Source organism: Cetorhinus maximus, chromosome 22 (assembly GCF_964194155.1).
Source record: "Cetorhinus maximus chromosome 22, sCetMax3.hap1.1, whole genome shotgun sequence".
NCBI classification, from domain to species: domain Eukaryota; kingdom Metazoa; phylum Chordata; class Chondrichthyes; order Lamniformes; family Cetorhinidae; genus Cetorhinus; species Cetorhinus maximus.
The window spans coordinates 37,109,586-37,181,674 of NC_135900.1; positions in this window are offsets into that span (position 1 = coordinate 37,109,586).

A 72,089-nucleotide genomic window follows, 5' to 3' on the forward strand; every position below is an offset into this window, starting at 1 on the left:
GCATCACACAAGTGCCAGGCAATGACCATCTCCAACAATAGAGAATCTAAGCATTGTCTCTTGTCATTCAATGGCATTACCATTGCTGAATCCCTCACTGTCAACATCTTGGGGGTTACCATCAACCAGAAACTGAACTCATGGATCTGCAACATAAATACTGTGGCTACAAGAGCAGGTCAGAGGCTAGGAATCCTGCAGTGAGTTACTCACCTCCTGACTCCCCAAAGCCTGTCCGCCAACTACAAGGCACAAGTCCAGAGTGTGATGGAATACTCTCCAATTTCCTGATGAGTGTAGCTCAAAAAACACACAAGAAGCTTGACACCATCCAGGACAAAGCAGCCTGCTTGATTGGTACCCCTTCCACAAACATTTATTCCATCCACCACCTATACACAGTGGCAGCAATGTGTACCATCTACAAGATGCACTGCAGAAACCCACCAAGCCTCCTTAGGCAGCACCTTCCAAACCCACAACCACTACCATCTAGGAGAACAAGGGCAGCAGATATATGGGAACACCACCATCTGGAAGTTCCCCTCCAAGCCACTCACTATCCAGACTCGGAAATATATCGCTGTTCCTTCACTGTCGCTGGGTCAAAATCCTGGAACTCTCTCCCTAACAGCACTGTGGGTGTACCTATAGCACATGGACTGCAGCGGTTCAAGAAGGCAGCTCACCACCACCTTCTCAAGGGCAATTAGGAATGGGCAATAAACGCTGGCCTAGCCAGTGACGGCCACATCCTGTAAATGAATTAAAAAAAAAACTAGTGGAAAGATATCTCACCATAACTATTTTTAGGATTATGTTTTTATAATGATTTTTTTTTATCGCAATCAGCTTATGCTATGTTTTTGATTTTTCCTGTGGTATAATAAATTCTAATACATTGCTTAGTTCTGGAGTATATTACATTGGATCAGAATTAATTGACGGTAATTTGAGTTCTGTACTTTAGATCAAAATAGTTCTTTACAGAAAATGTATTCACCCATGTCACATTCTATCATTCACACACCTCTTCATCAAATGGTGGATACTCAATACAGTAAAGCTGTTTTCAATGTCTTCAGCTAAGTCAATAGGTGCTATTAAAACTGTTTGAAAAGGATGAAGATGACAAAGAAATTCAAGATGCTTTTAATCATATTGACAGAACTTCTGAAGTCAATAGGAAAGCTGTTTAAACTAAGACAAACGTGATTCAATGAGCCTCTATGGCTCACTACAAGTCACCTCGTGCCCAATTCAATTATTGCCCCAACAACATGACAACCATTATATCCAGTTCAAAACAGTTAACCAGTCCATTTCTGAATTGTAAGATGGCTTTTGAACTGGTGATTTGATTTATCTTTCTTTGAAGTTACTGACACTTGTGCTAATAGAAAATCATACCACTGAACACAGTCAGGCATGGAGCAGCAGCTTTTCTACAAAATCTCATCTCACTGAGTGGAGGAGCTTATTTATCACATCAGCCCAATTTGCATGAGACTGCTAATGTATAGGATAGAAGCTGTCTATGCATTACAGATCTTAACAGATATTTGGCCTGGAGTAGGGTTAAGTTTGACCTGTAACGGTCCATGCTGTCTAAAAAAAATACTGAAATTCATAAGAAAATATATTTTTTCAACTTCATTCCTCTCTTGTAGACATCCATATGTATACATTGTTCCATAATCCATGTTATTCTCATGAAAAAGGACCCACATTTTTAAATCTTTACACGTATGTAAATATTTTAAAATTTCTGTCCTTATTCATGAGAATAGCATAGATTATGGAACAATGTAATGGAAATGTTTAAAATTATGAAGGGATGAAAGAAGATAGATAGATAATTCCAGTAGCTGTGGGGTCAAGAATTAGGGGCCATAGATACAAGATTAAAACAGAGTGAAGGGTGGATAGAGGTTCCACCCCTTTCAAGGCATCCAGGAAACTCCTGGAAACTTCTAGAAACAGCAACCTGTCTTCACTGTTTTCCTGGGTTTTCCATCAATCTCTTGCTATTAGAACCCTCTAGAAATGTCTGGGCCTTTGTATCTTAATAGTAAAAAGAAAAGTCTCAAGTGATTGCACATAATTATTCTTACAGATCCCACCTCCCCATAACAAAAGAGATCTATCAATAACAAAGGCCTGAACTGTATTCATCTGTTCTTTAGTTTTAACATTGTAATTGAAATAACAAGTTTAAATGGTGTCTGATTGATCTGACCCTGCTGTATAAAATGTTTTGAGGTTATGGCTGTGTGTATATCATATTTATATATGATATATGTTACAATACACAGGCAAAATATAATTAAAGGCACAATGTAAAGGGCTAATCAGTTGAGACCGAGACACTTTGAAACTGATGAGTTCATTGCAATGCTGCTAATTTAAAACTGAAAGGCTCATCAGATTTGACAGACAACATTTACTTGAATTATTACTTTTATACTGTAAGCTATTTGTAATTTGTCACATTTTATATTTTTCTGTGAAGTACTTATGAATATCCAAGAGCTCTTAAAATTGATTGCTATTTGATCTAGTCAGTTCAAGGACTTTGCTTGACTTTTGGAAATCCAGAATGGCCCAAACTTTCTGTCTTAAAGAGAAACAGAAGTTTTTGTCCATTCCCAACAGCTCGCTAATGAAGTCACACGTCTCAAAATCTGTGTGTTCCTGTGATTTCATTAGCAGATGCTTCTTCAATTTTTATCTAGCCCTTAGACAGCTTGGTAAAAGATCAGGCTGCCAAAATAGCTCAATTATCTTAACACAAATGTCATGGTAACATTGATCTCCATTTCAAAAAAAAGCCATCAAAGTCTGCTGAGCGGGGCCTTTGTAAGATTCCGCTTCTGCTTCCCATCCTCTCCCAAGCCAACATGCCCAGCACTGAGGAGCCATTCACTCAAAACCATCACTAATCACTCAAAACTGGGTGGGACATGACATTTGCATGCTTGACACCCGAATCCTGAAGCAATTGCTCTACTCAGAGCTTGGCCGCTGCAGGAGACTACCAGGTGGACAGTGGAAATGCTTTGGGGATGTCCTCAAAGTAACCCTGAAGAGATCAAACATTCCCACTGACTCATGGGAGACTGGCTTGTAACCGACCACAATGGAGAAGATTCATTCGGGAAGGCTGCAAACACATCAATATGCTTCAATGAGAGCATGCAGAAGTGAAGTCAAAGCGTCAGAGCGAGTTCACAAGCCTCCAAATATGTCATCTGCCCAACCCTTCAAGCACCACATGCTCTGCATGTGGCAGATTCCGCAGATCGCTCATTGGACTTATCGAGCATCTCAGAACTCATCGAACTGGAGTGGAAGCAAGTCATCCTCGATCCTGAGCCTAAGAAGAAGATGTTACATCCCATAAAAGGAGAAAGCAAGGTACAAATGCTTGTACAAAAGTTAAAGAGAAACGCTTACAGTTTGGGGATAGGGGGAAAGTGATACACTTTTCTAAAGCACTTTGATCTAAAATAGGAAGTGTATCTTAGTTTGTCCCAACAGAACTCGACCTTGACCCAGACTTGGATGAAAATTAGGAAATGTAAAGAGACATTCTCCTCTTGTGGAGCATTGATAAACACTCAGCTGGAATTTACAAATGTATATTGGACCATAAGTAGACTGTTTTGACTTGTTATCCTGGAATTAATAACCACCTCATAGAGATCATTCTTTCAAGATTTAACTGCACTATAAATAATTAAAGCGCATGACATAGAACAAAACGTATGCTGACATCCTGGTGAAACAACAATAGGAAATGGAAAGTTTAACTTTCATACGTACATATTTGCTGTTTTAATTGATGGGGTCTGGGATGTATATACGAAATAAACATATTTCCTTCTATCTGTTAGTGTTAGTGAAAAGTTCAAATGAGTATAAGGCAGATTTTCACCATCTGATGCCCATGCTGACTTTTAGCTAGGACAGAATTTTTCGCAGGGCGTGCGGGCGTGCACCTGACACGCTCGAGCATAAAATAGCGTGCAATGACGTCGGGTGAGGGTCCCGTAGTCAATGTGTGCTTGTGCAATATTTTGCTCAGCGGGCAAGCGCGGGTGCCGGAGCTGCCCCTGCCATTAATTAAGAGGCCAGTTAAGGCCAATAAAAAGTCAATTGACGCTGATTTTTCATTGACTGTGCGATTTCGCATTCATTACACAGGCAAAACGGGCAGGCGGCCAGCCGACAATTTCAAAAACCTCATCCATGGGCGGGATAAAAAGGCCCAGCAGCATTGCCAGTGTGAATAGTGAGGATTTTGGTAGATAGTTTGCTGCTGGTGACTTATTGGTATGTGGCAGCTTCATCTCTGTTCGGGGCTTCATTGTGAGTGTTTCCAGGCTTCATTTCAGGATTCCTTGGTGTTTCCAAAGCCCCTGGAGGATTCAGACTGTGTGGATCCTTCCAGGTATCAGATAGCCTTCTGTTACCCTGGTAATGGGGATTGTGGTCTCCGCTGGTGGCATCTCCTCTCAGGAGGAAGAGAGGGGCAGAAGGCCAGGTGTCTCTACGCAGCTTCTAGGGGAGCAAGCTGTGGGAAGAGAGGCGCAGGCACAGGGGGCCCAGGGCCAGCTGATAGTCTGAGGCAGAAGGGGCCACAGAAGACGACACTATCCTGCTTCCAGGGTTTACGGGCGACGATGCAGCTACCTCAATATGTCTGAGGTGCAATGCCTAGACAGTGGAGACAGTGACCTCCATCTGTCAGATGATTGGGCCTGAGATCACCTCTGGCTGTTTGGGTGGACACCCCATGCCAGTGGCTCTGAAAGTCACAGTGGCCATCAACGTCTATGCCTCTAGCTATTTCCAGGGGTCGATGGGGGATCGGTGTGGAGTCTCCCAATCAGCTGTCTATAGTTGGGTCAAGCTGGTGACAGAAGCTCTGTTCAGGTGGGTATTAACTTTCATTCATTTCTGTATAGACTAAGCCAAACAGGGTGAGCAAGCCAGACACTTTGCATCCAGGGTGCACTCAACTGCACACACGTGTCCATCAAGGAGCCAGTGGGGTGCCTTCATTAACAGGAAGGGATTCCACTCCATGAATATGCAGATGGTGTGTCACCATAGGATGCATATTCTGCAAGTCTGTGCAAGGTACCCTGGCAGCTCTGATGACGGGTACATCCTGGGGAGGATTTTTGGGTCATCAGGCGGGCGCTGTGGGCGAGCCCTGGAGTGGCTGGGAAACAGTCCGCCACCCATGATCGGCCCCTGCCCATGATTTCACGCTGGCCAATTAACGGCCAGACAGCACGAAATGCGCACTGAAAGGCCCAGCGCTGCCAGGGTGGGGGCGGGAGCAGGGCGAGCGCTGAAGTCTGTGCGGGCGTGTGGGGGAGCGCACAGTGAAAGCTCCCTGAAGGCAGAGAGCTACCTCAGGGAGCTGAAGAATTTTAAAATCAAAAATAAAGATTTGGAAATTCTGAAAAAAATGTCCCCTCATAGGACTTACTCACATGAACATATACATGATCAAAATTATGTCAGAACATCTTTTTTAAGTTAATGTTGGAAACCCCATCCCGCCCATGGATGAGGTTTCCTCAAAAACGCAAAGGCCGCCTGGCAACCTGCCAACCCCAACGTTGAACAGCAGCGAGAAATCTCTCTTAATTAATAAATTAATGGCTTTAATAGGCCTCTTATTTGTCGGTGAGCACAGTGCCAACTTTCGTGCGCGCCCGCCGACTGAAATATTGCTCGAGTGCGCGATGATGCCGGGATGCTCGCCCAGTGTCATCACGTGCAATTTTATGCCCGATTGGGTCGGGTGCGCGCCCGCCCGCGGGACTAAATTTCTGCCCCCTGAGACACTCCCAGGTGCTGAGCCTCTTCAATGCTCCAGCCCGTCTGGATGTAATGGCTATTGGGTGACAAGGGCTATCCCTTGAAAAGGTGGCTTATGATGCCTCTCTGCAACCCAAGAATAGAGGCAGAGCAGCGGTATAACAGGAGCCAAGCCTCCACAAGAGCAGTGATAGAGAGAACCATAGGCCTTCTGAAGACTCGCTTCCGATGCCTGGACTGTTTAGGTGGAGCACTACAATACTCCTCAGGGCGGGTGTCACTGACCGTGGTCACATGCTGCGCTCTCCACAATTTGGCACTGGTAAGAGGGGACCTACAGGAGGAAGAGGATCTTGTCATAGATGCACAGGCCACAGATGATGAATCCAGTAGTGAGTCAGAAGAGGAGCACGGTGAGGAGAACTCTGAGGGTGTGGAGGCAGACCTCTGTAACCTCCAGGGAGGCAGGGACACCAGGGACGCCTTGATCCAACGCTCCTTCAGCTGGGCTGCCAAATAAACGCTACCACCTCATGCCGCCTCCATCCCGGATGTCTGAAATGGCCCTTTGCTTTCACCCCAAAGTCCACTCAGTGCCTGTGCAATAAATTTTCGAGCCATCCACATCCAACATTACATACCGGCATACCCTGCACCAAATTAAATAAAAAAGGTAAAGCACACTCAGGCCATTACGACAATAGAAAATGTATCTCATGTTTACAGTCAAAATAAATTTACAGAACCTTCTCTGGTCTTCAACCCCAGACCTGCTAAAATAAACAAAACATTGCACAACAGAAGATTACCAGTTCTCTTGTGCTCATGGTGCCTTAAACTTACGTTTGCGAGTGCTACATCTAGGTGCTTCCCCCCTCGCTTGCATCGGCATTGGAGACAACCTACTGACTCTGTTGTCCTGTTGGCCTTGGTGACCTTGGCGGTCAATCTCTGGCCAATGGAACCTATGCTGGCTCTGCCTGGGAGGGAGCGGCCAGTGCCACGGCTGGCATCTCCCCAGTCATCGCAGCCTCAGATGACACGGTCACTGGCAGAGGGGCAGAGGAGCTGCTGCCGATATCCAGAGCGCCCAGAGAGGAGCCTGCAGAGACGACAGGCAGCTCGTGCGCCAACGTGAGGTCACTCTGGACATTCCTGCTCACCATTGATGGATGGGCACCAAGCTGGGATACTGGGTGCCTCATCCATCTCCTACATGGACACTGACCACCTGAAGTTATTGCCTGTGTGAGGGCTTGTAGGTCCGTGTGCAACCCCAGGAACTCCTGATTCTGTTCCTGGAGCTGCCTCTCCATGAGAGTTGCCACTCTCTCAATGGAGGAGTTAGTGTGCTTGGCGTTGAGGTTCAACGCAGTGCTGAGGCTCCGCATGGGCTTCTCCATAATGGAGACCATGGCACACAGATACTCATGGATCCCCGCCAGATCCTCCCGCACATCTCACTGGACATTCAGCATCTGCTGCCTAATAGACGACTCCAGAGGCTCATCATCTGCTTTCAACTGGGCATCGTCTGGCCTCCAGCAGTCCTCCGACTGCCGGCGCCCTGGGCACTCTTTGCCTCCGCCTGCACCTCAAGCGAGTGTGAAGTGCCATCACTGTTGTGCACCAACATCCTAGCCAAAGATCTAACGTCCTGTTTTCTGTGCTGTTTCCTGCGCTGGTGCCTGGTTGAGAGAGCGGGTGTGACGCAGGTGCATGTGGGGCCTGGTGGTCCTCTGGCATCAGGTGTGGGTCTTTGGGGTCCTGCAATTGGGTGCATGGTGGAAAACCTAAGGGAGAACAATGACATGTCATTAGTTTAAGTTATCACACTGTCACTGTGCATGCCAGACACCCTGGTGAGACCATGGAGATCTGCATCATGCTGCCATTGTCTTTCAATGATCTATGGGAAATCCAGTTTTGAGGCTCCCATCAATGATACTACACAAGAATGTTTGCACCATCTGAAACTCTCACCTCTGTGCACTGTACTTTTGCCATGTCTGACACCCCAGCCTCTCCACAGCCGGTTGACCGAGGTGCGTGACGCCTCTCCAGCTCCAAGGCATCCTGCTCATGTCTGGTTAGGATTAGGAGGTTAGAGGGCCTCTGCCGATCTGTGACCTTTCAATATTGTTATGAGCCGTCTTCTCCTGAAAGGATAAGAGGAGCATTGATTAGTCCACTCTCTACCTGCAGCACCATTGCAGCCTGACCAACCCCACCTGAGGAGCACCTTGCAGGACACATCCGAGTCGTGGCCCTCGAGCCGCAAGGCACTCAGTCCAAGCAGCCATGGCTCAGCCCCTTGGCCAGCTCTGGCGTCATTGACAATTGACACTCAGACTCTAACACCCCTGAGCTCCACGGGGGGATGGCCAGCCCTTAACACTTCAACACACTGATCCATGCCAACACGGTACTCATCCTTCTTGAGTGCAGCAGGTCATTAAACCTCTTGTGGCACTTGACCCAGGTGTGCCGCACAGCATCATGGCTGCTGACCAGCACTGCTGCCTCCTCCCAAGCTCTTTTTGTAAGGTACGGTGGCCTCCTTCTTCACCCCTGGGGACAAGGGTGCCCCTCCTGACATCCACCTCCCCCAGTAGGACTACGAGGCACTCATCAGAAAACTGGGGCGCCGAGTGCTCACCCACCCTGCCCTCCCACCTGGCGTCTGCAGCCGCATTGGACCCATAATTTTTAATCTCCTGCTGACAACACTGAAGATGGTTTCTTCGCCAGCAGCCTCCCAGGGCCTGACTGTGCCAGTTTGCCATTGGACCTGGTGGCCGACAGGCACCGTCTCTCGCCCGCCCCTTCCCAACCATTGGGGATCTCGGTGGGCAATAATTGGTCCGTCAGCGTGGAATTGCGGTCAGGGGCCGATTGCAGGCAGTGAGCCGTTTCCCGGGCACTCCTGGGCCCGCCGACCTTAAAATTCTGGCCTTAATGTTGGTGATTAGAGGAAACTCTACCCACCCAAGAAATTCAAGCCTTCTTAGTCATTGACCATCTCTTTCATTACATTATATCAATGTTGTTGGGCTAAGTAGTTCTCTGGCTTGGTTGAAATAGATGCTACAAATGCAATACAGCTATAATAATATAAAAGGAAGAAGAAATAAAGAACTTGCCTTTATATGGTATTTTCTTTCTGTCCACAGGACATTCCATAACATTTCATAGCCAATGAATTTTCTTTGAAGTGTAATCACTTGTTTTGTAGACAAGTTTAGCCCAGTTTAGATAATTAATGCTCAGCAAAGTCAACAAACAACAATCAGATTAATGATCAGTTATTCCTTTTTATGCAGCAGTTTATAAGTGATAAATGTTACCCAAGATACTGTCCTATTGATGATTACATCATTTCTTTCTGTCAAGCTGTCTATCTGGCCAAGCCATGATGAGCCAAAATGTTCTCCAGTGAAGCACAGGAGAAACAGAATTAAACTTCTGTGGTTCCTTCTCTCTCTTCTTGTGCCCTTGCCCCCCGAATTTCATCTCCGCTCAGCTACTTGGTCAGGCTGAACCAATTGATGCATAATTTTGGAATCCTTTTAACGAGGAGCTGTGCTTCATGTCTCATTTTCCATCAATCACCACCTCCATATCATTATCACTTGCACTCCTACCTCACCCATGCTAGTACTTAGACTTTTAACATGCTGTCAATTTCACTAACGTTCTAAATTTTATTGCTCCACCTTAGTGTCTTCAGCTGCCTGGTCCTTATGCTCCAGAATTTCTCCCTTAAATCTCTACCTCCCTCTCCTCCTTTAAGTTGTTCTTTAAAACCTACTACTTTGACCAAGTCTGCTCTAATACCTCGTTATGTGGCCCACTGTCAAATTTAGCTTTTTAGCACCCCTGTGAAGTGCCTTCAGATATTTTATTTCATTAAAGATGCCATATAAATGCAAGTAGTTATTGTTATTGTCTTTCTCATTTACCTCCCGAGATCAACCCAAATAAAACTACATCTCATACAAAGTTCAGCTGCCTGCATCAAGTCCTTTTCAACAGTCATACTTATTCTACAACTTTCCTTGCCTCTCGCTGATCCAATACATTGAGTTTGAAATGCTCCTCTATGCTTACAACCCTATTTTTGGACTTGCCCCACACTACCTTTACAATCTTCTTTAGCCTTACATTTCACATCACACCATTTTGGCTTGATTTTTTTTTCATTCTTTCATGATGTGGGCCTCACTGGCTGGGCCAGCATTTGTTGCCTATCCCTAGTTGCCCTTCAGAATGTGGTGGCGAGCCACCTCCATGAATTGCTGCAGTCCATCTGGTGCAGATACACCCATAGTGCTTTTAGGAAGGGAATTCCAGGATTTTGATCGAGTGAAAGTGAAGGAATGGCTAGATATTTCCAAGTCAGGATGGTGTCTGGCTCGGAGGGGATCTTGCAGGTGGCAATGTTCCCATGCATCTGCTGCCCTTGTCCTTCCAGGCAGTAGAGGTCCCGAGTTTGGAAGATGCTGTCAAACGAGCCTTGGTGAGTTGCTGCAGTGTATCTTGTATATGGTACACACTGCTACTACTATGCATTGGTGGTGGGGGGAGTGAATGTTTATGTTGGTGGATGGGGAGCTGATCAAGTGGGCTACTTTGTCCTGGGTGGTGACGCACTCCTGACTTGTGCCTTGTAGTTGGTGGACAGGCTTTCGGGAGTCAGCAGATGAGTCAATTTCCCCAGAATTTCCAGTGCCTTTTCTGCTCTTACCATAGAATTATATAAAGTTTACATTACAGAGAGCAGCCACTTGGCCCATCGTGTCTGCGCTGGCCAAAAAACGAGCCACCAGCCTAATCCCACTTTCCAGCATTTGGTCCGTAGCCCTGCAGGCTCTTGTAGCCACAGCATTTCTATGGCTGGTCCAGTTCAGTTTCTGTCAATTGTAACCCCCAGGATATTGATAGTGGGGGATTCAGTAGTGGTAATACCATTGAATGTCAAGGGGAGATGGCTAGATTCTCTCTTGTAGGAGATGGTCATTGCCCGACTTGTACGGTGCAAATCTTACTCACTATTTGCCATCCCATGTTTAAATGTTCTCCAGGTCTTGCTGCACATGGGCTTCTTCAGTATCTGAGGAGTTGCAAATTATACTGTACATTGTGCAATCATCAGTGAACATCCCCACTTCTGATGATCTTATGATGGAGGGAAGGTCATTGATGAAGCTGCTGAAAATGGTTGGTACTAGGACACTACCCTGAGGAACTCCTGCAGTGATGTCCTGGGACTGAGAAGATTGGCCTCCAACCAACGCAACCATCTTCCTTTATGCTTGGTATGTGTTATGACCACAGCTGGAATTAATTGCCGCACAAACCAAATCCCAGAGGGAAACTTGGCTTACGGGCCGAAACATTCCCCCAAAAACTCTGTACTTGGTCAAACTCACAAGTAACCACTTTCCAGGCAACATTTCCTGTACTGCTGGCTGCAGCTTATCATATTGAAATTTATAGTTCCAATTATGAGGTCAAAACATGTCCATGGGTTTAAAATCATGTTTCATAAATTTCCCAGTTGGAGGGGATTTCAATCATACAAAGGCACAAAACTACAAGTCACGACAAGTTATGCTGAGTCTGATGAGTAGCCTATCTCTCATTTCAGTCAAATAGTTTGGTGAGTAGGTAGGTGGGTAGGTGGGTGAATGGGTAGTCGGGTAGCTGGGTGAATGGGTAGTTGGGTGGTTTAGTGAGCGGGTAGGTGGGTGAGTGGGTGATTGGATAGGTGGGTGAATGGGTAGTCGGGTAGGTGGGTGAATGTGTAGTTGGGTGGTTTAGTGAGCGGGTAGGTGGGTGAGTGGGTGATTGTATAGGTGGGTGAATGGGTGTTCTGATAGGTGGGGAGCTGGAAAGGTGGGTGGGTAGGTAAGTAGCTGGAAAGGTGGGTCGGTGGGTCAGTGGGTAGTTGGGTATGTCGGTGAATGGGTAGGTGGGTGAGTGAATCACAGAATTGTTACAGCCCAGAGGAGGCCATTCAGCCCATTGTGTCTGCACTGACTCTCCGAATGACCAATTGACCTAGTGCCATTTCCCCACCTTCTCCATGTAACCCTGCACATTCTCCTTTTCAGGTAATAATCCAATTCCCTCTTTAATGCCTCGACTGTACCTGCCTCCACTGCACCATAAGGCAGTGCAATCCAGATCTTAGCCACTCACTACATGAAAAAGTTTTTCCTCATGTCCCCTTGATTCTTTTCTCCAATTACTTTAAATCTGTGTCCTCTCACTCTCAATCCTTCCACCAGTAGGAATAGTTTTTCCCTGTCTACCCTATCCAGAACCCTCATGATTTTGAATACCTCTGTCAATTCTCCTCTAAACCTTCATTTCTCTAATCCCAACTTCTCCAATCTATCTTCACAACTGAAGTCCCTGATCCCTGGAACCATTCTCATGAAGCTTTTCTGAATTCTCTCTGATGCCTTTGCATCTTTCCTAAAGTTCAGCATGCAGAACTGAACACAGTTGAGGCCAAACCAGTGTTTTATACAAGTTTAACATAACTTCTTTGCTCTTGTACCTATGCCTTTGTTAATAAAGCCAAGAACACTGTATGCTTTATTCACCACTCTCTCAATATGTCCTGCCACCTTCAATGACCATGCATGTATGTAGCTGGTTCCACTGCTCCTGCACCCCAGTTAGAATTGCACCCTTATTTTATATTGTCTCTGTGTGTTCTTCCTACCAAAATGAATCACCTCACAGTCCTCTGCATTGAACTTCATCTGCCACTTGTCCGCCCATTCCACCAGCTTGTCTTTGTCCTTTTGAAGTTATACACTATACAATACTTCCAATTTTTGATTCATCTACAAATTTTGAAATTGTGCCCTGTACACTAAGGTCTAGGTCATTAATATATATCAGGAAAAACAAGGATGTCAGAACTGAAACCTAGGGAACTCCACTACAAACCTTCCTCCAGTCTGTTTCCTGTCACTCAGCCAATTTCCTATCCAAGCTGCTATTGTCCCTTTTACCCCATGAAGTCTAAGTTTGTTCACAAATCTGTTATGTGGCACTGTCCTGCTTTGGAAGTCCATGTACACCTCATCAACACTCTTTGTTACCTCTTCAAGTTAGTAAGTTAGTTAAGCACGATTTAAGCCCTTATTGAGTTGGTAGGTGGGTTGGTGGATGAGTCAGGGAGTGTTCTTATGTTGGGTTGGGGGTGTAGTTACGAGCATACGAACAAGGAGCAGGAGTAGACCATTCAGCCCCTTGAACCTGCTCCGCCATTTAATAAGATCATGGCTGATCTGATAGTGAGCTCAAATCTGCATCCCGCCTACCTCCGATAATCTATCACCCCCTTGCTTACCAAGAATCTATCCACCTCTGCCTTAAAAATATTCAAAGACTCTGCTTCCACTACCTTTTGAGAAAGAGAGTTCCAAAGACTCATGACCCTTTGAGAGAAAAAAATTCACCTCATCTCTGTATTAAATGGGTGACCTCTTATTTTTAAACAGTGACCCCCTGTTCTAGATTCTCCCACAAGAGGAAACATCCTCTCCACATCCACCCTGTCAAAATCCCTCAGGATCTTATATGTTTCAATTAAGTCGCCTCTTACTCTTCTAAATTCCAGTGGATACAAGCCTAGCCTGTCCACATAAGACAACCCACTCATTCCAGGTATTAGTTTGGCAAATCTTCTCTGAACTGTGTCATGAAGATATTAATGTATATAATGTTATTGGGAATTATTTTAAATTGGGCTTATAGTGGGGTCTGTGCCTGTGGGTGTGAGTGTGTGTGTCTTAACTGGATTAAAGCCAGCTAGCCTAAGTGCTTTGACGTATAGTAGTTTTGAGATGTGAAACAGTAAGGTAAAGAGTACATTTGCATTTGCAATGGTTGAATAAACCATTCAAAGACTGGGGGTGAAATATTGCACCTAGCTAGGAGACACCAAGCAATATGTTTATATTATTAATAAAATTGGTACTATGAAAGGGGCATTATTGTAGAAGAGGTGGAGTTCAAAGGATCTGGTATTATAATGAGAATTTACATTCAAAGGAAAGGCTAGGTTTATACAGAAAAGAGTTTTGGGTGTATAAGTCAGAGGCATGTAATATCTAAGCATCTGTAAGGCTACAACTGTGTGAAAGAACTAAAGTGAAAGGAAACTCATTTTGAATTCGTAAGATAAAATGTGCTTTGCCTGGTGTCTGTTTAAGTCTATGGGTTATTGTTGCCTTGGGGAAGATTGCCTGGGAGTGATTAATTTGGGGATTTGTTTAAACATTATTATGGTAGTAATTTCTAGACATTTGTATGTGTTTAAATTTGTTGTTAAATTAATAAATGTTTAATTTAATTTATATAATAACCTCTGGAGGTTTGGTGGTTTCATTTCTGAATTCAGAGCTGCATCTCAAACATACCAATTGAAAATATAGGTTATGACAGTTATTAAAAGTTTCCCTCTTTGATTTTGAATAACTCAGCCTTTGCCAACTGCTGTGTCATAACAAGTGCTTCCAACACATTTACATCCTTCCTTAAATAAGGTGACCAATACTGTACACAGTACTCCAAGCGTGGTCCCACTACTGCTCTGTATAACTGAAGCATAATTTCCCTACTTTTGTATTCAACTCTCCTTGCAATAATTGATAGCATTCTAATATAAATAAAAGTAAGATATTGCGGATGCTGGAAATCTAAAATAAAAGCAGAAAATGCTGGAAAAATTCAGCAGGCCTGGCAGCATCTGTGGGGACAGAAATAGCGTTAATGTTTCAAGTCTGTATGATTCTTCTTCAGAGCTTCATTAGCTTTCCTAATTACTTGCTGTACCGGCATGCTAGCCTTTTGCAATTCATGCATGAAGACACCCATATCGCTCTGTATTTCAGAGCTCTGCAATCTCTCACCATTTAGATAATATTCTTCTCTTTTAATCTTCCTACTAAGATGGACAATTTCACATTTTCCCACATTATACTCCATTTGCCAGATCTTTGCCCACTCACTTATCTTTTTGTAGCCTCCTTTTGTTATCTTCACAACTTACTTTCCTACCTATCTCTGTGTCATCAGCAAATTTGGCAACCAACCCATCCATCCTTCATCCAAGTCATTTATATAAATTGTAAACAGTTGATCCCAGCACTGATCCCTGTGGCACACCACTTCTTACATTTTGCCAACCTGAAAAAGACCCATTTATGCCTACTCTCTGTTTCCTTTTAGCCAGCCAAACTTCTATCCAAGCCAATATGTTACCCCCCTATACCATGAGCTTTTATTTTCTGCAATAGCCTTTGATGTGGCACTTTATCAAATGACTTCTGGAAATCTAAGTACAGTACATCTACTGGTTCCCCTTTATCCACAGCACATTTTACTTCCTCATAAAACTCCAGTAAGTTGGTTAAACATGATTTCCCTTTCACAAAACCATGTTGACTCTGCCTGATTACCTTGAACTTATCCAAGTGCCCTTCTTTAACAATACCTTCAAACATTTTTCCTATGACAGATGTTAAGTCAATTGGCCATGGTTTCATGCTTTCAGCCTCCCTCCTTTTTTGAATAATGGTGTTATATTTTTTATCTTCCAATCTAATGCGACCTTCCCCAAATCTAGGGAGCTTCAGAAAATTAAAACCGATGCATCAACTATCTTACTGGCCACTCCTTTTAAGACCCTTTTAAGTCCATCACGACGCGGGCACTTGTCAGCCCACAGCTCCAACAATTTACTCAGTACCACTTCTCTGGTGATTATAATTTTTCTGAGTTCCTCCCTCTCATCCATTTCCTGATTTAGATTTGCTTCTGGGATGTTACTTGTATCTTCTATAGTGAATACTGTTCAATTCATCTGTCATCTCCTTGTTTTCCATTATCAATTCTCCAGGCTCACTTTCTGTAGGACCAATGCTCACTTTGTTAACTCGTTTCTTTTTTAAATATTTATAAAAACTCTTGCTATCTGTTCTTATATTTCTGGCTAGCTTCCTCTTGTACTCCAATTTTCTCTCCTTATTAATCTTTTAGTCATCCTTTGCTGTTCCCTATATTCTGGCCAATTTTCTGACATTCCACCTACCTTTGCACAACTATATACTTTTTCTTTAAGTTTGATACTATCTTTAACCTTTCTAGTTAACCACGGGTGGTGTGCCTGTCCCTTGGACATTTTCTTACTTGTTAGAATGTATCTATTCTGTGTATTCTGAAACATCCCTTTAAATATTTGCCACTGCATCCCTATTGACCTATCCCTTAACCTAATTTGCCAATCCACTTTAGCCAGCTCTGCTTTCATGGCCTCATAATTGCCCTTATTAAAGTTTAAAATCATTGTCTCGGACCCACTCCTCCCTCACACAAACTGAATGTAAAATTCAATCAAATTATGGTTGCCGCTACCTAGGGGCACCTTCACTATGAGATCATTAATTAATCCCATCTCACTGCATAATACCAGGTCTAGTAGAGTCTGCTCTCTGGTTGGCCCTAGAACATGCTGTTCTCAGAAACTATCCTGGAAACATTCAATAAATTCCTCAACTAAGCTACCTTTGCCTATCTGACTTTTCCAGTCTATTATGTAGATTAAAATCTTCCATGGTTATTGCCGTGTTTTTCTGACAAGCTCTTATTATTTCTTCCTTTATGCTCCGTCCTAGCATGCGAATAATATTAGGGGGCCTGTACACGACTCCCATAAGTGGCTTTGTGCCTTTACCATTTCTCATCTCTACCCAAATCATTTCCACATCCTGGTTTCCTGAACTTAGGTCATTCCTCTCTATTGTGCTCATACCATCATTAACCAACAGAGCCACTGCTCCATCTTTTCCTTGATTCCTTTCATTCCTAAATGTCCTATACCCTTTAATATTCAGGTCCTAATCCATGCCCTCCTGCAGCCACGTCTCTGTAATAGCTATCAAATCGTACGTAGTTATTTCTATGTGCACTCTCAGTTCATCTGTTTTGTTTCCAATGATTCATGCATTCGGATATAGAGCCTTCAGTTTTATCCTTTTATTCTTTTCACAGCCTCTATTCTCATCTGTTGATTTACTGTTAGATTTGTACTCTCTATCCCTTCCTGTCACGGTCTGTTTCTCATTTCCTGTAATAATAACTTTCTCTTTTGCCTTGTCTCTACTCTTTGATTTACCACATCTTTCCAAATTTGATCCTTGCTCCTGCTACTTAGTTTAAAACCCTCTCTACTTCGCTAGTTATATGGCTCGCAAGAACACTGATCCCAGCACAGTTCAGGTGTAGGCCGTCCCAACGGTGCAGCTCCCACTTTCCCCAGTGCTAGTGTCCCACGAACTGGAACCCACTTCTCGTACAACAATCTATGAGCGACGCATTCAAATCCTTAATCTGATTTGTCCTGCGCCAATTTGCATGTGGCTCAGGTAATAATCCAGAGAATATGACCTTTGAGGTTCTGCTTCTTAATTTAGTGCCAAGCTCCTCATACTGACTAGGCAGAGCCCTCTTCTTTGCACTGCCTATGTCGTTAGTACCAACATGGACCATGATGACTGAGTCCTCCCCCTCCCACTGCAAGTTCCTCTCCAGCCCTAAGCAGATGTCCCGAAACCTGTAACCAGGCAGACAACATAGCTGTCTGGACTCACGCTGTTTGCTGCAGAGAATGGTGTCAATCCCTTTGACTATACTGTCCTCTACTACAACTACATTCCTTGTAACTCCCCCCCACCCCACTTGAATGCCTTCCCATACCACAGTGTCATGGTCAGTTCACTCATCCACCCTGCAGCCCTACTCTCATCCAAACAAGCTGAAAAAACCTCAAACCTGTTGGGCAATTGCAAGGGCCAAGGCTCCTGCTCTCCTGCCCTCCAGGTCCCTTTACCTGCCTCACTTGCAGTCACTCCCTCCTGTCCCTGACCACTGATCAAATCAGAAGACCCTAGCTGAAGAGGTGTGACCGCCTCCTGGAATTAAGTGTCCAGGTAACTTTCCCCTTCTCTGATGTGCCGCAGTGTCTGCAGCTCGGCCTCCAGCTCAATAACTCGGAGCCGAAGTTCCTGCAGCAGCAAACTCTCCTTCAATCGCAATATATCACCTGCCCTGCCATCTCCAAAATGTGTTAATTAATTAATAATTGCTAATTAATTAATTAGAATCAATAAAGCCTACACCACCTGAAAGGTTTTGGTTTTGAGTAAACTTTACAATACTGATAAAACAATACAGTACTTACAATACTGATAAAATTGATAATACCAGTTACTAGTTTACCTGCTCCTTCTGCTACACCAAAGTGGAAATCAAATACTGGGGGCTGAAAGAAAGTAGAAGAAAAAAAGCACCTCCTCCCCATCCTTCACCAAACTCCCCACTCAGCACACTCTGCTTCCTGCAGTAAACCTTACCTAAAGCACATCTTTCCCCCTGTGTACCAAATTCCCACTTTGAACCAAATTCCCAAATATACTCACTAAATCTCTGTATCACTCAGGCTGAAGTTTCCCCTCACTGATCGTGCGCCTCTTACTGACCCAGTTGGGTTGGGGTGGAAAGGTCAGGTCAGGTTGGGGGGTAGTCAGGTGGTTGAGGTGGGAATGGTGTTTGATGGGTGGGCGGGGAGCAGGGAGGGGATCATTTGTGGAGTTACCCAACTGTTAGACCAAGTTTTAAACTGTCTAACATTTCCTTGGCAATTATCAAGGTAAGTAGAGTAGATCTAGCCCAGATCCCTGCCCTAAGCTTTTGCGCAGGGTCCCAGGCAGTTGGGAATTGCCCATTGGATGTTTAAACTTCCAATTAGTTTAAACTAGGCTATTCCCACATATATCCACATATCAGGGCTTCCACAGGCTCCTGAAGGGCATATTCCATCATATGGCCAGTCTTTGACGATCCAGAGACTGGAAAGATTTGGACCATTAACTTTGTTTCTCTCTCCTCAGATGCCTGGTATGCTGAGTATTTCAGGCAGGCTGTTTCTTTATCATGTAAATAGTCAAATTAGGTTAAAAGTGCCTCGGAAAAGCAGTGCAAAGGAATCCAAATGTGTCTCTGTTTGAGGTTAAGCAAAACATCACATAACATTGATAGCTTGGTTCAATTGATTTCCTGTGTCCCAGCGGCAGGAGGGGGAACAACAAATAGGCACTCCTGAATTTCTAGATTGGAGAGTCGATCACAGCACAAGCCAAAAATAAGAAGATGTGCAAACTTTTTTAAATAGCAAATTTTTGATGCCTTTGATTTAGCTTTATATTCTCGTCCTATGAAAGCAAATAGTTACTGCTGCACTGTCACTTTAACATTTTTTTACTTAAATCCATATTGAAAGTCTTACATGTACATATTTTCAGTTTATCACGCTTACTTTCTGCTATTTTACTTTTGTGCTCACACTTTTTGACAGCCTTAAAGTGGAATAAGAGCAAAGATGGGGAATTTTAAAAATTATTCATTAACAAGATAAGGGCTTCGCTGGCCAAATCACAGTCATGGAAGGGAGCTAGAGGTCACCATTGAGAAAATACTAAGTATTGATTCCAATCCTGCAGCTCCAGGCAACAGAAAGTCCCATAACAAAAAGGAGGAAAAAGAGACATGTAACTCAATTAAGTTAGCAAATAATGTTTTGGAAAAATAGCTGCCTTTGTTCTATAACGAATTTCTAATGTCTAATATAGGGTTTTATAATATTACCAAAAAATTAAATACTTCACTTAGCATAATTAACTAAACCTATTGTGCTATCCTCTGTAATTTACTGCATTACTGTTTTTACTTGCTGCCTGAGCTGCTTCCAAAGGCATGAGCTTAAACATAATGGGGTAGAAATTGGGCTTTGATATAACTACTTTATGGGTGTAAAATGGATGTGTTGATTCCCAATTCTGGGGATCAATGTCCTATGGACCAAGGTCCAAGGGAGCTCCTGGACACCAACACGATCCATGACAAACACGGCTGCAGAAAGCATAAGCAGCTAGAGGAATTCTGGATCCGGATTATTGATCTGGAAGCCGAATTGCAGACACTGCACAACATCAGTGAGGGGGAAAAATACCTGGACACTTTGTACCAGAAGATGGTCACATGCCTTAGAATAGGCCATCCGTTTTGGCCAGTGGTGAGGGACAGGAGGGTGTGACTGAGTGAGGCAGATAAAGGGACTGAGCAGACAGTAGTGGAGGAGCCTCAGACTTTGCAGTTGTCAAGTGCTCAAAACCTGTGTGGACAAAATGGAGGTCTGCAGGGTGGATGAGCAGATTAGCCATGACACCATGGGCAGGGCTTTCCCCTCAGTGCACTAAGTGCAGTGGCCGCTGTGAAAATTGGCATTTTAACTGCCGGCCGCAATGGCGGGTTTTTAACCCGGTATCGTCCGCTTCCCACCTCATTGAATATGCATGCGTGAGAAACACACCGAATCGCTGGTGGGTGGCCTCCGATTTGCCTGCCCCGCCATGACCTCATGGCTTCCTCACTCCAGGCGCCATGTTTAAAGTGCAGCCTCCCACAGCGTTCTCAATGTCTGCAGCCCAGGACTGTTCCACGGAAGACATAGCCCTGAAAGCCTAGAAGACGTCAGCTCCAAAATTCAGTGACACTTTGCTGATATGCTTTTTGGATGCTGTTGACGCGATATTATCTACCCCCGCTTTGGCCGCAGGAGGTGCAGCAACCCGGCTTGGGAGGTCGTGGCATCGGTGGTCAGTGCCAACGCTGCACAGAACAGGTCAGGAACCCAGTGCAGAAAGAGAATGAATGATCTCATCCGTGCTGCCAGGGTAAGTCAACCATCTTATCACTCTTAACCCACACACATTCACAGGCATCTCACTCACTGCCAGCTCAAGGAGCATCACCCCTCACTTTCATACACACTATCACATCTCCATCTGGGCTCATCTCCTCTGGAGATCACATCCTCATCCTGTCCATGGATCCGCTCACCACTCACACATGCCAGACATCCTTATCAGCTGCCCTGACATGCGTCTTGCTCACACACTCTCCATCTGTCTTTATGCAGGACAAGATTGCGCACAATTGCAGGGAGAGGTCCCAGACCGGGGTTGAAGTGCCAGAATGCAAAGTCCTCTCTCAGTTTGAAAATGGAGACATTGACCTGGCTGGAGAGGACATGAACCATGCCTGCAGCGACGGTGAGATCGGTGGCAAATACCCACGTGTGGATCCTGTACCAGCTTATCCCTCAGACAACCGCACTGTGAGTGCCTTGATTTATTTTAGTCGCCTGCCATGTACTAATTATACTTGAATCCAGAGGAACCTCAGCCAAGTGCCCAATGGCCTCAGCCAGCCAGGCCCTTAGCTTGAGCCCTAATGACAACTTAGATGAGGATCCTGAAGACACCACAGCAAAAGATTGTCACAGCGCTTACCCACACACTCCACCAGCATATAGACACACACCTCAGTGGGACTTAGTTCTAGAGCAGGCTCAGGGTCACAATCTGATCCACAGCAGGTGGCGGCAGGGACAACTGAGGTCGTTGGCACTTGAAGGACTGCTGGAGGCCAGGATTCTACTGAGACTGAGTCAGATGACGAGCCTCTGGACGCGGTCCTGGATCAGCTGGTGCCACTGCAGCGACAATCACGGGAACATCAAGAGGGATGTCAGCTGCATTCCTCAGATTGCAATGGGTGTCGGAGGAGTCCGTCTGCATTCAGACTGAGGTGATAGCGCTGGCATGCCAATGTACCAATGTCAACACTGGCAGGATGGCAGCCATCATGGAGACCTTGGTCCAGGACATTGGTCCTGCACTGTTACAGGAGCTGCACTGTATTGCTGTAGCCATTAGGAGCATCTGAGAGGGGTGGGGCACCTCATTATCACTCCAGCTGCCCCTTCTCCTCAAGGAGTCAGCCAGGGGCCCTCGGGCACCCAAAAGGAGGAGGACCAGCAGCTCGACACCCCGGGGCCAAACACCCAGGTAACTCCAGGAGTGTCCAGCTGAAACCAATCCCCTCTTCTTGTGACCCCATCACCTCCAGCTCCACAGACCAAGGAGGATCCACTTGCCCCACAGCAGGACTCCCAAAGCAGACGGAGGCCCTCCAGGTCTCGGCCGTCCAGAGGATGCCCGCCAAAGTCGTCACAGACAACAGGGCGTAGCAGTCAGCAGGCTGCCTCCACCTCCACTGTAGATGTCGGGGATGCACCCAGACGTAGCTGTAGAGGCAGGAAAGTTAGAAAAATTTAGGAGTACAAGGGTGTCACGGGTGTTCACAATAATGTATATACTGTTCACAGATGTAATTAAAATCGCATCCATTTCACACCTGCTTTTGTGTGCGCCTCCTTCTTATGATGAGCTGTGTTGCTGTCAGTCAGGTGTGACACCACGGTGTCTCCCCCAACTTATTGCAGATGTCGCTATCATTGGCCTCTCTTTTATGTAGTGTGCTTCTGTATCAGCACAGTGTGTGTCCCTTTTCCAGGTCATTCTTGATATCAGTGTTGCCTCAACCTTAATGTTAAGTGTGCTTGTAGAACGAACCTCATTCAAGTGCTTTGCAGGGTCATGTCTTGTTTATTCTTGCCTATGTAAGTTTTAGGCCAAGGTGTTTTCCTATCTTGTCTGCATTTTTGAAAGGTGAAGGTGTAGCATACAAGGAGACATGTGTTAATGCATGGAGAAGGGTCATATACTGTGCAACTCCATGTGCTCTCTGTCATCCAGCATGGTTTTCATGCTATGAGCCTGTTGGATCCAGCGTCCTTAGTTTGTTGGAGCTGAAGGATCCGGGTTGCACGCTTTGATCAGGGTGACCAAGTGGGTACAAAGACAGAGAACATCAGGAGGTCGTTGTTAGAATAAACACATGGGCCAGAATTTTTACCTTGTTGGGCGGGCTCAGCGGGAGCAGGTGGGAGCGGTTGGGAAGCCGACTGCTTCCCGCAACACGATTTCACGCTGGTGGGCCAATTTAGGCATGCTGAGCGTGAAATGCGCATGGCAGCACTCAGCGCTGCCTGTGTCCGGGGGGGTGGGGGGGGAGTGGAGGAGGGCAGAGGGCATATGTACAACTTTGTACATGCGCGTAAGTGCATGCTGGAAAAGCTCCCTGAGGCACAGAGCTGCCTCAGGAAGATGAACAGTTTTGAAAATGAGAAATAAAGAATTGTAAAATGTTAAAAAACATGCCCCCTCATGCGTCTCTGTCACATGAGCAAGGACATGTTATTAATGAAAAGTTTAAATTTTTATTTAATTTTTAATAGCTGTTGGAAACCTCATCCCGCCTGTGGATGAGGTTTCCTGAAAAATCCAAAGGCTGCTTGGCCTTTTCACCTGCCCGCCAACCGTAAGTGAAAAATGTCTCTCAATTATTACTTTAATGGTCTTAATAGGCCTTTTAATTGTTGGTGGGCGTAATGCCAACTCCCGCACGTGCCCCCAGACCAAAATATTGCGCAAGTCATTTTATGCTCGCTTGGGTCAGGTGCGCACCCACCCGACAAGCTAAAAATTCTGGCCAGGCTCTTTATTTATAATCTAAACTCTGCAGTGTGCTCACAACATAAAACTCTATCTTCACTCATCAGTGACTAACTCAAGACTCCCTCACATAGAGGTAGCCCGCGCTACGCTGCTATTGGACATTAAGATCATGTGACCTTACATTATAGTACTTGTCTTAAATGTACATTACATATCAAATTACGAGCTTGTGTGCGCTCCTGTCTGCCAACCACGTTTCCGACTTTCCAAGTGTACATCTGCTAAGCTGACCAACAAGTGGGAGCACCTTGCCACCTCAAGGTGCTGAAGCACTGCCTTTCTCAGCTACATTATTGCCCTGGTGCTCAAACCTACAACATTAAGCATTCTCAACCTGTAATTGTCTGTATTGTGGCCACAAGGCTTTCGTCACAATGTTGGGATGCAGCGCTGTGCATCCCATCACTTAAACACTCGCTGAAACGAGTAATGCTAATTGCAAATGGTGATTTTTGATGGTCAACAGAGCCTTTAAGCACGCTCTGGAAGCATACATCATAGCTTTAGACAATGTCGAGGGGAGCAATGGGATAGGAGCAAGGACTTACTGAAGCTGAAGTCTGCTCTTTATTAACAATGACTCATCACCTTGAGGGCTTCATGGTATCTGAGCAATTTGGAGTTCACAAGAGCCAGGACTGGCCATGAGAGCACAATGTGTGTCTTAAAGAAGAGGCATTTTAATATAAAAGCAAAAAACTGCGGATGCTGGAAATCCAAAACAAAAATAAAAATACCTGGAAAAACTCAGCAGGTCTGACAGCATCTGCGGTGAGGAACACAGTTAACGTTTCAAGTTCTGTTGAAGAGTCATACGGACTTGAAACGTTAACTGTGTTCCTCTCCGCAGATGCTGTCAGACCTGCTGAGTTTTTCCAGGTATTTTTATTTTTGTAGAGGCATTTTAATGTCTGGCACACAAGTGGTTGAATGTTGTCATCTTCGGGTGGTCCACATGCATTGTAAGGTGAGAATAAATGCTGGACAGCATCCCTAACTGAGAGTGTCGATGTTAATGTGATAGAGAAGAAGGTGACACAGAGAATTGAGTCATCTCTGATTAGATGCGCACCTACAGAACATCCTTGGCTGCTTTGGCCAAGAGTCACCTGTCAGTTTCACCATCGATGTTACACAGAATGCATTATCCCATTGCTGGAGGTGGATCTCCTTGAAAAGCTTTGTCAGATTAAAGGCTTACAGCTATGAGCCAGCTGAGGATAGTGGAATAGCTCCTGGCTCTTGTAGGGTGCCGCTGCGACTGGGATGCTGGAGAAACGCTTGAAGAGGCAGCACCTTCTGACGCCTGATGCCGGGACTCCCTCCTCCAGTTAGCATCTCACCTCAGCAAGGACACATGCTCCCAAGGCTTCATCATCCTTCAAAGGATCAGGACATTGTAAGCCTGATGTGTAACTATTCACTCTCATATTGAAGTGCATGGTTGAAATAAGAGGAATAGCAACACTGGTGTTCATGGTGGCCCATGATGGAGGGCACTTGTCCAAGAGGGTACTTACTACAACTCATCATCCTCCTCGTGGAATCTGATGACAATGAGACCCTCATGCGCACACCTGCTTTGTCTGGCCCTTATTATGGCCTCTTCCCCTGCAGCCTCGGCTTCCTCAAACTCAATGCTCTCATCCCCTTCGATGTCCTCTGTGTTGGAGGAGATGTGCAACTCCTCCATTGCAGCATCTGATAAACTTGTCCAACCCCCACACTGCAACTCTTTGCAACGCCAGGTTGTGCACAGCATCCAGCAAGCTACAATGATCCATGAGACCCTCTGGGGACTGTACTGGAGTATTGCACCAGATCTGTCCAGGCATTGTAATCACATCTTTAAGATGCCTATGGTCTGCTCCACCAATGCTCAGGTGGCGCCATGAGCATCATTGTACCTTCTCTCTGCAGGATCCTGTGGCTGCCGCACGGACATCATCAGTCACACCCTTTGCAGGTATCCCTTGTCACCGAGGAGCCAACCCTGGATCCTGTTTGGTCCCTCGAAGATGCCTGGGATCTGCCACATACTCAAGGTTTTGAGTCGTGGATGCATCCTGGGTATCTGGTGCAAACTTGCATCTGACTCTCTCCCCATCCTGACACTTGAGGACGATTCCCCACCGCCCCTCCCCCTACAGTCATATGTCTGAGTGAAATCTTCCCCACTCTTACCCCTCCAGTGGAGGCCTCACCCTGCAGCCCCCTCCCTTGCATCAGGCCAGTTTCTCCCCTTCCCGAGTGGAGGTCTTACCCTGCACATACTAAAAGCCAGCCCTGCCTTACCACTGATCTGGTAGGTAGAGATTTGCTTCTGACACCCATCCTGAAAATGATGCGGTGCTGCCTGTGAAGCCTGGCACCGAGTCTGAGTTCCAGTGAGTGCTGCGTAATGCAGCAAGGTAGGCGAATGAGCCTCGAAGTCACGAGCGAAGTGCAGGTTGCCAGGTGCACTTATATACTGTTGTGAAACACATTTGGATGCTGACGTGCCCTCTTGATACAGCGTGGGGGGGATGATTCTGGCAAACAGCCCTTATACTGAGATGCAAATGTGTTAAAATGACATTCCTGACGTGCTGCGATGGGAAAGGTGGCCTGCCATACACGGCTGGAGGAGATGACCCCCAAACTGCTTTTACAACAGCGGTAAACTGATTTTTCTGACATTGCAATATTTTCTGCTCCCGCCGGTCATGACGCCCGCTGCAGGTGGGGCCGGAAAATCCCGCTCATGGTACAGGAAGCTTTTCAAGTGGAGGGAGCAAAAAAGGAATGTAGTGGTCATAGGGTACAGTACAGTCAAGGGGTTAGAGACTGTTCTCTGCAGCTGAGAGCGAGAATCCAGAAGGCTGTGTTGCCAGGGTTCGGGATATCTGCTCAGGGCTGGAAAGGAACTTGCAGTGGGAGGGGGAAAATCCAGTCGTCGTGGTCCATGTAGGTATCAACGGCATAGGTAGAACTAAGAGAGAGGTTCTGCACAGACAGTATGAGGAATTAGACACTAAACTAAAAAGCAGAACGTCCAAGGTAATAATCTCTGGGTTATTACCTGAGCCACATGCGAATTGGCATAGGGTGAATAAAATTACGGGTGAACGTGTGGCTCAAAGACTGGTGTGGGAGAAATGGGTTCGTGGGGCACTGGCAACGGTACTGGGGAAAGTGGGACAGTTGTACCGTTGGGACAGTCTACACCTGAATCATGCTGGGACCAGTGTCTTAGCGAGCTGTGTAACTAGGGAAGTAGAGAGGGTTTTAAACTAAATAGCGGCGGCAAGGAATCAAATTTCAGAAAGTGTGGAAAATCCAAGAATAGAGACAAGGCAAGAGAGAAAGGTATTAATATGGAAAATGATAAACAGACCATGACAGGAAGGGACAGAAAGTACAAATCTGAAGGTGAATCAGCAGATAAGGCTAGAGGTTACAAAAAAATAACAAAAGGGTAAAACCAAAGGTTCTTTATCTGAATGCACATAGCATTTGAAACAAAACAGATGAAATGATAGTAGAAATTAAATTGAAAAAAATGATCTGATAGCCATTACAGAAACATGGCTGTAGAATTACATAGACTGGGACCTGAATATTGAGAGGTACATAACATTTAAGAAGGACAGGAAGCTAGGAAAAGGTGGAGGGGTGCCACTGTCAATTAATGATGGTATTAGCACAATAGAGAGGGATGACCTAAGTCAGGAAACCAGGATGTAGAAGCAGTTTGGATAGAGTTGAGAAATTATAAAGACAAAAAATCACTTGTGGCAGTGGTGTACAAGCCTGCTAACAGTAACCACATAGTAGGGAAGAAATAATGGGAGCTTGTCAGAAAGGTACAGCGATAATCATGGAGGATTTTAATCTACATATAGACTGGAAAAATCAGATGGGCAAAGCTAGCCTAGAGGATGAATTCATTGATGCTTTTGAAATAGTTTCTTAGGACAACACATTCTGGGACCAACTAGAGAGCAGGCTATACTAGACCTGGTACTGTGCAACAAGGTAGGATTAATTAATGACCTCATAGTGAAGGTACCCCTAGGTAGCACCGTTCATAATATGATTGAATTTTACGTTCAGTTTGAGGGTGAGAAGAGTAAGTCCAAGACTAGTATTTTAAACTTAAATAAAGGCAATTATGAGGGTTTGAAAGCAGAGCTAGCTAAAGTGAACTATCAAATTAGGTTAAGGGACAAGTCAATAGAGATACAGTGGCAGTCATTTAAGGGGCTATTTCAGAATACACAGAATAGATACATTCCAATGAAAAAGAAAAATTCCAAAGGGAGGACCCATCATCCGTGGTTAACTAAAAAAATTAAAGTTAGTATCAAACTTAAAGAAAAAGCATATAATTGCACAAAGATGGGTGGCAGGTCAGAAGATTGGACAGAATATAAAAAACAGCAGAGAATGACTAAAAGATTAATAAGGAGGGAAAAGTTAGGGTATGAGAGAATGGTAGCTAGAAATATAAAAGCAAATAGTAAGAGTTTCTATAGATATTTTAAAAAGAAAAGAGTTAACAAAGTGATCGTGATCCTATAGAAAGTGAGTTTGGGGAATTAATCATGGAAAATAAGGAGGTGGCAGATGAATTGAACTGTATTTTGCATTGGTCTTCATGAGTGAGCACACAAGTAACATCCTAGAAATAGATATACATCAGGAAATGGAAGGGAGGGATGAACTCAAGAAAATTATGATCACCATAGAAGTGGCACTGAGTAAATTATTGGAGCTGCAGGTTGACAAGTTCCCAGGTCCTGATGGATTTGATCCTAGGGTCTCAGAAGAAGTGGCTAGTGAGATGGTTGATGCGTTGGTTTTAATTTTCCAAAGTTCCCTAGATTCAGGGAATGTTCCATTGGATTGGAAAATAGCGAATGCAACTCCTTTATTCAAAAAGGGAGACAGAAAACAGGAAACTACAGGCCAGTTAGCTTAACACCTGTCATAGGGAAAATGTTAAAAGCTATTATTAAAGACGCTATAGCAGGGCACTTAGATAAATTCAAGATAACCAGGCAGAGTCAACATGGTTTTGAGAGAGGGAAATCATGTTTTATCAATTTATTGGAGTTCTTTGAAGAAGTAACATGTGCTGTGGATAAAGGGGAACTGGTGGATGTACTGTACTTCGGTTTCCAGAAGGGATTTGATAAAGTGCCACATCAAAGCTTATTGTGGAAAATGAAATCTCATGGTGTAGGGGGTAACATATTAGCGTGGATAGAAGATTGGCTAGCTAACAGGAAACAGAAAGTAGGCATAAATGGCTCATTTTCTGGTTGGCAAAACGTAATGAGTGGTGTGCCACAGGGCTCAGTGGCTGGGGCCTCGACTTCTTATAACTTATATAAATAATTTGGGTGAAGGGGCCGCAGGTATGGTTGCTAAATTTGCTGATGACACAAAGATAGATAGGAAAGTAATTTGTGGAGAGGACATAAGGAGGCTACAAAGGGAAATGAATAAATTAAGTGAGTGGGCAAAGATCTGGCAAAAGAAGTATAATGTGGGAAAATGTGAAATTGTCCATTTTGGCAGGGAGAATTAGAAAGAGGCATATTATCTAAATGGTGAGAGATTGCAGAGCTCTGAGATGCAGAGGGATCTGGGTGTCCTAGTGCATGAATCACAAAAGATTAGTATGCGGGTACAGCAAGGGATTAGGAAAGCTAATAGAATGTTATCATTTATTGTGAGCTGAATTGAATATAAAAGTAGGGCGGTTATGCCGCATTGATAAAGGGTATTTGTGAGACCACATCTGGAATACTGTGTACAGTATTGGTCTCCTTTTTTAAGGGAGGATGTAAATGTGTTGGAAGCAGTTCAGAGAAGGTTTACGAGACTAGTACCTGGAATGGGCGGGTTGTCTTATGAGAACAGGTTGGACAGACTAGGCTTGTATCCGCTGGAGTTTAGAAGAGTAAGAGGTGACTTTATTGAAACATATAAGATCCTGAGAGGGCTTGACAAAGTGGATGTGGAGAAGATGTTTCCTCTTGTGGGAGAATCTAGAACTAAGGGCCACTATTTAAAAAGAAGGGGTCACCCATTTAAGTCAGAGATGAGGAGAAATTCCTTCTTTGGAATTCTCTTTCTCAAATTGTAGTGGAAGCAGAGCCTTTGAATATTTTTAAGGTAGAGGTAGATAGATTCTTGATTAGCGAGGGGGTGAAAGGTCATTGGGGTAGGCAGGAATGTGGAGTTGAGGCCACAATCAGATCAGCCATGATCTTATTGAATGGTGAAGCAAGCTCGAGGGGCCAACTGGCTTACTCCTGCTCCTAATTTGTATGTTTGTATGTATGTTCGTATGTCACCTGAACAGAATCAAATGCAATATTGCATTGGACCATTTTTCAGGTGTCCCTAGAGGCTTCTAATGACAGGCACTGGGCCCCTTACAAAAGTAGATGAGGGGCCTAATAGTTCTTCACTATCATTTTTAAGTAGAAAATGTTTTATTTTATCCAATAGGAAAAAATAATCTTAGGCAACAAAGCATGAAGTAATAGAGTGTATGAGGAACACAAGTGAGTCAGGAGAGCAAGAAAATGTCATGCAGTAGTACCAGAACTTTGACACTTTTTTTTCCCATTTTTAGCAATTCAGACAAATCCTTCCCCATATGTCAGTTCTGTTACGTGCTGTATCCAAGAAAGGTTTGATTTATTAAGAGATTTTTACTATTTTTGTCAGTGAAAATGTTTGATCAGTTTATTTGGGTCACTTAGTTACATTATAATGGGATATTGATAGATTAAATGACTTGGTAAAACTGGCAGATCAAGTTCAGTGTGGGCAATTGTGAGGTCATCTACTTTGGCCTTGAGAAAGATAGATCAGAGTGTTTTCTAAATGCTGAGAGGCTAAGAAATTGGAGGAACAGAGAGATTTAGATCTCCCAATACAGAAATCACTAAAAGTCTCGTGGACAGATACATATGCTGTAATAATTTAAAACACTAATGGGTTTTTTGCCTTTCTCAGGGGGGAATACAAAGAGGTTGAAATTATGCTGTAGTTTTATAAAGCTCTAGTTAGATCATATTAGAGCCCTGTGTTCAATTCTGGCTAACAGACCTCAGGAATGATATATTAGCTTTGGAGGGGGTGCTGTAAAATTTAACAAGACAATACCAGACTAATAGGGTTAAACTATGCGGACAGCTAAAAAAATCTTATAATCCCCCCCAAGTATAGAAGATTAAAGGGTGATCTAATTGAAGATTATTAAAGGATTTGAGTGGGTAGAGAGAGAGAGAAACTATTTTCTCTGGTGGGGAATCCAGAACAAGAGGACATAACCTTAAAATCAGAACCGGAGTGAGGGGAATTTGGATAAGGCCTGCTTTGCAGCGTGAGGCTTGTGATGTGCAGTTACCTCACACCTGGTCCCATTAAGGCAGGCGACATGCAAATATTGTGATTTCAGCATGCAGTAATTCAATAGGGTGGTCTGCATGCTGTTGGACATGTTTGGTCCACTGGCAGGTCTGCTACACAGACTCTTGTCACTGTCAAGGACCATGGAGGAGGCCACTTTGACTTGGCAAAGGATTTCACAGAGAGCTTGGAGCCCACCCTTTCCACTGTGGAAGTGGTGGCCTACCCCATGGCAGCACTTAGGGACTTGGTGTGATGCAGCATTTGGTGGCCAACATCTCAGCTTCCGGACGAAAGGCACCCAACATCTCAGTGCAGCAGTGGAAGCGCAGATCTTGAGATCCATGCTTGCTGCCGGGCAGGCTCAGCCTGTGCCAACATGGTTGTGGATACCAGTGTATAAAAGGGTATTGCAGGCTCTCATATCATTCTAGCAAACTGTGCTCCAAAAGATTACTAGGATTTCTGAGGTGCCGCTCCAGGAGAGTGGAAGTGGCTCTGTGGAGCAGGAACTTGCTGTCCACCCTTAGGATGACAGCATTCTTCATCCTATCACTGCACCAGTGCCCTTTGATGTTGCTGCTCAGCAGCCAGCCCAGACTGCTGCTGATTGCAAAGGTGGTGCAGCTCAAACTTGGTCCACAAGGTCCAGAGGTGCTTGAGGCCATCTGCAAGGCCTTTTACAGTCTCCCCCATTGAAAGTCAGCAGCTTTCCCCCAGCTATGTGCAGCCACTGGAGTAGCATTGTGTTGGAGCACTAGACCAGGCAAAGATACCCACAAAATAGGCACTAAGGGAAAGCACAAGGGTGAATGGTTCAATATTATTGGAAGCATTGTTGTATAAAGTTGTTATGGAATGTTTTATTTTTGTGGTGTCCTTTATTTCAAGATTTTCACCAAGGCGGCGCTGTGATATGGCCCGTAGCACATGAATTGAAAGGTGGAGAATTGTGGAGCAATGTGACGGGGAGATGAGATGATGTGTGATGAGGGCAACTGGAGTCTGAGTATTTGCTTGCAGACAGCACATAGAGAGTGAAGGGGTCACAGATGCTTCCTCCCCTTCCTTATCCTCCTCCTCCACCTGACTGAACTCCAAATGCATCTCGATAAGAATTGTGCCTTCATGATCGCAAGGTTAGAGAGTCCGCAGCAGACCACCACAAACTTGGAAAGATGCTCTGATGAGAACTGGAGGACTCCCCTCCAGTAATCCAGGCAGCATAAATGTTGCTTTAGAACACAAATAGTTTGCTCTATGACATTCCTGGTTGCTGCATGTCTCCCATTGCAGATGTACTGTCCTCACTTGTTCGGGTGGCAGAGGGGAGTTATTAGCCAGGTGTTTAGTGGGTATCCCTTGTCAATCAGCAGCCAGCCTCTGATTCTTCGTGGTGGGTCAAAGATGGTGGGTACTGTGCATGCGGGATGAATGTGGCTGCTTCCATGATAGCAGACATTCACTAAAAGGATCATCTGGGCATGGCTGCACACCAACTGGACATTGATAGCATGGTAGCACTTGAGGTGTCAGAATGTTTACCTATTAATATTTGAGACCCACAGAGCCACGTGTGTGCAGTCAGTTACAAGCAGCACCATTGGGGATCCCGCAAGCCTTGGCAAAGCCACATGCTAACTCTATGCTTCTTTCTGGTAAGGGAAACGATGGTGAAGTCCTCTTTCCTTCTATGCAGAGCCTCTGACACCTTCCTAATATGGTGAGATATTGCTAATCTGTCACCTGCTCCCACCTGAAAGGATCCACTGGTGGATAAATTTAGGGTGAATGTGATCTCGATGGCCACTGGCAGTAATATCCTTACCTTACTTGTGAGGCTGAAAATCTGGTTGGAGGAAATGGCACAGTTCAGTGACCACCTCCTTGGTGAAACCTACTGCCTCACAAACTGCTCCTGGCTGAGGTGGAGGTAGGAGAAGTGCTCACTAAAGACCCTTGGTTGGGGGTGGAGGGGTACAGCCATCCATAGAGGGCACTCCTCCTCCTCCCTCTGTGCAGAGTTTGCCTTCTCTGCTGCCTCTGCTCTATCTCCAAATTATGCTGCAGCCCAAAGACATGCAAATTATATCCCCCATTACTGAAGCAGACTTTCTCCTAATAGGCCATCAAACTCCTCGGAGTTCCTTGTCAAACAGCAATTCATTGAAAATCCAAAACGTAAACAAAGCTTCTCCAATAACACAGAACACAGTACTACCGCCCACTCAGTGCCAGCAAGAGTAAGTTAAAAGCACCTCACCTGGAAGTTTGATGGTTAGCCTTATAAGTAATGCTGGTGGTGGGGTAAGTCCCTCTTGCAGTTGAGCATAAGTTAAGCTGGGAATGATTAAAAGATGATATTAACTGAACCTCCACAGTCCAAAATGGCAGATTGTGTGCCAAAGTAGCTTTAGAAGCTGGTTGACGTAATGATTCACCCATTCTGAGTGCTTTTGACAGGTCCATGCTAATGGTCTTACAGTCAGGGCATGTCATGTCAGATGTAGCACCATCATTTTTTGAGTTGGGTTTTCTGTAGCTCCAGCACCAGTGGCACCACAGCACTGAATTTCTTGGCCAAGGTGTTCAGTGGTGATGTCAGGAAGCACTTCTTCACACAAAAGGTAGTGAAACTCTGGAACTCTGATAAAGAGGGGTTACTACATACATTCTCAAACAATGGGGACAGAGCTCTGTGCATGGGTCAGCTACACTGTGATTTTTCTTCCATATTGTAAAAAGATACAGATCAGCCATGATCTAATTGAATGGCAGAACAGGCTTGAAGTGCTGAATGATCTACTCCTGTTCCTATGTTTCTCTACTTAATTGACATGCTGTCATATTTTGTGCAATCTTGATGCATTTTGATTGAAGAAAAACATAATTGGAAACCTACAAAGATACAATTCCATCAGAAGTAAATGCAGAACTAAATAGTGACCAGGGTTGATAGTTCCATTTCAGAAAGTGCCTAATGACTGTAACGCTAACATACTGTAAAATCAGAAGTTTAATATTTCTCCAAATATTAGCTTGTCAATATTATACTAAAGCTCCAGACAAAGGAACACAAGTTTCTTTATTGCTGAGAATTGCAATTTGGCTCAATAAATATGTGTTCTGAGATGAATGCTGTTTTAGCTGACGTAATTTTTTCTGCAGGTCCATGGGGCTTCAGTATCCAATCTTGTCTTTTGGGTGCATTGTCATGATAGATGTAATTTCACAGTGCCATAGCAATTGCTGCAGAGAAACGCCTCCAGGAGGGATCAGAACTTGCTTTCATGGTAATTTGAAGTACTTACTTGTGCCATCTTTAGAGGTTAAATGCCTTGCATTTGAATCAGATGTTAGTGAAAGCTGAAACTCTGCAGATGGCTTTTGCTTAGCTTTACATTTCTTATTCAGGTTTCTGTACTTGGAACTTGATGAGAAGCTGAGATTTAATATACATTTGAAGAAAATACAAGTAAATTGTTAGATTAAATGTTAACCTAATCTTCAAATTCATTCATAAAATTAATGCGAAATGACCCACAGCAACACTTTTTTCGACACCATGACTTGAAGTTCATTAGTTTTTCTTCAATTCCGTCATGGTGAATTTTGGTATTTGTGAGTAAAAATATATCAGCAATTTGTTTTGTTATCAATGTTTTGAGCTCTTGTGGTCATTTACAAATTTAGAAGCAGCAATATATGCATCCATGAATGTGAATGAGAACAAATTAATGCTATGCTATACTTAAATAGAAGATAACTGTTTAATAGAATTAAATGTAATAAACACTCCGCCTGATGCTGTGAACTGTGTACAGTAGGGTTGCAAGTTGCAATTAAAAGAGAAGAATAGTGTAGGAGGATTTCCTTTGGCACAGAACCAATAAGAGATCATATCAGGGATCATTTTTTGTATTGGGGTTAATGAGAGATACCCAACATGATTCTTAAGTGTGGCAGGTTTGTACTTAACCAACTTAGCGCTGTCCTTTTAAGAGAAAATGGGCCTAGTGATAAAGTGTGAGGCAATAATGGATGATGTATACCTGGATTTCAAAAACGGTACTGCACAAGATTTGGAACCTGGGACAGATGCGATGTATTTGACTTGACTACACAATAGCTGACTGGTAGATAGAAGTGGGTTGTCGTGCACAGGGAGAGTGCTAGGTTACTATCAGTTGTTAGTTTGATATGTCAAAGGGGGCAACGTTGAGAAAATTATTGCATTTCAATAAATAATTAGGAGGATAAGGTTGTTGTCAAAAGTGGTCAAATGTGCAGCCCAAACTGGAAGAGCAGTAAATGACTATCTTATGCAAAAAAATCCAAAAAAGGATCTGTGTCTGAGGAGTAGTGACAGATGCAGCATATTTGGAGAGGTATAAAGCCATGAGATCTGGCAAAGAAAAGGATAATGTGGATTAATTACTGAATGGAAATGGGCTTGTGGAGTTGCAACAAGAAAAAGATCTTTGGATTTGGATGGAGAGATTGGCAAAAACTCCTTACTACTGAAGAAGATAATTGTAAATTAATTTCACCCTACTGTGGCATATCTGGCGTACCATATGCAGTTTTGGTCTCTACTTTAAAGGGATATTAAGTTATTCATGGTCATGCAAAGGAGGTCTAACTAGATTAATTCTAGGACTATGGAGACAAAGCTCTGAGCAGAGGTAAATTTCCCCGTGATTTTATTTTTAGGGGTAATTTGATTGGCTGTGTCCCCTTTAATCTTAAATTTGCCTATGTGCTTTCAGATACATTTCACTGTGCTCATTCAAGAACGAGGGGTCCTGCTTTCAAATCAGGAAAACAAAACATGGTAAATACAGATTTTAAACATCCAGTAAAAGGGCGATAGACTAATTACCAATTAACAGCCTCCAAAATAGAATTGGTAGCCTTACAACCCCTTTAACACAGCTGACAAAGTCAGCATCATTTGAATGGAGCTTACCGGTGAACAACCAAATGCCCATCTGTTTCAGATTGCAGGTCCAATTCAATATGCAAATCGTGTTCCTGTTGCAGTAGTAGGTTGGAAACAGCATGAGCGCTATGCAGGCATTGAAAATTTCCACAAGCTATACAGTCATAGGTCAAACCAAGGTGAGTGTGAAATTATTTTTGCATGGGAGGGGTGCTGTTTCCAGCCCCACAAAAATAATATTGGTTGCCACTGTCTGACTTCCACGCGCTCTGCAGACCTTGATGGCGGCCGAAGTAGTGCGATGTTAGTCTTAATCCAGAAAGCTGCATGAGGGTGCTGGTTTGACCATCCACAGCTCGCCAACACAATTTATATAACGTTTGTATCTCAAAATTGTGACTGCCTCTTTTCCGCAGGTCCAAAAGTCAAAAGCAACCCCTCTCATATAGTTTAATGGCCAAAGCCACTTACACCTTCATTAAATATATTATTCGATAAGGTAAGCTCTGTTGAAATTAAACCATGTCTCTCGTGCATATTATAATCTCATTGTGGGGGCGGGGTTAATTTTAATTTATGTTGCCAAGTGATAAATATATGATACTGAGTCGAAAATCCATTTTACGCCTTGCCTGCTGATCTTTTCCTTGCAATCAGTGGAGAGGAAATCAGGCAAGATGTAAATTGGGTTTCTGATTCACGACCTTTTGTTTTTTGTCTGGTGATGAAAGTTAAAACTTCCCCCTGCTGTTCACCTTGTTTTAAGGCGTGGGTTTGACTGTGATTAACAGAATAAAGGATACCAGAAAATTAGTGAAGGAATGATCTCATTTGCTTTAAAATCAAAAATCATGGCCACGCTTCTTGAACACTTTTAAAAAGACCCTGGACAGGATCGTCCCACATTTGCATGAAGTGTGGTAGCGGGTGGGAAAAACGACATTTTACCCGTCGGCCGCAATGGCGGGTTTTCGCAACGTAACATCTGCTTCTCACCTCGTAAGCTATGCAGTCACGGGAAACATGCTGTTTTGCTGGTGGGCGGCCTCCAATTCACCCGCCGTGCCATCACCCCGCCACTTCCTCGCTCCGGGTGCTATATTTAAACAGCAGCCGCGTGCCCCGTTCTCAATGCTTGCAGCCCAGGACTGCTTCAGTGAAGACGTGGCCACAAAAGCCAAGGAGAGTGCAGCCCCCCCCCCCCGTTGTCTTTGGACATCGTGAAGGCCCACCATAATGTGCTCTACCCCCTCTCTGGCCGCAGGAGGTCCACCAGTCTCACCACTCCGGCTTGGGAGGTGGTGGCAGAGGTGGTCAGCGTCAACGCTGCACACAATATGTTAGCCGTCCACTGCAGAAAAATGATGAATGACCTCATCTGTGCCACCAGAGTAAGTCAACCGTCTTATCACTCTCAACTCACCCACTCACAAGCCCATCACACATTCACTAATATCTCACTCACTGCCAGCTCAAGGAACATCACTACTCGTTCTCTCTCACACACCCTCAGATCTCCATCTGGCCTCATCTTCTCTGGAGACTGCCTCCTCATCCCATCCATGGCTTCACTCAGCACTCACGCACGCCTGGCATCCTTCTCATTTGGCCTGGTATGCTCCTTGCTCACAATCTCTCCACCTGTCTTTATGCGGGACAGGGTCGCGCACAATCAATGGGAGAGGTCCCAGACGGGGGTGGAGTGCTGGACATCAAGGTCCTCACCTCGTTTGAGAGTCGCATGTCGGAGCTGGCCAGAGAGGACGTGGACTGTTCCAGTGGCGACGGTGAAGTTAGCTGCAAGCATACATGTGAGGGTCCTGCACCAGATCATCACTACTCTGAGTCCACTGTTCTGTGTGTAATGTGGCTGCCAAGCAATACTAATCTTCACATTCTCTTCTATGCACATCTGCTATGTCGCCCTCAGGCAACCTTGACCCAGACCCTAGCACCGAGAGCACCTCAGATGAGGACCCTAAGGTCAGCACTGTTGAAGATCCATCATAGCGCACCACCCTCCACCAGTGCAGTGACACACACCTTGGTGGGACCTATGTGTAGGGCAGCCTTGGGATCGCAATCTGGTGAGCACAGCATACAGTCTGTTCCACAGCAGGCAGCAGCAAGGACCTCTGAGGTCACTGGCACTCGGAGGACTGATGGAGGCAAGGAATCTGCTTGTCTGAGACAGATGATGAGCCTCTGGACTCGGAGCTAAATCAGTTGTTAGAGCTGCAAAGACAATCACGGGAACATCAGGAAGGGATGTCTGTGCAATTCTCAGACTGCAAGGGATGATAGAGAAGTCCATCTGCCTTAAGTCTGTGGTTCGTGCTGTCATGCCGATGCAATGAGGTCAACCTCTGCCATGGAGACCTTAGTCTGGCATATCGATCCTGCAGAGTTGCGCAGGGTGAACTCCGTCGTTGATGCCATAGCTGGCCTCCAACTGTGAGAGGGGTGTGGGGCATCTCAATCTCACTCCAGCTTCCCCATCTCCTCAAGGAGTCATCCAGGGGCCTTTGGGCACCCATAGTGAGGAGAATCAGCAGGTCATTACCCCAGGGCCATCCTCCCAGGTGACTCTGGGAATGCCTTGCCAATCCAAGTCCCCTCTTCCTGTGACCCCATCAACTCCAGCCCCACAGGCTGAGGAGAATGTATCTTGCCCATAGCAGGACACCCAAAGCAGGCCGGAGCCCACCAAGTCTCAGCCCTCCAGAGGACACCCACCAAGGTTATCACAGACAGGGCATAGCAGTCAGCCTCCACCTCCACTGTGGATGCCGGGGGAGCACCAAGACATAGCGGCAGGGTTAGGAAGGTTAAGAAGATGTAACTCTTTCAAGTTATCAACAGATCGCATGTAACTCTTTCGAGTACATTCACAGTTCTTGGTTTCCGGGAGTGGGACTTGAACCCACAACCCTCTTATTCAAAGGCGAGGGTGCTATGAACTGAGCCACAGCTGACACCTCGGTTAAGAAGATGTAACTCTTTTCGAGTCAAAACAATTAACTAAATTAACAATAACTCTTTTTTGAGTCAAAACAATTAACTAAATTAACAATGACAAGGGAGAAATTAAGCACAGCCCCTAATTCAGGTCAGCTGTAAAACCAAGGACAAAGTTTAAAGGAAACTTACAAACATTAAACCAAAATGTGATTAAAGGGGTCAACAAAACACCCCAGTCCCCGCGGTGCCCTCCGGGCATGGAAGGCCTCGATGGTGCCGGCAGACACCGCGTGCTCCCTTTCCAGGGACATCCGGCCGCGAACGTAGCCGCGGAAGAGGGACAAACAATCGGGCGGGACTCCCCCGTCGATCGCTCGCTGCCTGGACCTGTTGATGGCCAACTTGGCCAAGCCCAGAAGCAGGTTCATGGGGAGGTCCTCCTCCTTCCCGATCCCCTTCCGCACCGGGTGTCCGTAGATCAGGAGCGTGGGACTGAAGTGCAAACAAAATAGTAACAAAAGATTTTTTAAATAACTAAAAAGGGAGTGCAGCCTAAGACATCCTATATATGCATGGTCCACGGACTCCACAAGACCACAAAAAGGGCAAGTGTCCTGGGAGTCCGTGAACCTAAACATTCTCTTATTGTAGGGGACTGCTGCATGCAACACCCTCCAACCCAGGTCCCCGATAGAAAGAGGGAGAACACCTCCGTAGAGGGCCTCCCATCGGGGGCCTCCGCCGCCGGACGGCAACAAGGCATGCCAGGGCGTGTCCGGGCGGCAGACCAGGGCGAGAAAATGGAAGGTGTGCAGCAGCAGTCCGTACAGAAAACCCCTCCGCACCGTGCCAAATGGCACGGAGGGCATGTCCCCGAGGCAGCTCATATTATTGCGGGGCACCGGCACCCGAGGGAGGGTTCGGGGCTTGGGGCCAATATGGGATTCCGTCCGAACAGGGGAACGTTCAGCCGGAAGATCACCGCGCACCTGGGCCACCTCGAGACCTAAAATGACATCGGGTCCGAGCACGACCGTCCTTAGGTCTTGGATGGCATCGGCTGCGACCTGGACACTCACTGACGCGCGACACGCCAACTCCTGCGGGAGCATCCAGCCCAGTCCTCCGCCACCCAGCACGTCCCCGATCCTGGTCACCCCGGCAGCCACAGCCCTCCTCTCCGCCAGCCACTGAAAGGGACGGAGGGGCGGATTCCTGAGCAGCGGCTCTCTGACGATAGCCGCTACTCCTGACGGGGGAGAGCTGCGTCGCGAAGCGACCACGTTCCAGACTTTGATCAGGTCCTAGTAAAAGACGGGCAACACCTGGAAGGAGCCACCGAGGCCCCTCTGCTCTATAAACAGGAGCTGCACATCGTAATTCAGGCCGTGCACCTGGCGGAAGAAATACGTCGCCAGGGCACACAACTCTTTCAAGTTACCAACAGTCACAGATTGCAACTTCTTTCGAGTACAATCACAGTTCTTGGTTTTTCCAGGAGTGGGACATGAACCCACAACCCTCTGATTCAAAGGCGAGGGTGCTATGAACTGAGCCACAGCTGACACCTCAAGACGATGTAGTTACACAGCCTGGGGGTGGGTGTTAATAACTTGTACATAATGTTCACTATTGTAAATAAACTCCCAAGAATGTCTCCCTATCTATGGCTCCTTGTTATAATGATCAGTGTTCATGTCACTCAGATGTGAAACCTTGGTCCCTGTACAAGATAAAGACAGGTGTCTCAGTCCAAGGCCTCTTCCCTGTGTGGTGGGTGACCTTCAGAGCAAAGTGATGTCCGGCTTCACACACACTGGACACATTTGTGATGACTGCATCTCGATGGGGCTTGTCATTGCTGCCAGAATGTCGTGGGCAGGCATCACAGAATTCCGTCATTCTCTCCGTGTGCTCTCAGCACCTTTGAGGTGGGGCTGCCCCCCATCTCGTCAGCATCTGTGACCGGTGACAGTGTGCTTCTGAAAGGTACAGGTGCTGACGGCTGCCAAAGGATCAGGTGCGTTTAAAGTTTCACAGCTGCGTCTCCATGTATGACCCTGATCACAGAGCGCAAGTGAGCACCATCAGCCACACAGGAGTCAGACATTCACAGAGGCAATATGAACATCTATGGAGTGCCCTCACTGCATGTTGTCATCATCCTCCTAGAATCTGGCGACTATTAGGGCCTCCTCTGCGTCTCCATGACATAAGCCTGAGCACTGAGGGTATGTGCGCTGCCATCAGCGACAGAAGAGTCAAATGCTCACAGATGCAAGGCGAGGATGTCAGGACTGTCCTCACTGCACCTCGTCATCAATCTGCACGAATCCTGCAGCTATTAGGGCCTCACGAACGCAAGTGCCTTGTCTGGCAAGTGTGATGACCTCATCGCTGGCATCTACGCCTTCAAGGACCTCATCACCCTCATGCCTTTTGATGTCCTTCTCATCAGAGGAGACGTGCAGCTCTTCCATCTCCTTCTCAGCAAGATCCTCCCCTCGTTGCAGCCAGGTTGTGTCGCAGCAGCAAGCAATGATGATGCTTGACGCCCTCTGGGGACTGTATTGCAGTGCTCCACCGGACCTGTCGAGGCTCCGGAACCTCATTTGCAATATGCCAATTGTTTACTCCACAAAAGTATGGGTCACGGCATGAGCCTCATTATCGCATCTCTCTGCTGCAGCCTGAGGCCGCTGCATGGGCATCATTAGCCATGCTCTCTGTGGGTAGCCCTTGTCCCCAAGGAGCCCACCGTGCAGGTTCTATGGACAACTGGGCAAGTTGCCTGATCCTGGTCAAAATGCACAAAGTTCTGTGCCTCCGCGAAGATGGTGTCCGTGACCTCCTGGATGCACTTGTAGGTGGAGGATTGTGATATCCTGCACAGGTCAGATGTGGAGCCCTGGAAGGAGCCATTGGTGTAAAAATTAAACACCACAGTCACTTTCACAGCCACTGGCAGTGGATGCCCTCCATGCCCCCATGGTGCCAAATCAGTTCCCTAGACACGTGCAGTCTTCAGTGAAACTGGTTCTCAGTCTCCTGCAGGAATGACAAGCGCTGTCTATAGACGCTGGGTCTAACAAGGCGCATACGAGCAACAGCTGGCTGTGGATCTTCAGCTGCACACACAGGAGGCCCTGCTGCACCTTCATCTTGAAGGTGGTGCTCTTCCCATTGGCGAGCCGGGCACCTCCGTCGCACTCTTCTCCTTCTTCTCTGCTCACTATGAGGCATACTACTAAATTACCAGGCTCTATGATCCTGATGTTCCCCTCCCGCACAATCAAAGAGGGAGATGTGTGGGTTAGCATATGTGTCCTAAGGACCTCTCTTGGTTAAGTCTCTGGCTCCATTGTGTCTCAAGGTCCCTTCACGCATGCCGAAGAACACCGGCCATGAGTGCGTAGTGTGCTTCATGGCTGTCTAAGACCCCACCCACCTCCACCCCACCCCACTTGACCGATTGGTGGCAGCTTTGGCCACTGGACTGTATGCCGTGCTCTCAGCTCAGATGCAGGCATTCTCCTAACCCACACTGAAAGGCTGCACTGTTAGCTTGAACCATGAGGGATACTGGTCTAAACCTGAATAAAGACATTGCAAGAGGCTCTGAGCACCTCCAGCAGTGACTGCTCCATGGCTAGCTTTCACAAGGGGATTCTACAACTTGCCCAGTTGTCCAGTTGTTCCACAGCCCCCTGAAATGCACATTTATTTGTACTCTGCACCTGAGGACGAAACATTCTGTAGCATTTGATGGCACATTCATACTTTTGCGATGCTTGAGTGGACAGAATGCTTCAGAGTCATGACTCTGTCAATGGAGCCGCTGGTGAACGGTCTCAGCTGTGGAAGAATTCTCACTTTTGACAAGATTTTCCAAGTGCATGGCCACTTCCTTCACCCTCCCCACCTCCATGCCATGTGCTTGTGTACTTCCATCAATCTGTGCTGCCTTGGCCCCCCTTTACCCACCCACCCCGCACTGGAGCCCTTGTCTCGGCACTGCAATGAAAGCCAACCTGGAAAACACAACTTGCCTGTGCCCCCCCCGCCACCCCACAACAGAATGCACGGTGCCTCTTCCTTGATGTCCTACGGGCAACCCTCGTAAGCGCTGTGCAATGTTGTGTGCACTCACCTCCGAGTTCCCCTCAAAGTTCAGCTCACCAGATACATGCCTTTTAAAGGCAGTTGTAAATCACGCCATTCAGAAGTCAGGCTGACGTGGGAGGTAAATTTGATGTGAGAGGGATGATTCTGGCATGTGGGTACAATGATGAGATGCAAATGCATTAAAATTAAGTTCCCAAAGTTGGAAATCATTGATGGGCGGAGCGGACGATCGTAAATTCGTTTCACAATGCCATAAAACCGATTTTTGGCCTTCTTGCCATATTGTCTACTCATGCCGCCAAACACACCAGCCACCAACGGGAGTGGAAAATTCCAGCTCCTGTGTTTCCCAGTAATGTTGCCAATTAGCATTTAGTATGTGATGAGGAGGGGACGTGGAATGGAACCCCGAGGCACAGCATAGTCGAGCTTGCAAGGAGAGCGAGAGAAGATGTTGGCAGCACTGTTCTGCTGATGCTGAGCCAGGTAAAAGTGGGGCCAGGGCAGAAAGGGCCTCAGAGATGCACTGCAGAGGACAGACATTGGAGGAAGCTGGTACGATCACCATGTCAAAGCTAACAGAGAGGATGACAAGAAACAGGGAGCTTGGATTACAGTCACAAAGGACATTATTTGTTGCTTTGATCAATATCGCCTTGGTAAGGTGCTGGGAAACTAGAGTAAATAAAGCATGGTGATAGGTGGGAGCATAGTTCTGAAGCAACACATTGCAAAATTTTAGAGAGGAAGAGAAAATTTGAGATAGGGCATCATTGGCGAGAATGGAGAGGTTCAGGTTGAAACCTGCAACTGTTGAATCTTGAGCTTTGTTTACTTACAACCTACGTTGGAGTATTCACAGGAGATTCTTCCACTGTGCATATTCAGAAACTGCAGTTTTTACCCAAATACATAATACAGAGAGAAAAGAATAAAAACAGTTTGTAAAAAGCATACAAAAAATACATGATGTATCTAGAACAAAGAACAAAGAAAAGTACAGCACAGGAACAGGCCCTTCGGCCCTCCAAGCCTGCGCCGATCATATTGCCTGTCAAACTAAAACATTTTGCACTTCCGGGGTCCGTATCCCTCTATTCCCATCCTATTCATGTATTTGTCACGCTGTCTCTTAAACACCACTATCGTACCTGCTTCCACCACCTCCTCTGACAGCGAATTCCAGACACTCACTACGCTCTGCGTAAATAACTTGCCCCGCACATCTCCTCTATAGTTTTCTCCTCTCACCTTAAATCTATGTCCCCTAGTAATTGACTCTTCCACCCTGGGAAAAAGCTTCTGACTATCTACTCTGTCCATGCCACTCATAATTTTGTAAACTTCTATCAAGTCGCCCCTCAATCTCGCTCTAATGAGAACAGTCCGAGTTTCTCCAACCTCTCCTCATAGCTAATAACCTCCAGACCAGGCAGCATCCTGGCAAACCTCCTCTGCACCCTCTCCAATGCCTCCATATCCTTCTGGTAATGTGGTGACCAGAATTGTACGCAATATTCCAAGTGTGGCCTAACCAAGGTTCTATACAGCTGCGGCATGACTTCCCAGCTTTTATACTCAATACCCCTGCCGATGAAGGCAAGCATGCCATATGCCTTCCTGACTACCTTATCCACCTGCGTTGCCACTTTCAGTGACCTATGGACCTGTACACCCAGATCCCTCTGCCCGTTGATGCACTTAAGGGTTCTGCCATTTACTGTATAATTCCTACCTGTATTAGACCTTCCAAAATGCATTACCTTGCATTTGCCTGGATTAAACTCCATCTGCCATTTCTCTGCCCAAGTCTCCAACTGATCTATATCCCATTGTATCCTTTGACAATCCTCTTCACTATCTGCAACTCTTCCAACCTTAGTGTCATCTGCAAACTTAATAATTAGCCCTGTTACATTTTCCTCCAATCATTTACGTATACTACAAACAGCAAAGGTCCCAGCACTGATCCCTGCGGAACACCACTAGTCACAGCTCTCCATTCAGAAAAGCACTCTTCCACTGCTACCTTCTGTCTTCTTTGACCAAGCCAATTCTGTATCCATCTTGCCAGCTCACCTCTGATCCCGTGCGACTTTACCTTCTGTACCAGTCTGCCATGATGGACCTTGTCAAAGGCCTTACTGAAATCCATGTAGATAACATCCACTGACCTTCCATCGTCGATCATCTTTGTCACTTCCTCGAAAAACTCGATCAAGTTAGTGAGATACGACCTCCCCTTCACAAAACCATGCTGCCTCTCACTAATATGCCCATTTGCTTCCAAATGGTGGTAATTCCTGTCACAAAGAATCTTCTCCAATAATTTCCCTACCACTGACGTAAGGCTCACCGGCCTGTAATTTCCTGGATTATCCCTGCTACCCTTCTTAAACAATGGAACAATATTGGTCATTTTCCAGTCCTCTGGGACCTCACCCGTAGCCAGTGAGGATACAAAGATTTCTGTCAAGGCCCCAGCAATCTCCTCCCTTGCCTCCCTCAGTACTCTGGGGTAGATCCCATCTGGCCCTGGGGACTTATCCACCTTAATATTCTTCAAGACGTCTAACACCTCTTTTTTGATTTCAACATGATCCAGGCTATCTACACACTCTTCCCTAGACAAATCGACCGCTATGTCCTTCTAGCCTGAAAACCTACCTCCTCTGTACTTTTTATATTTAACCTATGCCTTTAGAAAAGACAAATACACACGTGCATATTTAAACACACCCATGTAGCAAGCAAAACAGAAAATTCTTGAAATATTCAACAGATCTGGCTGTGTCTGTGGGGAAAGAAACAGAGTCAACAGGCTGAATTTTCTGATGGTCATCGGGACCCTGACATTGGGACAATATGGGGAACGTGATATGTTTTCAGGGTGTCTTCAGGTGCAGCCTTCCATGGCCCTTATTAGCCACCTCCATATTCATTGGACATTAAGGATGTTTTGCAGGCCCCTGAGGTGGGACACCCAGAGGGCTTGCAGCATAGGCTGGCAAGCAGTCCCATCAGCAGAGGTGAGTGCTGCTCATGCAGGTAGGGGAGCATGAGGGCACCTCAAGATGGCGGTGTTCTCTGAACAGTTCAGCAAAGCTAAAAGTAAAGCATTTTCCACAGTTGTCAGGCCATCAGTGTGGAGGAGTTACTCCTTAGATATTAGCTGCTGCTGTGGCCCTCTGAACCCCGTGGCTCTGTGATGAAGGGAATCATATGAAATGCCGCTGGTCCTCCTGTGGCCTGCCACTGGTAAGCTGTCTCCAGGCACCTGCTTGGGCTTCAGTCTCTGTGGGAGGTGCATCGGGGAAGATTCTGGCAGATTCACCAATTTGCCCCAAGTGGGCACTTAATTGCCCTAATTGACTGCCACGTAGGTAGCCTTTGGCAAGATTGCTCGGAGGTGGGAACATGTCCGGGATGTGACCTATCATGCTATTTTTCTCATTTTGCAGCCAGTTCCGCCTCCTAACCCTCCTCCATGGGAGCAGAAGAATTCAGTCCAATGTTTCAAGTCTGATCTATCAGCAAAACACACAACAAAATAACACCACAAAGGTCACAGACATGAAACATTAAGTCTGCTTCTCTCTCCACAATTGCTGCCTGATCTGCTCAGCATTTCTAACATTTTTCTGTTCCAATTTCAGGTTTCCAGCATGCACAGTATTTTACTTTTGTTCATGGAACACTGTGGGCTTAGACACATTCTATTGCCTCATATTCAGAAACACTTATACTCTTAAGGTATTGTTTATAATGCAGGGGAAAATGCACCTCGTTTATGCTGCTCATTTTGTGTTTAGAAATGGCATTAATAAAATTTTTAAAAGTTGAGAGAATTAATCATGCCTCTAGAAAAAGAAATATGAAGTAACTAATTTAGATTCACATGACAGCTGAGAATGTTGCTTTGTAGATAAAGGATTTTCTGTTGAAATGGCAGCTGTAATTTATCTGTCCTAAGTGATATGACAGCTTTCAGATTACATGAGACTCAACTGCCCTTTTCTACTAGAAAATGATGGCAAAAAATCTTCTGTCAGAACAGAGATAGCATTAATATTCAAGCAGGGTACGTTGTGCTTGTTTTTTAGAGACTCTAACAGTGACCATAAATGTCTGTATAAGATTTATTTATAATCATTATGTACTTGCTGGAAAATTTGACAGCAAAGTTTTTCTTTAAGATGCAATGTATATACATTCCAAAGAAAATATAACCTTGGTGCCAATAACTTTCATTCACTGTACTTCAACTCCATCCTGAAACCAGATTTACTGTATTTGGAAAGTGAAAATGTTTATTCATTGATAAACACCGATACATGGGGCTGGATTTTCACCACGTGGGAAACTGTTGTCTCCATGGAAACAACCCCGCAAGCAGACGGTTTGCTGCAGTGGGGTAGGGGAGGGGGGGACGGGAGCATGATCAGGTCCAGCCTGCTGGCACTGGAGGCAGTTCAGAGGTGGTCACAAGAGGCGGGTGAGTGCCAAGGCAGGCTGGTTAGAAGACCCGCTCTGAAGAAGTCATATTGGCCTTGAAATGTTAACAGTGTTTCTGTCTCCACAGATGCTGCCAGACCTGTTGCGTTTTTTCAGCATTTTGTTTTTATGTGGTTGGAAGGCCTGCCTAGCTTCACTGACACTTCCCTTCAAGAGCTTAATCTCTTATAAAAGCCAACACTTCCTTCAAGTACTTAATCATTAATGAAAACAAACATTTGTATTCATAGCCTCACATATAGCCTCACATCAAAGGCAGCTAATCTATTCATAACCACTTGGAACTGTCAATCAAACTTTGAATTTACAGGTCCCCTACTATGATGATAGGTTGTGGAAGGAGTCAAGCAGCATTAATTCTATAATGTTAACCCTCAGGCTTATGCCAACAAAAAGTGAACCAGCAAGAACCAGCTTTCTTCAGCAACAGGCTGGATGTTTTTTTTTCAAAAATTTAAAGAGCCTGGGGATTTAAATACCTTGACAGCTTGACAGTTCCACAGGACTCTTCCACTTTTTCGCACATTCATGTCTAATATTAACAATCACAAAAGGGTACCTGACCTCTTCCAAACATCACCTGACCTTTTCCAAAGAGCACCTCATCCCTCCAAAAGGGTACCTTACCTCTCCAAAATAACTCTGGCAGCTTTAGACCTTTTATTCAATGTCTAAAGCCCATGAGTCATGTTTTGGAAATCCGACTAATGAAAATCGGATCTGTGTAAAGGCAGCTGCACTTTTATATGTGGTGCTGCTGCCATCAACCAAGCAAGTGCAAAGTACAACCTGCCTTTGCCCTGCACCGTCCCCCCCATCCCCCACCCCCAGGCCCCATGAAAATGTGGATGCTGGGTTAGGGGTGACTCTTCCAGAATTTTGGCTTAGGCATGGAGCCTTTTTTGCTTTACGAAAATTCAGGCTCTATAGTTTGTGGCGGCGTTTTCCCTGAGAGCTGTACACTGACTATGTTTCATACTTACTTTGACCCTGGGAGAAGGAACGATGGGAGATACCCATCACTGGAGGGCATAGACTGACTTAGTTTAATTGATAACTTCAACAATGTCAGCTGGAGTTTCTTTCGCTCTAACTCTCACGCAATTAATTAATAAGATTAAGCATATTTTTTATTTTAGTTTTCCTTACTGTTATAAATAATTTGTCTCCCATTAATTTAAGATGTTACTGCCTATGAAACAGAATTATTAATAATTCATTCCCTTCAGTTTGCCTTACTTAAGTGTATGCACAAAGGGGTTTTCTAAAAAAACAGGTCCAGTTATGCGTGTAGTTGAATTTGATTTCAGCACAGAAGGTGATCTGCTGTGATGATTAGTAACTTGTTTTCTATGTTGATAAAACAGAAGCCTAGACTGTGCCTGTAAAGAGCGTGAGCCCATGAGTTCACCATCAGAATTAATCTCCATGAGCCAACCACCAATTCAATTTTTTTGCACACTGCCCATCTCGTTTAATATGGCCTGCATTTTGCACTCAGTGTGCGGGGTGCACGCACAACATGCTCGAGTGTAAAATAGTGTGTGGTGATGTCGGGTGGGCATCCGGATGTCATTGCACACTTGCGTGATATTTCACTCGGCAGGCGGTGAGTGGGAGTTGGAGCCGTGCCTGCCATCAATTGCGAGGCCAGTTAAGGCCATTAAAAAGGCAATTAAGCTGTATTTTACGTTGCCGTGCAACAAGCGCTCGTCGCACGGGCAAAACGGACAGGCGGGCAGCCGACAATTTCAAAAACCTCACTGGGATAACTGGGATAAAAACTGGGATAAAATGGGTCAGCAGCATTGCCAATGTGAGTAGTGAAGAGTTTTGGAGATGGTTTGCTACTGGTTGCTTATTGGTACTTGGCAGCTTCATCTCTGTTCGGGGTTTCATTCTTAGCATTTCCAGGCTTCATGTTAGGACTTATTGGTGTCTGCAAGACCCCTGGAGGATTCAGACTGTGTGGACCCTTCCAGGTGTCAAAGAGCCTTCCGTTGCCCTGGTAATGGGGATTGTGGTCTCCGCTGGTGGCTCCTCCTCTGAGGAGGAAGAGAGGGGCAGAAGGGAGAGGAGGCCACGTGTCCCAGTGCAGCCTCCAGGGGAGGGGCCTGTGGGAAGAGAGGCACAGGCACAAAGGGTGCAGGGCCAGCAGGTGGTCCAAGGCAAAAGGGGCTGCAGAAATGCTGCTATCCTGCTGCCAGGGTTTATAGGCAGTGATGCAGCTACCTCAATATGTCTGAGGTGCAATACCGAAGGAGGCTCTGCCTCTCAAGGGAGACAGTGACCCCCATTTGTCAGATGATTGGGTCTGAGATCAGCTCCGACTGTGTGGGTGGACATCCCATGCCAGTGGCTCTGAAGGTCACAGTGGCCCTCAGCTTCTATGCCTCTGGCTCCTTCCAGGGGTCAGTGGGGGATCTGTGAGGAGTCTCCCAATCAGCTGTCCGCAGTTGTGTCAGGCTGGTGTCAGAAGCTCTGTTCAGGCAGGCACTGAGCTTTATTCTTTACCATATGGATGAGGTCAGCCAGGCTGAGCGAGCCAGCGGCTTTTGCAGCGATTGCTGGGTTCCCCCTCGTCCAGGGTGCCATCGACTGCACACATGTTGCCATCAAGGTGCCAGCGGGTAAGCCGGATGCCTTCGTCAACAGGAAGGGATTCCACTCCATGAACGTGCAGATAGTTTGTGACCACAGGATGCAGATTCTGCAAGTCTGTGCAAGGTACTGTGGCAGCTCCCATGATGCCTACATCCTGAGACACTTCAGGTGCTGAGGCTCTCCAGTGCTCCAGCCCGACTGGAGGGATGGCTGCTGGGTGACCAGGGCTATCCATTGAAGAGGTGGCTCATGACGCCTCTCTGCCATCCAAGAACAGGGGCAGAGCTGCGTTACAATACAAGTCATGCCTCCACAAGGGCGGTGTTAGAGAGGACCATAAGTCTTCTCAAGATGCGCTTCCGATGCCTGGGACGTTCAGGGGGAGCAATACAATACCCCCCAGAGCAGGTGTCACTGATAGTGGTCACATGCTGCGCTCTCCACAATCTGACACTGGCAAGGGGGAGCCCACTCACAGAAGAGGATCTTGATGCAGCTGCACAGGCCAAGGAATATGAATCCAGTGGTGAGTCAGAAGAGCAGCACAGTGAGGAGAATGCTGAGGGTGTAGAGGCAGACCTCGGTAGCCTCCAGGAAGGTAGGGACACCAGGGATGCCTTGATCCAACGCTCCTTCAGCTAGGCTATCAAAGATCTGCTTCCAACTCATGCCAGGGCTGCTGCCTCCATTCCGGATGTCTGAAATGACCCTTTCATTTAACCCACCACTCAGTGCCTGTGCAATAAAGTATCGATCCACTCACCTCCAGCATTACATATTGGCATACCCTGCACCAGAAAGAAAAAAGGTGAAGCATACTCAGGCCATCAGAACTAAAGCAAATTTAATGTTATTGTCACAGTGAATGCATAATGTCATTACCGTTACTGGTGTTGCTGTCCACACCAGCAGACGTATAAACCAACCATAAATGAACAGAAAATTGCCCGTGAACAGTCCCTCTTGTGCTCATGGTGTCTTTACCTTACGCTTCCAAGTGCCACATCTTGGTGCCCATCCCCTCACTGGCACTAGCATTGGAGACAGCCTGCTGACTCTGCTGTCTTGTTGGCCTGGATGACCTTGGCGGTCGTTCTCTGGCCAGTGGAGCCTGTGCTGGCCTCGCCTGGGAGGGAGCAGCCAGTGCCACGGCTGGCATCCCCCGAGTCATCACAGCCTCATTAGATGCGACGGTCACTGGCGGAGGGGTGAAGGAGCTGCTGCCATCATCCAGAGCGCCCAATGGGGAGCCCTCAGAGATGACAAGCAGCTTGTGTGCCAACGTGAGGTAGCTCTAGACCTCCCTGCTCACCTAGCTGGGATATTGGGTGCCTCATCCATCTCCCACATTGGCACTGACCATCTGAGGTCAGTGCCTCTATGGGGGCTGCAGGTCCGAGCGCAACCCCAGGAACCCCTGATTCTGTCCCTGGAGCTGCCTCTCCATGAGAGTTGCCACACTCTCAAAGGAAATGGCAGTGCCTTTGGCAATGAGAGTCAACAAAGTGCTCACGCTCCTCAGGCAATCCTCCACCACGCATACCATCATGGATCTCTGCTAGATCCTCCCGCACATCTCGCTGGACATCCAGCATCTGCTGCCTAATGAACGACTCCAGAGTCTCATCATCAGCCTTCAACTGAGCATCGTCCTGGTCCCCAGCAGTCGTCCGACTGCCGGCGCCCTGGGCACTTTCTGCCTCCACCTGCACCTCAAGTGAGTGTGAAGTGCCTTCACCAATGTACACCAACATTCTAGCCTCCGATCTAATGCCCACTGAGGTGCTGGTATCTGCGCTGGTTCCTGGTTCAGAGAGAGGGTGTGGCACAGGTGCAAATGAAGCCCAGTGGTCCTCCGGCATTAGGGGTGGCCCTTCGGGGTCCAAAGAGCGAGTGCGTGCTGGAGAATCTAAAAGGGAGAACAAGGACATGTCATTACTTAAAGTCATCACACGGTCACTGTGCATGCCAGGCACCCTGGTGAGACAATGGAGATCTGCATCATGGTGCCATTGTCTTTGAATGATCAATGGGGACTCCAGGTTTGAGCCTCCCATCAATGAAGAGACTACACTAGAATTATTGCACAATCAAAAACTCTCACCGTTGTACACTGCACTCTTACCTTCATGTGGCACCTCTGCCTCGCCATGCCCGGTTGCACATGGAGCGTGCTGGCTCTCCAGCTCGAGGGCATCCTGCTAGAACCTAGTCAGCAGCAGCAGGTTGGGGGGGCCTCCTCCTGTACATGCCCTCTCGGCCTGGTTATGGCTTGTCTTCTCCTGAAAGGACAGAGGAGCATTGATTAGTCCACTCTCTACCTGCAGCGCCATTGCAGCCTGGCCAACCCCAGCTGAGGAGAGCCTTGCAGGGCACATCCGAGTCATGGCCCTCAAGCGGCAACTCAGTCCAAGCAGCCAGAGTGCAGCCCCTTGGCCAACTCAGTCATCACTGACATTTGGCACTCAGACTCCAGCGCACTTGAGATCCTTGTGGGTGGGGGATGGCCACACTTCTGCACACTGACCCATGCCACCACGGTATTCACACTTCCTGAGCGTAGCAGGTCATTGAACCTCTTCCGGCACTGCACCCAAGTGTTCCAACAATGTCATGGCTGCTAACCAGCACTGCAACCTCCTCCCGTGCCCTTTTGGTGAGGTGCAGTGGCCTCCTCCTCCCGCCTTTGGGGAGAAGGGTGTCCCTGCTGGCAGCCACCTCCTCCAGGAGGACCACGAGGCACTCATTCAAAAAGCAGGTGGGGGAGGGGGGGTGGGCGAGTGCCCAACCGGCCTACCCGTCCGCCTGCCATGTCCAGCCGCACTCGACTCCATAACTTGAATATTGACAAAGCAGAGGAGACGTTCTTCCATGGCAGCCTTCCAGGGACTGCCTGTGCCATTTTAAAACCAGCCTCCGGGTCACCATTGGACCCGGCAGCCAACAGGCCCCCGCCCGCCCCTTCCTGGCCAGTGGGGAGCCGCGTTTCACACTGGGTGGGCCTTAATTGGCCTGCTAGCGTGAAATTGCAGTCGGGGGCCAATCGCGGGTGGCGAGCCGATTCCTGGCTGCTCCCGGGCCCGCCCACCAACCTCAAAATTCGGCCCTATGTTTCTTTTCAAGAAACTATTTAATTCACTTACAAAAATATTTATGGACATTACTTCAGTGACATCTATGGTAGAATGTATCATCCTTTGAAGTTTGTTCTTGTTAACGTCCCTTCTTGTGCTCGAATTTGTACTTCCTTGTCAATATCTCGCCAACACAAGGAAATAGTTTATCACATTTGCCTAATCCTAGTCCTTCAGAATCTTGAAATTTTCTATCTATAACTGTCTCAGTCCTAGAAGAGATTGAATTTGCTTGCCAAAATCAGTGTTAGTGAGGCAGTAATGCTTCAAAATGAGACACAAAAAAATTCAGCACCCCATTAAAGATGATGTTGAGTGGCTGAAGTGCCTGCCTATTCAGATGGTAGGCTCCCTTTTAATATGCATATTGGGGTCATATGACTACATAAGACCTTAATCGCCATTTAAGGATGGAACCAGTTGGAGTGTGCACCATGCACTATCCAACTTGTTTCACTGGTGATAGAGCTGAAGAGGTGCTGGATGGCGCAGGAGTCACAGTCTCCCTGGTTAAGTAGCAGTGCTGGACATAGGGCACTTGAGGTGGGAGATCCTGCTTTAGAAGATCTAAGTGCTGTAAAAGGCTGACTATGCACTGTCCTCCTTCACTCTCAAGTTCCAGCAGCTGCAGGCTTTGTAGTCCTGTCTGCTGTTGCTCGTCCTTCTGCTGCAGGCCCAAAGGAAGAAACAACAACACATCCATTTACCACACCCTTGCGCGGAAAGACTGCTGAAGCTGCTAAATAAATATCTCAACCATAGAAGTAAAAAAAGCTTACCAAACTCACTAGCTGTATAAAGTGACTAATGGATTATTTTCAATACCACTGATGCCTCCTGCCAGTCAACTGTTCAGCCTAAAAAACAGCAAATCCAGCACTCACACAATTCAATTTCACAAAACAACACAGGACCCTTATTTACTTTATTTTAATCACATCAGCATACATATAGCCAATGCCCCAAATGACAAAATGTACCCTGGCAATCACTGAATTTCCAAGGGATGATCTTCCCGAAATTCATCTCTACGCTTATTGCCCTCCCTCACCTCCCCAAAGCCAGCACAATGCATCCCAATCTCTCCCTGTAGTCTCGTTAGCAAGTTTTGAAATTGTTCCCTCAGTTTGTATATCCAGGTGAGCTGGCTGTTTAAAGAATAACTGTCCTATCATTTCCTGACTTATCTCTATTCGGACAGGGAAGACATATGTTTCACCTCCAGTTCTCTAGCCCAACTTTCCTTTGCAAAGGATTATGGAAAATTATATTTAAAGCTGCTGCTGTTTCTTCTCCAGTTTCCCTCAGGATCCTGAAATATAAACCAGCAGTTCCCAGCAAGTAGTGCTGCTAAACACTGTAATATCTAAGTTAAACTGAGGTAACATTAAAAATTGCTTATTTTAAAAAAAACAAAGTAATGTATAATATCCTCACATAACAGAGTGAAGGTTTTCAAATGACTAGATTTGGAAGTCTGTGAAGCATTCAAGAATATAAATGTGTCAAAACATAAACTAAACACAATTACATTGTAAAGTAATGGTTTGAAAATGAATACAATATTTTGAAATAGGTAAACTTTATGATTATTCTCTATGTCTTAACTTTCACTGGATGGCTAATTATTATGTACTGCCATGTAAGCCTATGGAATTCCGAAGATCTGATTTGAAATCACATTTTTTTGTTGCTTTGCTTTTGTAATTGATGAGATCTTTTGCTGTTGATAGCAATGAGGCACTTTAATTTATGTGTCTCAAAGAGGAAAGAACTAGCATCTATATAGTGCCCTACTATGTGTTATATTACTTAGTATGCCATCATGGGTTATTTGAATGTGACATAGGAATTCAGGTGGTCATCGCCAGCCTTGAATTTAATGCACTGGTCTTTCATATGAGGTTTTACTTCCCACCAGAATATTCTCCCTGTATGTATTTCACTCATGACAGTTTGACTGCTATAAACTCAAGTCAGCATTTTTACTTTTTCTGCCATCCTGCCTTCTGCAGACCGTGAGGTTACTGGTACTTTGATAGATGAAAGTTACTGGATCATTTTTTTCACATTGTATATATGAATAAAGTTCAAACACATCAACTTGAGGTCAGATATTACTCACTGTGCTACAAGCCTAAGCAATTTAATATATGAGATTCAATGCTGTGTGGCAGAAGTATAAAAAACATCCGTAACTATAAAATTGACAGTATTCTTGAATGGTTCACAGAGGTTTGTAGCAATAGCATGAGAAACATGTTGTGACCAAGTAGGACATTTTGTCTGATTTAATATTGTATCAAATAATTTGGATAAATGAATATTAAAAATAGCAGCCAACTACGTATCTGGGGTTTCTTATGATTTTCTCTTCTGTGGTAAAGTTAATTCATGAGGCTAGCAAATAGCTTCCATTATTGATTTGATTATGAAAAACCTGTGTTAAAAATTCATTTATCAATGGAATCTATCCTGGGGTGATGGAAAAGACTAAGATGTAATTTCCATTTGTGATAGTATATTAACATTGTGTAGTGAGATGTGGGGATACCCCGGGAATTAAATACATTAATCACGGACCATCATCCCATTGTTTACAGAGTGTAAATATTTTATTTGTTTGACTATTTGATAAATACTTACTTTGACATTATAAGGAGTTTAGATGGGTAAATGTCATAGAGCTGGCTGTGAGAGTTCATTGTGCTGCTACATAGTTCTGAGGAAATAACAGAATTCCAGAAGTAATGGTTATTTCTTTGCCTTGAGACACTGTGAGCAGAATTATGCTCTTGATGGGCGGGTGGGCCCCACCGGCTCGGTGGCGGGCAGGCAGCCAATCGCCGCCGCCAAAATGGGCCCTGCCGCCATTTTGAGTGGGTGGGCCAATTAAGGCCCACCCAGTGGGCCGCCCGACTGGTTCGATTCCCCAACTGTCAGAGTGCGCTCTTTCGTGCATACGCGCAGAAGAGCACACATCTCCCTGAGACTAAGTGCTGCCTCAGGGAGAGCGCTGAGTTTTTGAAAGTTGAAAACTAGAAAAATAAAAAAATTAACTTGTTCCCCTCAAGTGACAATGTCACACGAGATGGGACCTGTTAATAAATATCACATAAACTTTATTAAGGTTTTCTAAAACAGACATGAAACATCTTGCTAGTGGATGAGGTTTCATGTTTTTTCAGAAGCCTGCCGGGGCTCCTGGCCTGCCCACCAACCTTAAGGTTGAAAGGGCAGGGCCTTTAATTGGCTTAATTATCCTGTCAATGGCCTCAATTGGCCATTGACAGGTCGGCGGGCGGACAGCTGATCGCGCTGTCTACCCGCATTCCTGAATATTTAAATGGGGCGGGATGACGTCAGGGGTTCCCCTAGCTCGCCGACGGAAAAATTCTGCCCTGTGTGAGGAACTTTCAAACTCTTTTGAGTTATCAACAGTCACAGACTGCAACTCATTCGAGTACAATCACAGTTCTTGGTTTCCAGGAGTGGGACATGAACCCACAACCCTCTGATTCAAAGGCGAGGGTGCTATGAACTGAGCCACACCCAAAATGGACACAGAGTGGATAGGATGATTGCATCACTCACTTGATGTGTCAGTATAAGCCATGAATCCTTTTAAGTGACGTGCCTCGTTTAAATTTAATTGATGAACCATCAGCATGGATCGCACAAGTAATTGAACAGTTTGCTTATTAAGCAAAAAGATTTTGGATGTGCCCAGCATTAGTTCTTGCTGGGATGCACCTCTTAAACGGATGGTGTGCTGCATATTGTGAATTTTTTTAGTTCATTCATGGGGTGTGGGCGTCGTTGGCTAGGCCAGCATTTATTGCCCATCCCTAATTGCCCTTCAGAAGGTGGTGATGAGCTACCTTCTTGAATTGCTGCAGTCCATGTGGTGTAGGTACACCCACAGTGCTATTAGGGAGGGAGTTCCAGGATTTTGATTCAGTGACAGTGAAGAAACGGCGATATATTTCCAAGTCAGGATGGCGAGTGGCTTGGAGGGGAACTTCCAGGTGGTGGTGTTCCCATCTATCTGCTGCTCTTGTCCTTCCTGGCTTGGAAAGTGCTGTCTAAGGAGGCTTGGTGAGTTCCTGCAGTGCATCTTGTAGATGGTACACACTGCTGCCACTGTGTGTCGGTGGTGGAGGGTGTGAATGTTTGTGGATGGGGTGCCAATCAAGTGGGCTGCTTTGTCCTGGATGGTGTCAAGCTTCTTGAGTGTTGTTGGAGATGCGCTCATCCAGACGAGTGGAGAGTTTTCCATCACACTCTTAACTTTTACCTTGTAGATAGTGGACAGGCTTTGGGGAGTCAGGAGGTGAGTTACTTGCCACAGGATTCCTAGCCTCTGACCAGCTTTTGTCACCACAGTATTTATAAGGCTAGTCCAGTTCAGTTTCTGGTCAATAGTAACCCCCAGGATGTTGATAGTGGGGGATTCAATGATGGTAATGTTATTGAATGTCAAGGGGCGATGGTTGGATTCTCTCTTGCTGGAGATGGTCATTGCCTGACTCTTGTGTGGTATGACTGTTACTTGCCATTTGTCAGCCCAAGCCTGGATATTGTCCAGGTCTTGCTGCATTTGGACATGGGCTGCTTCAGTATCTGAGGAGTAGTGAATGGTGCTGAACATTGTGCAATCATCAGTGAACATCCCCACTTCTGACCTTATGATGGACGGAAGGTCATTGATGAAGCAGCTGAAGGCGTCTGTGCCTAGGACACTACCCTAAGGAACTTCTGCAGTGGTGTTCTAGAACTGAGATGACTGACATCCAACAACCACAACCATCTTCCTTTGTGCTAGGTATGACTCCAACCAGCGAAGAGTTTTCCCCCTGTTTCCCATTGACTCCAGTTTTGCTAGGACTCCTTGATGCCACACTCAGTCAAATGCTGCCTTGGCATCAAGGGCAGTCACTCTCACCTCACCTACAGTTGTGCAGTAGCATGCTTCTGTGTTCTCATGGGTAGAAAACATTCACTGGGAGAATGCACGGATTCTCAAACAATGCCATGAAGGCTTTAGTCAAGAAAAGAGGAAGAAGAATATCTTATTTCTATCGGATGGGTGAGGAAACTACAACTATAACACCAGGAAAGCAGGGTGAAATGTACATACTGATTCCCCCAGCTTGACGTGAAGATCAGAAACAGTCCTGGATGAAGTTTAATGAACTGCTTCAGGCCATTGTGGCAAAACTCCCATTCACAGTAAACATAGGAATGTATGAAAAGCAAGATGCATACCGTTCCACGTATGAGGACAGCTGTGCTTCTTTAGTGTGTACTCAGTGAGAGCCTTCGTTGAACTGACCCAAGATGTCTGTGTACAGAAGCAGGATGCCTCGTGGCATAGTCACATGACTATGGCAAGCCAGTTAGTCAGTACAGCATTGCATTTCCAAAACCCAAACATGCCCTTTTTCATGTTAAAAAAAATACAATATCCCCTTTTTTCCTAGCAATCAAAAGACATTTGGTGCAAAATCCTGTGTGACTGTGAGTTGCCCAAGTTACCCACTATATACCCACTCTTCTCATGCATTGACAACTGTTTAGTCTACTCATCAGTCTCTGCACATGCATTGCACATATACTCTTTAAACCGTGCAGGCCTCTTAATGCAACGTGTGTGCGTTGACATACGAACATACGAATTAGGAGCAGGAGTAGGCCACTTGGCCCTTGAGTTTGCTCCGCCATTCAGTAAGAACATGGCTGATCTTATTTTAACCACATATTCCTGCCTCCCCCGATAACCTTTCACAACCTTGTTTATCAGGAATTTATCTACCTCTGCCTTAAAGGTATTCAAGGGCTCTGCCTCAACCAGCTTTTGAGGAAGAGAATTCCAAAGTCTCAGAACCTTCAGAGAAGAATTTTCCTCATTTCTGTCCTAAATGGGCGACCCCTTATTTTGAAATAGTGACCCCAAGTTGTAGATTCTCCCACAAGAGGAAATATCCTTTCCACATTCACCCTGTCAAGTCCCTTCAGGATCTTATATGTTTCAATCAAGTCGCCTCTTACTCTTCTAAACTCCATTGGATACAAACCTAGTCTGTTGAGCCTTTCCTCATTGGACAACATGCCTATTCCAGGTATTAATCTAGTAAACCTTCTCTGAACTGCTTCTAATGCATTTACATCTTTGCTTAAATAAGACCACCGATACTGTACACAGTTGTCCAGATGTGGTCTCATCAATCCCTTGTGCATATCTTCCCTACTCTTGTATTCAATTCCCCTTGCAATAAATGATAACATTCTACTAGCTTTGCTAATTACTTGCTGCACCTGCATACTAACCTTTGCGATTCATGCACTATGACACCCAGATCCCTCTGCATCTCAGAGCTCTGCAATCTCTCACCATTAAGATAATATGCCTTTTATTCGTCTTGCCAAAATAAACATTTCAAGTTTTCCTATATTATACTCCATTTGCCAGATCTTTGCCCACTCACCTAACCTATCTATATTGTTTTGTAGCCTCCTTATGTCCTTTCACAACTTACTTTCCTACCTACCTTTGTGTCATCAGCAAATTTAGCAACCATACCATTGGTCCCTTCATCCAAATCATTTATACAATTTGTAAAGGGCTGAGGCCCCAGCACTGATCCCTGTGGCATACCACTCATCACATCTTGCCAACCAGAAAATGAGTCATTTATGCCGACTCTGTTTCCTGCTAGCTAGCCAATCTTCTATCCATGCCAATATGTTACCCCGTATACCATAAGCTTTTATTTTCTGTAATAACCTTTAATGAGGCACCTTATCAAATGCCTTCTGGAAATTTAAGTACAGTACATCCACCTGATCTCCTTTATCCACAGCATTGTTACTTCTTCAAAGAACTCCAATACATTGTTTAAACATGATTTCTCTTTCACAAAACCATGTTGAATCTGCCTGATTATCTTGAATTTATCTAAGTGCCCTGTTATAACATCTTTACTAATAGCTTCCAACATCTTCCCTATGACAGATTTTAAGCTAACTGGCCTATAGTTTCCTGCTTTCTGTCTCCCTCCCTTTTTGAATAAAGGAGTTACATTGACTATTTTCCAATCTAAAGGAATCTTCCCCCAAATCTAGTGAATTTTAGAAAATTAAAACTAATGCATCAACTATCTCACTAGCCACTTCTAAGACCTTAGGATGAATTCCATCAGGGCTTGTCAACCCGCAGTTCCAACAGCTTGCTGAGTACCACTTTCCTGGAGATTGTAATTTTCTTGAGTTCCTCCCTCCCAATTCTTGATTTACGGCTATTTCTTGGATGTTACTTGCAGCCTCTATTCTGAAGGCCGATGCAAAATACCTTTCAAGTCATCTGCCATCTCCTTATTTTCCATTGTTAATTCCCCAGACTAACTTTCTATTGGACCAACACTCACTTTGTTAACTCTTTTTAAAAAAATATCTATAAAAACTCTTACTGTTTGTCTTTATATTTCTAGCTCGCTTTCTCTCATGCTTTAATTTTTCCCTCCTTATTAATCTTTTAATCATTCTTTGGTGTTCTTTGACATTGGCTGTTCATCTGGGTAATGTTCCTTGTCAAGGGACTGTTGTTCCTGTGGTGATTGTTGCCTTGACGACTGTTGGTGTTCCACTGCTGTTGTTCGGGACTTGTGGACCTATGGGGTTGATGGTAGTTCTGCACTCAGTACAGCTGGTGAGATCCCTTCTCCCTGACCAGCTGATTGTGGTGACGGAGCAGCTTTGCTAGTTGAGTGCATGTGCCTGCAGTTGCACCTGTACAGTGTTTTCAACTCCTGCTTTGAGTTGCCAACTGTTGAATTGTGGTTCATTTTTTCCTCCTGGTACCTTTGTGTTGTCCTTGAAATGTGTTTGTTCATATCTCGCACAGCTTGGTTCATTGAAGACTTCAGTTTATCGTGTGTTTGCAAAGGTATAGATTCAGCTGGGGTCTTGCCCTGCAAATCTTCCAATTCAGCTCGAGTATACACTTTCCTTTACCTTTGGCTTGTGCATTTCATTGCACTGACATGGTCGGCAACCATTTTGTGGTTTACTTGAATATTGTCTCCCTCTCTCTGGGGTCTTCTGTCTCCCTCGCTCTGGAGTCTTCTGTTCATTCCCTGTTGGTACGTTCAGGGTTAGCAGTCCAAGCTTTAGACTTGCTTCAGCTGAGATGAGTGACCGTTGTGTCCCATTTATGATCTGGAGCTCTAGATCTTTCTTGCCATTGCATTAGGCTCTCAGACTAATTTCTCTTCTTGGTATGAGTATTGTTCCATCATATAGCCTCATTCTTGCTTTCAAGGGCTTCATTTTTGGATCACCACGTTGAGCCACTTCGCACAAGTCTGTGAAGGTCATGATGTTGCATGACACACCAATTTCTATCTGATATTTCTTATTCGCTTGATACTCTCCCTCTGGGGTCATCATTGTAACAGTCACAAACTGTCACCTATGGACTTGACTGAACCAACCTATTGTATCGTGTATGATTCTATCAGTGTTATCAGACTAGTCTACTGGTTTCTCTCCATTGGCCATCAGTATAGGCTTGTTTTGATTTTGTCTGGTCAAGCATCTGTGTGCGAAATGATTTTGCTTCTTGCAGTTCAAATGCTGCTTTCCCCTGGCCAGACATTCCATCTTTTCCTGTGCATGCTGTCCTCTGCAGCATTTGCATCCTGCCCAATGTCTGCGATTGCTCAGCTCTTTTGGCTTGGATTATCTCTCAGCAAAATGTATCTCCTGGTCTGTTCTGCCATACATATGCTCCAGCTGAAATTTCACAACTTCTGCATTTCAATACATGTCTATCGCTTTCTTTAGCGTCAGTTTCTCATCTTTCACCAGACTTGCTCTCACCCAAGGATCTCTCACACCTAAGACCAAACTATCTTTAATTAGATCATCTTTCAGCTGTCCAAATTCACCTGATTCTGCAAGCTGCATTACTGCTGTGACATATCATTCAATGGTTTTGTTTTCATTCTGAGCCCTAGTTTTGATTACACAATGTTTATGTAACATTCACTCGGGGTTCAAAATGTGCATTCAAGGCTTCCAAAATCTATGTCATCTTTTTTTTCTTTGCTCATCTGTTAGACTTAGAGTGGTATACACTTTGTAGCAGTCCTTCTCCAGCAGTGTTAACAGTGTGGCTACTCTTGTTGGTTCAGGCCTGTTCATTAAATCTGTTGCAATCTCATAGTTTTGCCATTGTGAGTGGAAAAACTGCCAGTTTTGCCATGCATCATTTTTCAATTGGACTGGAGATGGCATTGGAAAATTTACTGCAGCCATTTTTACTCAGTAATTTATATGCAGCCTCTGTCCGTGTTTCCTTTGTCCTTTTCTCTGCAGCCAGTGGGTTCACTTGCAGCCTGTATGTGCTTTTCTTTTGTCCTTTATGCAGCAGCTTTTGTGTAGATTTGTACTACTCTGTGTGCCTTTCTGAGCTGTCTCACATGCAGACTTTGCAGCCTTTGTTCTTTTCACAGCTTTTTTGTGGATTTGAACCTCTCTGTGTTCCTGGGTTCTTAGTGTCTTCTCTGCTCCTTTTGCAGGGTTCAAAAATTTATGTTTTCTTCACTTCCAACACCATGTTTCAAGTATAAGAACAGCTGTACTTCTTCAGCGTGTACTCACTCAGTGAGAGCCTTTATTGAACTGACCCAAGATGGCTGCCCCCAGAAGCAGAGTGCCTCATGGCAAAGTCACATGACTATGGCAAGCCAGATGGCCAGTACAACATTGCATTTCTAAACCCCAAACACATACCATACATGCTGCCTGCTCCAAGTTCTTCCTCTCATACGGTCTAGCAATAGTTTGCTGACATGGGTCAGTGATTTATGGAATTGAGGTCCACCACTGGTTTCACCATGTGCTCTTCGATTATGTATGAGTTTTGCCATTGATTGTTAATTACAATAGAAATTGAGATGTGGTGATGTAATCCCTGGAAAATGCTTCCAACAGGACATTTCATCATGGTCTGATAAATCCAGTTAAACAACCTTACTATTTTCAGTTCTAACATCTTATTTATTATATTAATCTTAAAATAAATTCAAACATTTGAAGCTGCTGACATACAGGGAAGCCAGCAGAAACCCATTGACTTCTACAACCCAAGCAAATGAAAGCAAAATACTGCGGATGCTGGAAATCTGAAACAAAAACAGAAAATGCTGGAAAAACTCAGCAGGTCTGACAGCATCTGTGGAGAGAGAAACACTTAATGTTTTGAGCCCATATGACCCTTTATTGGTCATACGGCCTCGAAACATTAACTCTGTTTCTCTCTCCACAGATGTTGCTAGACCCTGCTGAGTTTTTCCAGCACTTTCTGTTTTTGTTTTAACCCAAGCATGTTCTTCAGAGTGCAGGGGATCCCCGCAGGATAGGCGGGTCTTCTATTTAAATATGTTAAAAGGCTCATTAACTAGAATTTTAACCCAGGCTTTAATTCCGTGCACACAGGCTTCCTGGAAACCAACAAGTAAAACAAGGTGAGAGAGCAGTGGGAATTGACATTACTGTGCAGCTGATAGGCAAAAATGGCTTTAAATACAGAAATCTGACAGCTGCTCCCTTGCCTAAGTGAACGATTTTGCTTACCAGACTTTTCTGAGGTTATATTTTCACTCCTTTAGAGCTGATTTCCAATACTTGGAGGTAATTTCTTCTACCTTGTAGTTTTCTGCCTTTGATTTTCACCTTCCAGCTGTCGCTTTTCACAGCTTAATGGGAGTCACTTGTGCATTATTATCTTGGACCTCAGATGAGAAACAGGAGGAGCAGCAGCAGCAACACCAGCAGGAGCAGCATCTGCCTTCTTCTCAACTCCCTACTGCTCCACAGGACAGAGGGGCTGACACAGGACAGAGCTCCAACTCACAGAGGCAATACCCCCAGCACAGGATTTAAAGGCAGAGGATAACTTCCTGGACATGACTTAGTGTCATCACTTGAGGAGGTAGCCTTGTGGAAGAAGACATTCTGCCAAGTGAACCAATGGTTGCAAATGTGAACAGACTTTAATTGGGGAGGCGGTGGCATAGTGGTATTGTCACTGGACTAGTATTCCAGAGACCCAGGGTAATGCTCTGGGCACCTGGGTTCAAACCCCACCGCGGCAGAATTTGATGATGACCATGAAACCCATCAGGTTCATTAATGCCCTTTAGGGTATAATGAAATCTACCTTCCTTACCTGGTCTGGTCTGGTCTAGCCTACATGTGACTCTAGACCCAGGTTGGTTCTTAAAATGCACCCTGAACAAGTGACAATGCACCCTGGCAATAAATGCTGGCCTAGCCAGCAACACCCATATCCAATGAATTAAAAAAAAATCACCTCCCACCCTTTGCAGGGATTTGCTCATGACATTTGCAGAGTTTCAAAAGTACATCTCCCAGGTGACAGATGCCATATTTGCCAGAATGGCACTGACATGCACTTCATTGCTGATGAGTTCAGTCAGAATGAGCAAATACTCAGATTTGATGCTCTGGCTGGATTCCCACAGGCCCAGGTACTCATGTGACAATCAAGGTGCCCCCAGATCACCCTGGAGTTTTCACCAAGCGAAAGTGATTTTGCTCCATTAATGTTCAGCCAGTCTGCAACCACAGAAAGATCATCCTGCAGGTCTGTGCAAGATACCTAGGGAGCTACCATGATGAATTCATCCTGCACTCGTCAATTCTCCCACAGATATTCATACCTCAAAGCAGATTATTCCTTGGAGAGAAGGGTCACTCTCTAAGGACATGACTGATGACAATTGTGGGGAGCCCTACCACTGACATACAGGAAAAGGTACAACAGAAATGACATAAGCACAAGCATTATGATTGAGCAAGCAATCAGAGTGTTAAAGGTGTGATTCAGCTGCCTGGGTAGATCTGGAGATACCTTTCAGTATGCACCAGCAAAGGTGTTATATTGTTATATAATTCATAAAGGACCAGGAACAAATTGTTATGTTAATGTACATCCAGGGTGTCACATTTACTGCTGCACTACAGTCAGGCCCTGAGCAACAATGTATCAGTCCACCAGCCACATGTAGTGCAGCAATAAATACAGTCAATGAAGCTCCAGCATTTTGAATCAAAAAGTGTGATTATTTAGAACTTATGGGAGCCAGAAGATATAACATGGTGGCAGCAACTGTCTGTGATTAGGATCCAAAAAATTTACATGGATGTAATGTTGAATTAGATTGAGAAAGATCAACACAAATTAGTGCCAGAGAGAGAGAAAAAAATTAAGTGAATCTTGTGAAGACAAGATGGTCACCGCTGCAACAATGAACAAACAGCTACAACTGTCATGGATTGGGAAATTGATGATGTCATAGAGGCATTGGAGAAGTTTAAATTAAGTTGCAGATTGACATTCAGAGTGGAATTGTCCCAGAAATTGGCAAAGTCTAAAAGTGGGTGGGAAATTGGCATGTGACACGCTGAAGGCAATGGCGGCTTTTTGCGCAGTATTGTGTGCCACTTTGTTGAAAAAATTGAGAGGCATGGGTTTCACATTGGATCGCTGGTGGGGTAGCCTCTGATTTTCCCACCTGGTCATTACCTCAGGCCTCTGTAATCCAGGTGCCATATTTAAAGAGTGCCCCTGCACAGAGCTAGCTCCCTCTAAAGGATCGAAAGTTGGTGGAAAGTCACGGCTTCCAAAAGGCGGAAACATGCTTCCCCCAAATTCAGTGACGCCCCTCTCTAGCATCTACTGGATGCAACGGAACCCACCGTGAAGTCTTCTACCCCCGCTCTGGGTGAAGAACCTCATCCAAGGTGACAAATCCAGCATGGGAGGCAGTGGCAGCAGTGGTAAGTACCAATGCCCTACAAAAGAGGACATTCACCCAAAGCAGGAAGAGGATGAAAGATCCCCTCCATTCCACCAGGGTAAGTCACCTTTCTCATCACTTTCAATTTACACGCTCACAAACCCATCACACATCCACAGGGATCTCACTCGCTGCCAGCTCAAGGGACATTATCGCTCAATTTCTCACACACACAGTCATTTCTTCTGTGGATTGTGTCCTCATCCCATCCGTGGCACGACTCACCACCCACACATGCCAGGTATCCTTCTCATCTGGCATGGCTGGTGTCCTTTTTAAACTCTCTCTATCTGTCTTCAGGCAGGATAAGCTGGCTCATAACAAAAGGGAGAGATCACATAATTTTGGAATGCTATTAGTGTCTCCTGCCGTGAAGACTGATGCCAAGTATTATTCAACTCCTCTGCCATTTCCTGGTTCCCCATTATTATTTCTCTAGCCTCTTTCTCTAAGGAGCCTATATTGACTATGGCCTTTCTCTTCCTTTTTATATATTTAAAGAAGCTCTCACTGTCCATTTTTATATTACTTGCTATTTTACCCTTGAAGTTTATTTTCTTCCTCTTTTTTTGTTTTGGTCATCTTCTGTTGGTTTTTAAAACTTTCCCAATCCTCTGGCTTACCACTAATCTTTGCCACATTGTATGTTTTTTCTTTCACTTTGATACTATCCTTAACTTCCTTGGTTAACCATGGTTGGCTTATCCCCTTCCAAAATTATTCTTCCTCACTGGGATATATCTTTGTTGTGAGTCATGAACTATTTTCTTAAACGCCTGCCATTGTTCAACAACTGTCTTTTTGGCTAAACTCCTTCCTCAGTTCATTACAGCCAACTCTGCCCTCATTCCTTTGTAATTACCCTTATTTAAGTTTAGCACAAATGTTTCCGAACTAAGTTTCTCACTCTCAAACTGAATGATAAATTCCACCATGTTATGGTCACTGTTTCCTAGGGGATCTTTTACTCTGAGATTAGTCATTAAACCTGCCTCAATACACATTACCAGATCCAAAATAGCCCGATCCCTGATTGGATCCACAACACATTGTTCTTGGAAACTGTCCCGAATACACTCTATGGGAATAATTTTCGGGTCAGTGTACATTTTCAGGCGTGCATCCCGATGTCACCGCGCGTCATTTAGATTTTCAGTTTGGCGGGCGCACAGCCTACTCGGCTGCATGCCCGCCGAACTATCAAAGGCCTATTAAGGCCATTAAGAAAGTAATTAAAGTCATTAAGAATGCTGCCCATCCAACCTTAAGGTTGGCGGGCAGGCAAAGAGCCCAGGCGGCCTTCACATTTTTCATGAAACCTCATCCACGGGCGGGATGAGGTTTCATGAAGGGTTTATTAATTAAATAAAAAGTTTTCAAACATTTGATAAACATGTCCCAGCTCATGTGATGTTGTCACATGAGGGGACATGTCTAAATAATTTTTCTCTGTCTTTATTAAAAACTTTCATTCCGAACTTAATTTAAACGAAATTCCTGCAGGCCCCGACTCAGGGAATCCCCCCCCCCACCTACCTGCACAGGGAGCGCTCAGCGCTTCCGGGCGCACGTCACGCTGGGTGGGCCTTAATTGGCCTACCAACGTAAAATGGCGGTGCGACCCCGATCAGGGGCGCCGATCGTGTTTGCGCCCACCCCCGCACAATCCCCCCAAAGGTAAGAAATTTCTGCCCTATGAATTCTTCAAGGCTACCTCTGCCAATCTGATTTTCCCAATCTACATGGAGATTAAAGTTACCCATGATTAATGTACTGCCTTTTATACATGCCCTCATTACTTCCTGATTTATTCTCTGTCCGACAGCATAGCTACTGTCAGGGAGCCTATAGACTACCCCCACCAGTGTCTTCTTCCCCTTGTTATTTCTTACCTCCACCCAAATGGATTCCACATCTTCCGATCCAAGATCATTTCTTGCCATTGTACTTATTCCATCTCATACTAACAAAGGTGCCCCACCTCCCTTTCCTTCCTGCCTCTCCTTTCAAAAAGTCACATACCCCTGAATATTTAGTTCCCAGCTTTGATCTCCTTGTAACCATGTCTCCGTAATGGCTATAAGATCATACCCGTTAGTCTCTATTTGTGCCGTTAATTCATTTATTTTGTTCCGAATACTACATGCATTTAAGTAAAGAGCCATTAATTGTGCCTTTTGGCCATTTTTTCCCCCTTTGACCCTATTTGCTGCTGTTTTTTATGTTTGTACACTCTTGACCCTTCCTGTCACACTCTGGGTATCATTACCTAAGTAGCTGCCCTGCAATGCTGCCATAGCCTTTTGCTTTGTAAGCCTTCTTATCCCCTCTCCAGTATTCTCCTCCCCTCTATTTAGTTTAACCCTCTGACCACAATGATTGTCCTGTTCCAAAGTCACAGCCCACCTTAGTGATGCCTGCACCTTAATGCTGATTGTGTTTACTGCAAGAATATCGTGCCCTAGCGTTGTCGGATCACGTGATGTTATGTGTGCTCACCACCTTTGAGGCAGGGCTGCCCCCTCCTGCTTCTCGTCTGCATTCTGGACAGATGAAGGTGTAATACTGAAGGGGACAGGTGATTATGCATGCTAAAGGATCAAGTGCTTTTGAAGTCCATGCTTTCATTGTATTCCAGCAATATCTGCATGAGATGAGACTCTGCACAGAGCGCGAGCGTGAGTGTGAAGACCTCTGCCAGACAGATGCCAGATGTTTCCAGTTGCTAGCTTGTGTACTCAGGAGAGCCCTCACTGCATCTTGTCATCCTCCTCATGGGATCTTGCAGCTATTAGGGCCTCATCAGCACGCCTCCCTCCTCTGGCCAGAGCAATTCCCCATTGTCTGCATCCTGGGCTTCCAGGACCTCATCACCCTCCACCCCTCCCACTTCCTCCTCATCGGAAGAGACATGCAGCTGCTCCATCTCCTCATCATCCAGGACCCCTTTGCATTTCCAGGTTGTGCAGCGCACAACAAGCCACGATGGTGTGTGACACCCTCCGGGGGTGTACTGGACTGCTCCACCAGATCTGTTAAGGCACCAGAACCTGATTTTCAGGATTCTAATTATCTGCTCCACCAAAGCCGAGGTTGCTGGAGTCTCAGGCCGCTACATGGGCATCATCAGCCACATCCTCTGTGGGTGGCCCTTGTCAACCGAGGTGCCATCCCTGCAGCCTCTGTGGACCCTGGAAGATGTCAGGGATCTGAGATCTGGTGAGGATGTATTACTCGTGGACGCTCCCTGGGTATCGTGCGCAGACCTGCATGATCCATTTGTTGCAGACCAGCTGAACATTGATCACATAGAAGCCTCGTGGTTCACTCATTGGACTGCTTTTTGCCACTGAGATCTTAGAGCCATCTGAGTGCTGTCAATGGCACTTGGCACCCTGCACCTGTGGTAATCTGCAAATCTCAGCGAATCCCAGTGTCCTTGCTTCCTGAGTCGCCTGATCTCGGTTGAAATTGACGAAATGTATGCCTTGGCAAAGATGGCATCTGTGACTTCCTGGATACATTTGTGTGTGGGTGCTTGTGAGATCCCACATAGGTCATCAGTGGAGCTCTGGAAGGAGCCACTGCCGTAGAAATTGAGTGGGGCAGTCGCTTTCAATGCAACTGGCTATGGATGCTCTCTGAGTCCCCTAGGTGCCAAACCCTGCAGAAGCTGGCATATGTGAGTATCCAGTTCCCTTGACAATCGCAGTCTTTGGCGCATTGGTTCTCGCTCATATATGCTCATCTATGGTAGGATAAACGTCATCTATATACCCTGGGTCTAGCGAGACGCCTACGAACGATGGCTCTCTGTGCATCCTCCTCTACGTGTGGATCTTGATCTTGAGGGCTGTGCTCCTACCTTTGCTGAGCCTGGCGCCTCCATTGCATTCTTCTCCTTCTTCTATAAGCCTATAAGCCATGGGGCAGACAACGAGGTCACCAGGCTCCCTGTTCCTGATGGTTTCCTCACTGCAGAGACACAAGGGTAAGCATATATCTCCTAAGCACCTATCTTGGTTAAGTCTCCCACTCTAGCTGTGTCTCAAGGCCCCTACACACATGCCGGAGAGTCCTGGCCACCACTTGGATGGCCAGTGCTTAATTCGCTTGATGCCTGACCAAAACCCCACCCACCTCTGCCCCTGCACCACATGACCGAGTGGCAACAGCTTCAGCCACCCGGCTGCATCCTGTGCTCTCAGCTCAGATGCAGGGTATTAGCTGAACCTGTACTCCACGGCTGTGCGGTTAGCTAGGACCATTAGGGTTATTGCTCAGAGCCTGAAAATTACAAAGCAAGGGGTTCTGAGCGCTTCTCTCAATGACTGTTCCATGCCCACCCCTCACAAGGGGATCCTCTAACTTGTCCAGTCATTTAGTTGTTCTGACGCCCCGTAAAACCCAAATTATTTTGTGTCTGCGCCTGAGGGTTTAAAAGTTCAGGAGCAATCAGTGGCGCTATCAGGAATTTGTGTTGCTTGACTGGGCAGAATTATTTCAGATGCCAGACTCAGGCATGTCAACGGAGCTCTTGCTGAATGGTCTCAGCTGTGGAGGAATGCACAATCTTGAAATGCTTTCCAGGTGCCTGGCTAATTTCTCCCCCGCCCGCCCACCAGCACTCCCCAACCCGGCATGTGCTTATGCACTTCCATCAATCTGTACTGCCTTGCAGCCCCCGCCACCCCCCACCCCCGCCGGCCCCCACCGCAATGGAGCCCTTGCTCTGAGGCTCCCCTTGCCCCCACCAATCCCCCCCACCTCAACGCACCCCCCCCCCGCCCCCATCCCCTGCACTGGTGCCCTTGCCCCGGCACCACACTGTAAGCCAGCCGGGAAGAAGCCGCTTTGGAGACTTGCCTGTGAATCCCCGTCCCAAATCCGTGGTGCCACTTCCTTGAATTCCTATGGGGGATCCTCGCGAGCGCTGCACTATGTTGTGTGCACTCAGGTCTGAGTTCCCCTTGAAGTTCAGGTCACCAGGTGCACACCTTTTAAAGGCAGTTGTAAATCACGGCGTTCTGAAGTCACGTTGGCATGGGATTTAAATTTGACATGGGGGCAGTTGATTCCGGTGTGTGGCCAAAATAATGAGAATGAGATGCAACTTTTTGAAAGTGAAGTTCCTGACGTTCAATGGTGGAAAACGTGCCCACCATTGACAGGGATAGGGGACAATCACATCCTGGATTCACATCGCCAGGAAACATGACTAAGGCCTTCTCGCAAGATTTTCCAATCACGCCACCAAACACGGGCGCCCCGATTAAGCGTGGAAAATCCCGGCCTCAGTAGTTTTCTCAGAGGCACTAGAGAAAAAAGCCAGCTACATCCTCTTGTGGGCTTGAGAGAAAGAGTTCAATTTATTTAATAGCTGGGAGATGAGTGAGAAAGACAGTAAAAATATAAACAGTTTTATTTGAAAAATTCAGCACATATTTCCAGCCAAAGGCAAATCGTCTGAATCACTGATATGAGTTTCAAGGTCTGAGACAGAACCCAGATAAGCCTGCTGTCTGAAACAGATGAAAGGCTAACAGATCAGGTCATGTGGGGCTCTGCACATCCTGAAGTACAGAAAACTCTGATTAGACAGGACAAACTCATGGTATTGCAGGATCTTGACACTACCAGAGCACATGAAGCCATGCGTAGACAGGTGAAGACGCTGACTACCCAAACAGCCAGCTTTCAGTTCAGTCAAAAGAAAGGTAGCAGGGCTGATGCAGTGAAACAGCAACAAAAGAACGCACACCAGACAGAGAGAAAGGTGTGCAGGAGCTGTGAACAGCTACATGAGTTCATAGACAGAGTGAAATGCCCCATACACGGATCAAACTCTGAGCTTGTGGAAAGCCCAATCACTGGGAAAAGATGTGCAGAACAAAGAAAGAAGATGTTAGAGAAATTATCAGAGGCAGAGCAACCAGGTGAATAAGAAGGAAAAAAAACCTAAACATCCATACCCTGGAAGGTGACAATGAGTTTGAGAATACAATAGACATAGGAACCATGCAGCTGCATCAAATGGCTGGATGCAATAGTTCTCAGAGAAAAGAAATTCACACAATCATTCAGATCAGGAAGAGGGTGAGAAACG